Consider the following 72089-nt stretch of genomic DNA (forward strand, 5'->3'; position numbering starts at 1 on the left):
TGATGTTGGAGGGCTGGCCGAGACAATGACGGTCGACACCATGCCCTAGAACACAGGTTTTATTACTCCTCAACAACAGAAACGGACAGGATGCAGCTGGTTCACAGTGATCCCACAATAGATGCGGCCATAGGCAGCTGTTAGAAGTAACCGTTTGTTATCGGGGGAGAACATTACCCCCCGCAGAGATAGCCTTAAAAGGTGTTTCCGGCCCAGGGCTATTCAAAGAGACAGGCATCTATTTTCAGCTAATTAGACGTGGAGGTAGACTATAAACGGTCACGACCACTGGCTATCCAATAGGAAGCTCTCTAACTCTCAGAAAGACCCGCCCCCATGACGTAAAGTTGGGAGGAGGAGGCATAGTCTTTAAAATACGTGGTTCTGGGAGAGAGCTTCAGAACCCACACGAACAACGAAGAGAAAGCAACATCCACTCTACATACCTCCCCCCACCCACTGGACCGGAAGTCAGCGGCGACGCCCCGGAGCAGACGATACATACCAACGGAGAAGCGAGGCAGGAGCCGAGCTCGTTAGATATTGAATATTTAGACTGAATTCTACGAACCTCCGGCATAGCGGCTGCTTCTCGTAGGTTCATTGCATTTATTCTTCAAATCGTTGATTTGTAAATTGTTGGAATCCTTTTGATTAAAACTCGGATTCTTCCAAAATCAATCTGCCCGGAACTGTTTTTCTTCAAAACCGTCGTCCCTCTGAGCATCAGCCGCATACAAACCATTTCCTGGTTTGTTGTTTGAAGTACTCTAGGCTTTTAAGGTTTTGAACACAACGCAGAAGATTAGGTTCTGATTAAATCAGAACAATTAGCCCAGAAAAGTACTACATGACCTAAAGCTGGACAAGCAGATCAATACTGTGGTGGGAAGGAGCTTTTTCCAGCTTAGGAGGCTGTCCAAGGTCAAATCTTTTTTATCCCGTTCCGTTTTTGAAACGGTTATCCATGCTTTTATGACCTCTCGCCTTGATTACTGTAATGCCCTGTACGTGGGCGTCAGTCAGGCCTCCCTCTCTCATTTGCAGTTGGTGCAAAACGCTGCTGCCCGTCTGCTGACGGGAACGCGAAAGCGGGAGCACATTTCCCCTGTGCTGGCTGCCCTCCACTGGCTTCCTGTGCGTTTTAGGATTGATTTGAAGGTTTTACTGTTTGTTTTTAAATGTTTGAACGGCTTGGCACCGGGTTACCTCTCAGACCTGCTGGAACCCTATGTCCCTCTAAGGTCCCTCAGGTCCTCTGACCAGCTCCTCTTGGCCGTTCCAAACTCCAGGCTGAAGCTTAGGGGGGACCGTGCTTTTGCAGTGGCAGCCCAAAAGCTCTGGAATGAGCTGCCACTGCATGTTAGGCAGGCCCCCACTCTGCAGGTGTTTAAATCACGCCTCAAAACACACTTATTTGCTCTGGCTTTTGTTTTTTAAACCGTTTTTGAGAGATTGGCCTTTTTTATGTGACACATTGTACTGTGTTATTATGTGCTTTTATTACATTTTTATGTTTTATGTTTTATCCTATGTTTGTGGACTTGTACAGCACTTTGGTCAACTTTGTTGTTTTAAATGTGCTATATAAATAAAGTGGATTGGATTGGATTGGACGGATTTTCAAAATAAGAGATATCGCAATATGAACCGATCGTTTTTTGTTTTGTTTTCTTTACTCGCCATGTGTGGCGAGTGGTCTTCATGAATCACTCGCCAAACATTGAAAATACTCGCATTTGTATTAGGGGTATATCTTATATAAGACATTTATCCAAAACGATGAGTTAACTGATGTACACTGTTTTACAATGCTTGTATATCTAATCGTGTGTTGTCATGTTTGTTTAAAAAATAATAAAAAAAGAAAATACAAAAAAAAGAAAATACTCGCATTTGGCGAGTAAAATGGCCTAATTTCCTCCCCTGCTCCCGCGCATGCGCATAAATGTTCCCTTGCATAAGGACAGATAAAGACAGTGCCTAATTGCCTCTACGAATGGAATGTAACACCTGGCGACCGGCGCTATTGATATGCAAAGTAGCCAGGTGGGTACTGCGAGTTGGCGCATCAGTCGAGTTGGCGCATTCCTGTGTGCACGGGCGTGCATGTGCGTGCACATGCTTCTGCTCACAACTTTGGTTGCACGGCGTGCAACCCCGTCCCATGAGCAACGCATCACTGCTGCATAACCAACTTCGAAAGAGGGCGACTTCGAAAGAGGGCCTAAGCATAACCAGTTCGAAACAAGGCGGACATTAATACAATTTTCAATCAATCAATCAATCAATCTAATAACACACGCTCACCTAAAACAGCGCACCTCCGAGCTGCTTCAAATAACAAACTCAGCAAGACCGACGGCTTCTCAGTTACAGTGGGTGACAATATTGTCACAAGGAAAGACGAAATTACCTACCTGGGTTCCATCCTAGAGGCAAATCTTTCCTGTGACAAAATGGCATCCAATGTAATAAAAAAAAATAGCACCGAGGTTATTCCCAGTGTTTATGGCAGAGCTGTCGCAATTATTTCCCATGTTTACGGCAGACTGTCGCAAACAATAGCAAGTTAGAGAGATTAGAGCAGAGCCAGCTACATCTGAGGGAACACCGTTTTGAAAAAAACAGCTACTGAAATGGAAGTGATGGTGTCGGCTGTTCATGGATGTTATGCTCTGTTGATGACCGTGTTGCACGAACGGAGGAGCATGGTCGAGAATCGAAGAAGGCTACTGCTCCTCTTGTTTGCTAGCCTAAATACAACTACACGAAGACATCGGCGATGCGCTCGCCAGCGGAGGTTCTGGACGAGACAAGTTACAGGTTGAAAAAACCCTCAGCTCAAAACAGAGTCCATTCTCTTCGGTTCAAATAACAAACTCAGCAAGACCGACGGCTTCTCAGTTACAGTGGGTGACAATATTGTCACAAGGAAAGATGAAATTACCTACCTGGGTTCCATCCTAGAGGCAAATCTTTCCTGTGACAAAATGGCATCCAATGTAATAAAAAAAGTCAACCAACGAACTCGATTCTTGTACCGGATCTCCTCACTGGTAAACAAGAATACCCTGAAGACTCTGGCAGGAGCACTCATTCAAGGGTACTACGACTAGCTTGCACCTCATGGTACCAAAGCACCTCAAAGGCGCTAAAAACAAAATTACAAACATCTCAAAACAAACTGGTCAGACTACTGCTTGACCTTACTCCTAGAACCCACCTCACCCCTGCCCACTTTGACAACCTAGGATGGCTTAGAGTAGACGACAGAGTACAGCAACTTGCAATGGGCCTGGTCTACAAGATACACTACACGACCAAGGTACCCATGTACATGTCAAAATACTTCCCAAAGGTCAGTGAATACCACGACCACAACACCAGAGGAAGCTCAACAAATCATGTTAAACCCAGATTCGGCTCAAACAAGGGACTAAACACGTTTCGCAATTATGCCACATCAATGTGGAACGCCCTACCCAAAGCTGTAAAGGAATGTGAATCCCTACCCACATTCAAAACCGCTCTTAAAGAGCACTTACGAGAGGCTGCAATTCGAAACTGGCCACCGTAAATGCCCAAAACCCCCACCACCTCCTATAGACAGTCTCCTCCCCACCGCATGTATATATTCCCTCCCCGCCGTATGTATATTTCTCTCCCACCCACCCACCCCCTCCTAATGTACAGTCCCCTCCCCATCATATGTATATACTCTGTCAGGATCTAGGGGTAACAGTACTGTATATTTGAATACCGTTTATGTCACAAATGTATCAGTACTAAATACCTATATGTCCCTATGCCATAACTGTCATGTATGTTGTGTATGTCATAAATGTCTATATGAATTGAAAATGGGGGACCCTGATGTAAACAAGACAAACGTCTTTCTCAGGTCTGCATCCCCTTAACAATTGTGTGTATTGAGCCGTACTGTATTGTACCCATTCTGCAATCTGTTAAATAAAGTTGTCATTCATTCATTCATTCATTCTATAGAAAGTAGGTTCGTACTTTACGCCAGACGTGCGGGCGGCGTCTATGCCAAATACAACGCAGTTCGGTTTCCGGGTTCCTCTGATTGGCCACTAAGCCCACGTGACCGCACGCTGGCACGCCCCCCTTATCGCCCGCTGCCGCGCTGTGAAGCGGAAGAGCCAGCGAGGCGGTAGATAAAGTACAACAACGCCAGACTCAAGAAACTGTGTTGTTCTCATAAACAATGTTTGTTTACACTGCACACGACACTCGAGGCTGCATGGGTGTAATCTCTCCTCTAGCTAGCTCGAGTGTCGTGTGCAGTGTAAACAAACATTGTTTATGAGAACACATCCAAGCGGAACACAGTTTCTTGAGTCTGGCGTTGTTGTACTTTATCTATTTAGTGTTACTTTTGGGAGTAGTGGGGGAGAAATGAATGAATGAATGAAAACTTTATTTAACAGATTGCAGAATGGGTACAATACAGTACGGCGCAATCATAGGCGGCGGGTATATATAGACTAGGGGGGGCTATGCCTACCCAAATCGTTATGCTGGGAATCTTGAAATGTATATAATATGTGCGCAGGCTGCTGGCTATTGTGTGTGTCTTGTGCTGCAACCGGCTGGCCGAGGTGTCAACGACGAAGGTGTCAATCGGTGGCAGCGTTTAACATTCCAGGTACAGGCAGTAACCAATCACGCATAGGCTCAGGTTAAATAATGTAGCCAATCACATCATTCACATGACCATGCTGATCCCGCAGGCCGAGTAAAGCAAACATCTGCGTTCTGAATCTCCGCCCGCCGATCGCTTTGTAGTGAACACCAGCGCACAATTTTGAGTCAAATTTCAAAAAGCAAAATGGATACGGTATTTTCCCAAGGCATATAAACAAAGTAATTTAGAAGCTGCACCGGGCTGCCCCTGGGCATAACTACGGATCACCTGAGGCTATATGTTGCGTTATCTTGGCAAACAAGGGCTTGCTCTAAGAGGACATGATGAGAGTCCGTGCAACCAAAAAAAGAAGGAACAATTTTTAGCCTTCCCTAATGTCAAGCTCACCCGCCGCCTATGGGCGCAATACACACAATTGTTAAGGGGATGCAGACCAGAGAAAGACGTTTGTCTTGTTTACATCAGGGTCCCCATTTTCAATTCATATAGACATTTATGACATACACAACATACATGACATTAGGGATTAATAAGAACGAGCCGCCTCGGAAGAAGACGGCCGCTGCTGCTGAAACCACCGCCTCGCTGGCTCTTCCGCTTCACAGCACGGCAGCGGGCGATAAGGGGGGCGTGCCAGGCGTGGTCACGTGGGCTTAGTGGCCAATCAGAGGAACCCGGAAACCGAACTGCGTTGTATTTGGCATAGACGCATACGGGCGCGCGCCCTCTGTGGCTGCCACAGGCTTGCCCAGTGAGAGGATCTCCGGCGCTGCAGCTGGACCCTATTGCTCTCTGCTGCAATAGGGGGTATCTGCAGAGCCGCAGAGCCAGGCTGGACGGGTATAAGTGGTCTGGACAAGTATAAGTGGTCTGGACAAGTAGTTGCGAATGGGGGGGGGGGGGGGGGTTCGTCTCGTTTACATAGGTACATTATACATAGACAGTAATGTTACATCTAGACATGTAATAATAGAGTAAACTTGTACCCATACAGTGTTGGAACACGGATATGCAACGAAAAGATGCACCCGTCTTCAAGTCATTCAGTAGGTTTTGTGATCTGCACGGCCTCAGCCAGCTAATCACCCAACCCACACGTGTATGTGAATCAACTCAGACTACCATTGACCTCATTCTGACCTCCGACAAGTCCAAGATCTCCAATAAAGGGGTTATAGCATGCGGGTTAAGTGATCATTATATGATATTCTGTACCCGCAAAAAACTAAAACAAAAGGCTGGCTGCCACAAAACAGTCACATCTAGAGACCTAAAAACCTACTCTAGCGAGGCCTTCAACCTTGAACTGGAGAGCCTGGACTGGTCAGATGAACTCAATGGTACACTGGTTGAAGAAACATGGCTTGGTTTCAAAACCAAATTCTCAACAATACTAAACGACATGGCCCCCCTAAGAACCACCAGGGTAAAAAATCGCGCTGAGCCGTGGATGCACTCCGAAATACTGGCCGCTATGAAAACCAGAGACAAAAAATGCTCTGAGTTTCGTAAAAGTCAGTCAAAGCTTACTAAAAGCACGAGCAGTGAACTCCAAGCCCACGTGACTGAACTCAAACTAGAAAGAAACAGACTAAGAAACGACGTAAACTCCATGATCAAAACTGCAAAAAAGAATTTCATCAATGACAAAACTGAGGAAAACAAAAACAAACCACGTGAACTTTGGAAATTACTCAATAATCAACTAGGATGCAGTAAAAAACTTAAAACCAGATTCTCAAACATAAACATAAAAACGGACTGTATGTATATACTCCCTTTTCTTGACTCCTTCTGTATCACAAACAGTACTGTATTTGCAAATCTGGTATGTCATAAATGTATAGATGTAGCAGTACTGAATATCTGTATGTCATGTATGTCATATATGTCCTGATGAATTGAAAATGGGGGACCCTGATGTAAACAAGACGAAAGTCTTTCTCTGGTCTGCATCCCCTTAACAATTGTGTGTATTGAGCTGTACTGTATTGTACCCATTCTGCAATCTGTTAATAAAGTTTTCAATCAATCAATCAAACCTATGTAAACGAGACGAACCCCGCCCCCCCCCCCCCCCCCCCCCCCCCCCCCCCATTCGCAACTACTTGTCCAGACCACTTAAACTTGTCCAGACCACTTATACCCGTCCAGCCTGGCTCTGCGGCTCTGCAGATACCCCCTACTCCATTCTCCCCTCTTCTTTTTCTTCTTCAATGGTTCAATGTCAGATCGCGACCACAAAAGGCGCACACCGCCACCTACTGCACAGTCAGTCCATTCAACCCCCTAACACACAAACAAAAACAAAACCCATCCCTAACATCACCACCCTATCCAAACCTAATCTATGAGTCACTCATTGCCTCCTATGGGCTGACTCTGGCCTTCCTGAACACTCACCACCCCCTTCCCCAACTCTCTTACTTGATCACTCACAACAACCTTCTTCCCTAACTTCCCTAACTCCCTTGATACTTGCCCCATTGTCAACCCCTTCATACCCATGTCTAGTACTGCTGCTTCAACTACTAACTTTAACCTCTCTGTCCTACTGCTAACCATCACTATTGTATTCACTACTCTCGTCACAAATGCCACTATCTCCAACTTCTCCCCCCACACCCTCTCTTTCTCCTCCTGTACTTCCTCTACTGACAACGCGAACGCGGAACTGCAAGTTTGTTGGTAAAAGACTACATGCGTCCCCTCCGGTACACGAGGAGGCAGCTGTCGCATCTTTTCACCTGTACAGCGCAATCTCTCAGCGGCGAGGGATACTGAGGAGCTGAATATTTACAATTCCACATGAAAAACACAAAAAGTCCTCTCACCTAAAGTTCAGCTGTCTTACACCAAAGAAGACTATATACTGTAGGTGAGCTCTGATCCCAATTCTGAAAATGTCCATACCAAAATATGGGATAAAGCGCCTTTTGGTAGCGAAATATAATGAATGTGACAACCTACCTATGTGACAACCATCCCCGTTCTCCCCTATTGTGTTTTACTTTTACCTCGAAAGTGCTTGAGTTTACAAAAGGTCCTTTGCACTATATATATATTATTCCTAAAATTGCTGCACTTTAAAAAAAAATTGCATTGATCTGTTGGTCTGTGTAGTAGTTAATACAGGATATTGCTGCTTAAACGTATGTAGAATGTATATTCAAAAGACATGAAAAAAAGTAAATTTTATCCCTTCAAACATGGCCATGTACTATCGTTTTATTTACAATAATGGTTTAAATTAGATTATGGTATTAACATGGTATTATTTAAGTATAAAAGTGGTACTATGGCCATCCCAGATTGTTACCATAGTTGTAGGCTACCATGAACATACTGAACATACCATCAAACTCTTTCTATCCAGAGAGCCTCTACTTTCTGGGTCAGTATGCAGGACTTTTTTGGATTACATCGGACTATTGTGTTGGCCTCTCACACCTGGCTCACACACCTTGGTAAGCCTCGAGTAAAGAGCGCAAACTGTTTTATATTATTGACATACCATCAAACTACCATGATTCTTTGTCATAACGGATATCTTAAATTAATACAACGTGTAATATGCTATGCATTTGCACACATCAGACAGGGCAAACATGGGGAAGACACAGGAGGAGTGGGGTGGTGGGTGTTGAAGAGAGGAAAAGACAGGGACACATACTTTCTAGGTCGAAGTCGAAGGTTATTAGAGATTAGAGTGGATACTTCAGTTATCCCTCCACAAATTCCTGCCTCTTACTTACTTAAATTGGTGACCAGAGTGAAGTGAACACGAAGTGAGGCCTTTGTTTTGCACCGAGCAACGAGGTGGCTGGTCAGGGGAGAGGATACAGGACACAGTTCTCATTAGCATAGCGACCTCAACAGGTGCATTATTTAATCCTTTCACTACCACACTACCAAAGGGTTAACCCTTTCACTGCGACAATACGGAATGTTAACCCTTTCAAGTTTCACCGTCACGGCCACACAACAAATGGTTAACCCCTTCACAGCCACATTTGCACCTCTAGTCTAGGATATTTTAATCGTATGGTGTAATTTCATTGGTGGTGTGTGTGTGTGTGTGTGTGTGCACCCCCTGTTTCCATGTAGGCTAAAGAGACAGCTATTTATGCCAGTGGATGGAGCTCCAAGTGAGACGACCGCGTCCAAACTCCCCGTCTGTCTCCCGCCCCGCAGAGAGATAATCGACATAGTTTCTGTATCTCCCTCTCATTACGGTCGTTGTGCTGATTGTCGGGCTGAATTTATGGCTCCGCGGCCGAACTCCCCTAGCTGTGCTCACAGCGCTGCTGGAACAAACCAGGGAGAGAGGAGGAAGGGAGAGAGGGGTGGGGGAGGAGAGAGGGGTGGGGGAAGACAGATGAGGGGGAGAGTGGAGATTTTTCTTCCCATTGAGTTTCATAGGTCTCATAAACATCTCATTTAGATGCTCATTAACTGATTCCAACAGATATTTGGAGAGTATTATGAGATTCATCATTCATTTGTTCTAACCTGTATTTTATTCTCGAAAGGACAATTGAGGTCACCCTCATTTTCAATGTCATCGAGACTTACACAGACATTTCAATGCATACATTCTTTTTTACAATATAATAATAATAATAAATATGAATAACTATATAGCACTGTTCATACATGGACCGTAGTCCAGAGTGCCCCACAGCAATTAGTGTAAAATGTACCTAGGCATAAAATCAGCATAATTGACAGAATAAAAAACAATGCATATATTGCAGACATAATAGGTATAAAAGACAATAAAAGCAGTGCAACGTAAACGTGCAGACATAAGAATAGGCATACAATAAGTACAATACAATGTTGCTCGAAGGCATGTGAACGCCCCCAGAACAGCCAGCCCCCCAAACACCCCACACATCAATCCCCACCACATCCCCATCCAAGACCCCCCCCGGTTGAGAGAGTGAACAGTTTCAAGTACCTCGGAGCCCACATATCCGAGGACTTGACATGGACCACACACATTGACAGTGTTGTGAAGAAGGCACGACAACGCCTCTACTTCCTCAGGCGCCTAAGGAAGTTCCAAGTCAGTCAGAAGATCCTTAGGAACTTCTACTCATGTACAATAGAGAGCATCCTGACCAGCAACATCACCTCCTGGTTTGGGAATAGCACTGCACAAGACCGTAGCAGACTACAAAGAGTGACACGTTCAGCCGAACGCACAATTGGAGGGGGGCTTCCCACCCTCCAGAACATTTACAACAAGCGGTGCAAGGGGAAGGCTAAGAGAATTATTAAGGACTCGAGCCACCCGAACAACTGCCTCTTTGAACTGCTGCGGTCAGGCAAGCGATACCGGAGTCTTAAGGCGAGCACAGAAAGACTCAGAAGAAGCTTCTATCACCAGGCCATCAGGCTGCTAAACGAACAATAATCACTATGCAACAACCATCAAATGCACACAGCACACACACCCACACGCACTCAAACAAACAACACACTGCAGCACCCACTCTCCACACTTTAGATCACACAAACACACTTACACTTTATATTTATTGATAAAGGATTTGCACTACAACTCGTACACCTACTGTGAATTGTACCTAAATTGCACCTCGTCCCATTTCTGCCTTGCACTATATAGTATTGTATATTAGTACACTGCACAGTATTGTATATTGTATGGTAACTACGTCTATTCTGCATCGAACATTGTACATATGTCTAAACTGAACACTGTGACCTAATTTTTTTACTTTTTTACTTCTAATTTTACTATGTTATTTTATTTCATACTTATCTTGTCTTGCACAGTCTCTGGAGCGCAACAGTAAGAAGCATTTTGTATAAAAGTATTCTGTACTTCTGTATGACAACTATTAAAGAAACTTGAAACTTGAAACTTGAACACACACCGCCATGCACGGCGACGGGAACGCCACCCCTCCAGTCCCTTCCTGGCCTCGCCACCATGAGGAAACCAGCTAATCCCTAAATGATATAGAGATGCTAAACACAGTGGGAGGTTCGGAGGGTCAACGTGGGTATCAAACAGGAGGGAAGACTCACGTTTTAAACTGTAGATACCAAACAGAGAAGGTAAAGACGACTTTAAACTAGGGATGCTCGATATTGGCTTTTTTACCGATACCGATATTCCGATATTGTCCAACTCTTAATTTCCGATACCGATATCAACCGATACCGATATATGCAGGGTTTCCCCGTCCAAAAAACTTAATAATTTCAGGTAACTAATAATTTCACTGGATATATATATAACAAATATTGTTATTGTTTTTTTTTGTTTTTAAACCGATACCGATATTTTCCGATATCACATTTTACTGCCGATATCGGCCGATAATATCGGTCGGCCGATAATATCGGACATCCCTACTTTAAACTGTTGAACAGTAATCCAGAACTATTTTTATTGCACTGTAAACAAATTATTTTATATGTCTGCACTCATAAGATAAGATAAGATATTCCTTTATTGATCCCCTTGGGGAAATTCAGGCATCATAGCAGCATGGGGGATAGGGGGGGGGGGGGGTACAGGTAGTAAAAACAATGTAAACAAGCAGTGTAAACAAATAAGTCAATATAATTTACTATCTAACTAACTGAGATATACAGTATTCACAGTGTCACATAAGGTGCAGTATGCATAAGGTAGTGTTATAATTTACTGTCTAACTAACTGATATACAGAATTCACATAATGTGCCGTATGCATAGGGTGGTGTTATTGTCCTCCTTGCTTCTATACTTTAAGCAAGTGGCTTGTCCTTCCGCGTTCCCGTTTTGCGCTCTGATTGGCCACGCACATTTCTGGTCATGTGCCATGTGCGCCAATCATGGGACGGCAAGTTTTTGGACGGTTAAGCTTAGGCGCTCTTTCGAAGTTGGTTAAGGTTAGAGTTTGTCTTAGAGCATGGCGATAGAACGCCTGCCCTGATTCCAAACTCTAACCTTAACCAACTGCGAAAGAGTTGCCTAAGCTTAACCAGTGATAAACTAAGCGTTAGGTAGTTTGCAGGCTGTTAGACCCGGAAATAGGCGCAGAACTTGCCGTCCCACGATTGGTGCACATGTCACATGACCAGAAATGTGCATGGCCAATCAGAGCGCAAAACGGGAATGTGGAAGGACAAGCCACTTGCTTAAAGCATAGACGCGTCCTCCTTGGGTTCCTATTAGTTTTAGTTGGATGTCTGGAAGCAGTCCCTGCCCACTGTTGTGGAGCCTGATGGCCGTTTTTTTTTCTTTTTTTTTATATAAAAAATAAAAAAAATGTATACCGTTTGTTCAGTGTTCAATACAGATATTATTACATTTGGAGATTATAATATATTAAAATAAACATTTGTTTTGAAAATATGTGGTACTTTGGGAATGGGAAATGGACTTGTTAACAGAATCCGGCTATAGGGCGACAATAATGTGGTCAAGAGGCATGGTTTCCAGTCTTTAACCTTTAACTGGCTTGGTTTGTTATTCACATGGTGGGAGCATTAGCACATGAGTCTCTTACTGAGAGACTGGGGGGGAGAGAAAGAAGGGGGAGGAGACACAGATACTTAGGCCCCGTCCACACGAGCGCTGGATTTAATGTAACCATGATTGTATGTGCGCAGTTGCACTGTTTGGCCACACACAACCGGGGTTTTGCTACACTGCAACCGCGGTCTTTGAAAACCGGAGTCCAGGGTGAAGTTTTGCGCACATCCCGGTTTCAGTGGGTGCGTGTGGGCATAGCACCGAGGTTATTCCCAGTGTTTATGGCAGAGCTGTCGCAATTATTTCCCATGTTTACGGCAGACTGTCGCAAACAATAGCAAGTTAGAGAGATTAGAGCAGAGCCAGCTACATCTGAGGGAACACCGTTTTGAAAAAAACAGCTACTGAAATGGAAGTGATGGTGTCGGCTGTTCATGGATGTTATGCTCTGTTGATGACCGTGTTGCACGAACGGAGGAGCATGGTCGAGAATCGAAGAAGGCTACTGCTCCTCTTGTTTGCTAGCCTAAATACAACTACACGAAGACATCGGCGATGCGCTCGCCAGCGGAGGTTCTGGACGAGACAAGTTACAGGTTGAAAAAACCCTCAGCTCAAAACAGAGTCCATTCTCTTTTTTTTGATCAAATTTTTTTTATTATTAATTACATGAAACAGGACAACACAATAACCACAGTAACAAAAAACATAACTTCACAGGAGAATAACAAACAATAATAATACAGAATAATAAATTATAAGACAAAAAGAAAAAGAAACAGCGTCCAACCTATCAAATATAGGTGGCTACTTCAATAACAAAAAGGGGTCTTCAAGACATGGCAACCTTTCCCCACCTTTACAAAGTGGAGTGACTTAAAAGATTGTTTATGAGAGTGTTGTCGCAGATTTACTGTAGATAGCCTAGGTCCCTTACACATGTTCAAGACTGCCAAACTCGCAGACGGTAAAGTGTAAGAAGAAAGAAATTCCTCTTCCAAGTTGGTTGACAGGTCAATCAGTCTGCCAATATTAGTCCCTTGGGGAGATGGCATGTGAATTGACATATAGCGCAGAATAGCTAAATACCAACCCCCCCTAAAATCCCCCCAGCCAAAGTTAAGAAGGACAAGACAAAAACCAAGACAGACAAGACATTTCCTCCTCCCCCTCCCCAGAGACCGCCGGACCCCCCCGATCAAGCGCCCCAACCCCGCTCAGCCGCACACGGCGGTCTTTACCTTCTCAGCTGCTGCGAACCACAGGTCAATGCCAGCCTGCCCCACCCCAATCACCCGAGCCGTGGATATCTCAAGATAAATCACATCCAATAGAGTTAGGGACCAGTTGATCATTGTCAGCTTCTCAGGCTCCTTCCATCTCATTGCTATAAGCTTCTTCGCTGCTGTGACACCCGCTAGGACAACCCTTTTCAGTTGTACGGACGCGGGTAGTGTCGTTATATCGTTCAGGAGTAGCGTAACAGCTGTGAATGGGATAGTTAAGCCACACAGATCTGAAAGTTTGTCCGTTATTGACCTCCAGAAACGGGCCACTGGTGGGCAATCCCAATACATATGCATATAAGTGCCAGTGGCCTTTTGAGAGCACAAAGTGCACCGAGAGTCGGTTATCAGTCCCATAGCAAATAGCTTCCTAGGTGTAAGATAGGTCCTATGAATGTAATTAAAATTAATTTGCTGGTGATTGGGGTTGCGGGAAGATAATGCCACATTTGCCCAAACATCATCCCAGTCAAACTCGGGGTCCAACTCCGGGATATCCACACGCCAGATTGTATCCAATGATAAATTTTTATACGTGGATTGAATTAAGAGCGTATAAAAGTCTGAGACAAACCCTCTGGATGTCGTTCTGTCCACTATGAGCCTGAGGAAGGGGTGTGGTTGCAAAGCTTGAGCCCACGGTACGCCATGCGCCCTCAGTGCTGACCTTAGTTGAAGGTAAAGAAAGAAGGACTCGCCGGGAAGATCATAAAATTCTCTTAAGTCCTGAAACGCACGGAGGCCGTTCTTATCATAAATATCCTCCAGAGTATGCACTCCCCTCCTTTGCCATTGAGGAATATTAACCGGCTTGTGTCCAACAAGTAATTGCTGGTTATTAAAAATTGGAGAGTCCAGGTGCCAAGGGCATTTAACCCCACACGACCTCTGTACATTACGCCACGTTTGGATCACGTGAGTTATGATCGGTCCATACCTCAGCCGGCATTTCGCAATAGAGACAGTGGAGTACACTACATCCTGCAATCTTAGCGGAGACACCGCCGCCGCTTCTAAGGAGCGCCACGATACAGCCTCTACAGGGTCTAGCCAGCACATCAGAGGTCTCAGTGAAAAGGACCAGAAATAAAGTTTAAAATCAGGGATTGCGAGGCCCCCATCTTGTTTCCTACGTTGAGTAGTAGCCCTTTTGATTCTCGGGCGTTTGTTATTCCAGACAAACTTAGATACCATCGATTGTACCTTGCGCCAGTGGTCTATTGGAGGGGGCAGGGGGAGCATTGAGCTAATAAAATTTATCCTAGGCAGGATGTTCATTTTGATTATGGAAGCCCGGGCTTGTAAGGAGTTAGGAAGGGACGACCACCTGTCTAGATCCTGGCGTATTTTATCATAAGTACCCGTGAAGTTGTACTTAGTAGTTTGGTTCAGCGTGGGGAATATCTCTATGCCCAGGTATTTAAAATGTTCTACTATGGGGATATCAGCTGGTAGTCGTACCGCCTTGGCCAGTTCATTAAGAGGTAGGCAGGCTGATTTGTTCCAGTTAATCTTAAAACCTGACAATTTACCAAAGTCGTCGATTATCCTCAATAATTTTGTGGCCGACCGGGAGGGATCGTCCATGAAAATCAGCAGGTCATCCGCATAGAGAGCAATTTTGTGTGGAGTATTGTTGACCATTATGGGGACGATGTCCTCCGATTGCCTAATAAATTGAGCCAAAGGTTCGAGGGAAAGCGCGAACAGTCCCGGGCTCAGAGGGCAACCCTGTCTAGAAGATCTGGAGACTGGAAAGAGTGTGGAACAGTTTTTGCCTGTCAGTATCATCGCAGACGGCGAGGCATACAGGACTTTAATCATATGAATAAAACTCTTTCCAAGACCCATGACCTCCAGTACCTTCCACAGGTATGACCACTCAAGTCTGTCAAACGCCTTCATGGCATCCAAAGACAGAACTGTGGATGGAGTTGTATTGTCTTTACTGTTATCGATTACATGCAACAGCCTCCTAAGATTATCTGCAGCCAGACGCCCCGGGATAAAACCAGTTTGATCGCAGTGTACCAATATAGACATAAATCTCTGCAGGCGACGGGCCAGCACCTTGGCAAACACCTTTAAATCGGCCCCGAGAAGACTCAAGGGTCTATAGCTACCACAATCATTGGGATCTTTGTCCTTTTTGAGAAGTAAAGAAATCAACGCCATATTGACATCTCTTGAGAACTCCCCTTGTTCGATAGCGTAATTGATCATATCGAGCATCAATGGACCCAGTTGGTCCCAGAAAGCTAAATACACTTCGGGTGGAATACCATCCCAGCCTGGCGCCTTACCCCTCTGCATTTCAACAATAGTCTCCCTCAATTCTACGAGAGTAATCGGTCTCCCCAGTTCCTTGGCCTCTTCCTCAGAAATGTGGGGTATCTCAAGCCCGCCAATGAACGATTCAAATCTAGAGTCATCCAGATTACCCTCTGAGCTATATAACTGTGAGTAAAACTCTTTAAAAGTGTCATTGATCTTTTTCGAATCAGTAGTGACTGCACCCTGGCTCGTCCTAATCGAGGGGATATCTGAGAAATGATCATTTGAGCGTATTTTCATTGCCAATAGATGGCTAGGTCTGGAGCCGTGAAAATAGTAATTTTGTCTTGTCCTATGTATTAAGAACTCAGACTGTTGTTTAAGTATGGAGTTTATTTCTTTTTTGACTATCTTACGTTGTGTGTTTAGTCGTTCATTATAGTCAGTTTGCAAGGATGCGTATAGGTCCGCATATAATGATTCCAGTCCTTCTAGCTTTTTTGACCGGGATTTTCGCAAATTGGAGGCAAATAGTGTGACATGACCCCTGATGAATCCTTTCAATGCGTTCCACAGGACCCTAGGGTCTTCTACCGTGCCAACGTTGATCTGCAAAAATTCAGCTAGTTTACTCCTGAACTCAGAACAGAAGTCATCGTTCTTTAGCAAGGTCGAATTAAAACGCCATCTGGGAGCTCTTGCGGAGAGCCTGCCAAAGGTTGCCGTAAGGAAAATCCCCTTGTGGTCTGAGAGAGCCAAGGGAACCAATGAGACATCGAAACTATCAAACATATTAGGGGACGCGAATGCATAGTCAATTCGAGAGAAGCTTTTGTGTCTGGCTGACAGGTGAGAGTAATCTATGAGGGTGGGGTTGCATAAGCGCCAGAGGTCTGAGAGCCCCGTGTCTTTGGCCCACATCCTGAGGGCCTTAGAGGCCCGTTTCTGGTCGCTCGTTTCAGAGGGCCCAGACCTATCCATCTCCGCATCCCAGCACGCATTAAAATCGCCACCCACAATGAGAGCGTATCCATTAAGTTCCAACATATTCTTCGTGATTGTATTATAGAACGCTGAATCAAATGTGTTAGGAGCATACAATGCTATTATAGCCATCTTCCTATGCAAGAATTCAACTTTTGCTATAGTAATCCTTCCCTCCGTGTCCGACCATACATCCAAGATTTTGATATCAAGGTTACGTCTTGTAACTATGACTACTCCTTTCGTCTTATCATCGGCTGAGGATGCGGAGATAACGTGATATTGCCGATTTGCCAGTCTTGACACGTCACCTACCATTAAATGCGTCTCACTAAGGAGAGCAAGGTCAATATTTCTCCTCTTCAATAGCCAAAGGACACTGGCACGCTTGTGTGGGGCGTTAAGCCCTCCTGCGTTCCAAATTAAAATATTCAATTTAGCCATGGTCGAGCTTGTATAAGTGCGTAGAGAACATACCCGTGCAGCCAGGCTGAGTACAGAGGTGCCGATCCCGGCGGGCCCGGACGGTCAATCCCAGGAGTTCAGAGGAGGAACACTTACACATATATAAGACAACAGTACATAGAACACATAAAAATACCACCCCAGCTACAGCCCCCCCCCCTTCTACTCTAAACCCTAACCCACCCGTCCTACTATAAGTTCCTCTATACCCACTCTCCAATCCCCACCCTATGCCCCACCCACTGAGGATGGTCATCTTCCTATCACTTCCCACTAGAGACATGGATCAATAAGACGCTTCCCACTCCCACCCCCCTCTAGTTAAACCCCTGAGTAAACCCCCACTAGTCCAATAAACACAAATAATAATAAAAATAAAATCAATAAAGATATCGGTCGAAAACCACCTGAGCACTGGCCCTAACATAAGACAACCATAATGGTAAAAATAGCCATTATTAAATAATAACTCACATCAACCTGCAACCATCTATTTCCGAATCTGCGCTTCAACGTCGCAATGTTATGGCCCAAATGGGTACAGGAAAATTCAAAACAAAATTAAATTAAAGCATCCCAGCCGATAGTCTAAGGCAGGATCGGGTCACAGGTTAATTGTGCAAAATTGTGTGAACAATGTCAATTAAACAATGACAAAAATAAGAAAGGGAAAAAAGGGGATATGGTTAAAGTGCACCCCTGAAGCAGTCCCTCTGATCAGGCACAACGGCTGACATGACATAACCTATGTAAGAATCGACAATAATAGGAAAAGGAAAAAGAGGGTTATGGCTAAAGTGCAAGCAAAGTTAAACTTGACCCAGCCTGTTATCACATATTTATGTATATTCGTTCGAGAGCCAACATGAACCTTGGCCCTAACATGACAGCTATAATGGAAAAATTAGCCATTATTATATAATTACTCAGCATCAACCCTGTGACCAACTACCTCGTAGTCTGCATATTAATGTTGCAACATTATAGTATAAATGGAAAAAGGAAAATTCAAAACAAAATCAAAGCATATCAGCAGTTAGTCTAAGGTAGGATCGAATCACAGTTAAATTGCTCATTCAAATGCCATTAAAACAGCGACAATAATAGAAAAAGGAAAAAGAGGGTTATGGCTAAAGTGCAAGCAAAGCTAAACCTAAGCCAGCCTGTTATCACATATTTTATGTATATTCGGTCGAGAGCCAACGTGAGCCTTGGCCCTAACATGACAGCTATAATGGAAAAATTAGCCATTAATATATAATTACTCAGCATCAACCTGTAACCATCTACCCTGGAGTCTGCATATTAATGTATCAACGTTATAGCATAAGTGCCTCACGGAAAATTCAAAACAAAATTAAGGCGAGTCAGTAGTTAGTCCAAGGTAGAACCGGATCACATTTAAATTGCTCATTCAAATGCCATTAAAACATATAGGAAAATTCAATACGAAATTAAATTAAAGCATCCCAGCCGATAGTCCAAGGCAGGTTCGGGTCACAGGTTAATTGCTCATTCAATTGCCCTTAAAACAGCGACACTAATTATTATATAATTACTCAGCATCAACCTGTAACCATCTACCCTGGAGTCTGCATATTAATGTATCAACGTTATAGCATAAGTGCCTCACGGAAAATTCAAAACAAAATTAAGGCGAGTCAGTAGTTAGTCCAAGGTAGAACCGGATCACATTTAAATCGCGCATATAGATGACATAAAAACAGCGACAATAGGAAAGAGAAAAAAAAAAGGAAGAGAGGGTAATGGCTATAGTGCAAGCCATATAACCATATAGCCATTAAGTGCAAGCCATACCCGACCCAACCTGTTATCAAATATTGTTTATGCATATTCAACCGACCTCGGCATCTACTTTGGATCACCAAAGCTCAAAACAACCTGGATATAAAAATAAAAAGCATACCAGAAGTTAGTTAGGGACTCGGTCACTCTTGAACTGTGCAAACCAATGTCCCTTTGAACAGCAACAGCAACCAAAATACGTAACCATTAACGAATGTCTCAGCGCAGACCATAGTCGAAGCCCGCTGGCTAGCCCGAGGCTAGCGCGTAAGCTAGTGACGAATCCGGATAGCACGTTAGCCTACTATGTACATTGTTCAGCTAGCTCGTTAGCTTCCAAAGAGGCGATACACAAGTACGACCATGAGGTCAGCTTTAGCAAGTAACAGAAGTCATTGGGAAGCCCCGCTAGTTGGATGGGCAGAGGACAGTTAGCATGTCTGGGCATGACAGCAAGTGTTTGTGAATAGTCGACCTAATCAATGTATATAGGCCCAAACCGCCAAGTCACTCACCCTCCATAGATATCAAGCAACAGACTCGGGTGTCTTCGCGAGATATTCCTTCGCTTTAGCCAACGACCAAAACAAACGCTGACCACCGACCTTCTCCAACACAGATAGTTTCGCGGGAGCGAATAACGTGGGCCTCAGGCCTAGTCTCCATAGCTTAGTCAGGACCACCTTGTACTCGGCTCTCTGAGCTTGAACCTCCGGTGTAAAGTCCTCGAAAATGGCCACTTTGTGATCGCCAAACCTCAGAGTACCCCTTCTGGTACGAGCCGACCGCATGATGATTTCTCTCTGTTGGAGTCTGTTCAGCTTGACTATGATGGGCCTCGGTTCTTTGTTCACGCCGGGAGAAAACCTGCCCGCTCTATAGGCCGACTCACAGATAGGAGGCGAGGGGAGGACGTCCGTCCCTAGTATCTTCTGCAGCAGTTCGGGCATGGTCTCAGAGAGACGGCCTTCACCGCTGGTCTCCGGTACTCCAACAATCCTGACGTTGTGGCGTCTATCCCGGGACTGCATCTCCTCCATCGCCGACTGTAGTTTGTTGACTTCAGCCTGCCTAGCCAGCAGGGCGGATTCAAGACCCGCCATCTTCTCACATTGTGATGATACCTCCGTCGTTAGCATGGCTAGTTCGTTAGCATTAGCCGATGAGGCAGCGTGAATCGTCTCCATCTTGTCTGTCAGCGGGACTACCGCCAGCCGTATTTCTTCTGATATCTCACGACGGAGGCTGATACAGAAATCCGCCAACAATTTCTTCTGTGCTTCAGCGATGCGTGCCTCAGAGTCTGCGTGTACTTTCTTCTGTGCTTCAGCGATGCGTGTCTCAGAGTCTGCGTGTAGCTTGGTCATGACCAAGAGCACAGCTTCGCTTAACTCCCCGACAGCGGGAGACGGTACGGCCATGCTCGGCGGTGTCGGTGTCGTGCCTAATTCTTTCTTGGCTCTGGTTTCCACCCCCGCCATCGTAGAAAGTCGAAAAAAGTTGACGAATGTATACTAAACACGACGACCTAGCAAACAAATAAAAAACAAATAAAAACAAAATAAAGACTAATGGGGAGAAACGTATATTCAGCACGGTAGAAGGGAGCTCATGTGAAAACACGTCTACTCCATGATCGCTCCACAGAGTCCATTCTCTTCGGTTCAAATAACAAACTCAGCAAGACCGACGGCTTCTCAGTTACAGTGGGTGACAATATTGTCACAAGGAAAGATGAAATTACCTACCTGGGTTCCATCCTAGAGGCAAATCTTTCCTGTGACAAAATGGCATCCAATGTAATAAAAAAAGTCAACCAACGAACTCGATTCTTGTACCGGATCTCCTCACTGGTAAACAAGAATACCCTGAAGACTCTGGCAGGAGCACTCATTCAAGGGTACTACGACTAGCTTGCACCTCATGGTACCAAAGCACCTCAAAGGCGCTAAAAACAAAATTACAAACATCTCAAAACAAACTGGTCAGACTACTGCTTGACCTTACTCCTAGAACCCACCTCACCCCTGCCCACTTTGACAACCTAGGATGGCTTAGAGTAGACGACAGAGTACAGCAACTTGCAATGGGCCTGGTCTACAAGATACACTACACGACCAAGGTACCCATGTACATGTCAAAATACTTCCCAAAGGTCAGTGAATACCACGATCACAACACCAGAGGGAGCTCCACAAATCATGTTAAACCCAGATTCGGCTCAAACAAGGGACTAAACACGTTTCGCAATTATGCCACATCAATGTGGAACACCCTACCCAAAGCTGTAAAGGAATGTGAATCACTACCCACTTTCAAAAACACTCTCAAAAAACACCTACGGGAGACTGCAATTCGAAACTGGCCCCTGTAAATGTCCTAACACAACCCCCTCCAATGTACAGTAAATTACCAAGTATGGTCTTGTCAATATCCCAATGTACAGTTTTGCTTGTACAGTTGTACAGTGTCCCCCACCCACCCCTCCTACCCAAATTTAATTGATAAATCTGGTGTGTGCCCATTAGGTGTGCTTGATTAATCAACTTATTAATCCAATAGTATAGGACAGGAAGCAAAGATGCCTGTTGTGTTGTATTATTCTGAAATTAGTATCCATGTAACAGGTTAACTGGGGAGTGGATTGCTGTTGTAGAATGCTGACATTGTTTTCCTTTGTGTGTGTGCCTTTTTGATTTTGAACAGGAAGGGACGATTTTCTCTCAATGTCCAGGCTGCCTGTGACTACAAGTACTCCTTCATTGATGTGGACGTGAGGTGGCCGGGTAGCTTACATGACGCTCGTATCTGGGCCAATTCAGCGCTGGCGTCGCATCTGGTATCCCTTCCTGTCCCAAAAAAATCCTGGACCACGAGGAGCCTGTCCCAGTCTTTCTCCTTGGAGACCCAGCCTATCCTTTGTCTCCCTACTTGATGAAGGAGTATGCAAGTGGAGGCAGCACTCCCACGGAGAAGTACTTTGGACTGGCTTGTGTCAGGGGAGAATGGTAATTGATGGATTGATTACTACATTATTGATGTCTAAAACTATACAGTTTGACAAATATAGCCACAATATAGGTGCTGCTTACAGGTTGAAAAAAGCAGTACATTTTAGTCGCTCTAGAGATGGCCAATAACGTTATACTAGTTGCAACTATGCAAGTGACAAACATCTGACTGCCTTTTTACTTACAGGTGAACGAATGTGCTTTTGGAAGATTGAAAGCACGCTTTGGTGCACTGAGAAGACCGATGGACATCAATTTAGATGATCTCCCTTTCGTTGTTTATGCCTGCTTTGTCCTCAATAACTACTGTGAGGCCCAAAGTTGATTGGGATTTGTCTTGGTGCCACATACAGTACAGACATTATAAAAACATACAATAAAAAACACAAGAATACATGCAATACAATCCCCACAATAAAAGTTTTACACAAACAATAAAAAATGCTACAGTACCTCAAATAAATTGCATATTGCCTTAAAGTGCATGTCGGCTGGTGCTAGCCCTTGTTGTGCAAAGTGCCTGTACATTTGTACTTGAGTTCAGGTGACGGACAGCCTCGGGATATGTACTGTTTTTAAAACGGGATGTCCTGCACCTGAGACTTTTGAGTCTTCTGCCAGAGGGAAGGGGGTTAAAGAGGTCGTAAGCAGGGTGAGAAGGGTCCCTGATCACCTTCTCCCCTTTCCGCCTGATTTGTGTGGCATAAATGGAGGCCACAGAGGGGAGCTCACAGCCGATGATTTTGACGCTGTGCGTACAGTTCTTTCTAAATGTCCCCTATCATGGACGGTGGTGTTTCCGTACCACACAGTCATTGAGAAAGTAAGGACACGCTCCACAGTGGCTCTGTAAAAGCTGAGCATCGCCTCCCTGGACACACCAAACTTTTTAAGCTGGCGCAGGGAGTGGAGCCTCTGGTGGGCTTTGCTAATTATGAGGCTGGTGTTAACTTCCCATTTAAAATTATCACATATGGTGATGCAGAGGAATTTAAAACCGTCTACCCTGTCCACCTGCTGGCCGTTTATGTACAGAGGAGGGTGGACTGCCTCCCCGCGCGGGAAGGCAACTATAATTTCCTTTGTCTTAGATAGTGGTGCACGATATATCGGCCGCCGATATAATATCGGCCGATATGGCTGTTTTTTTACACATCGGTATCGGTCTGATATCAAGATAGGGCCGATATTAAAAAAAAAATGTATTTGTTTTTTAATTTTTTTTTATACATGTTTTGGCCTTAAATAGTTTCAAAATATCAGTCATTTCTGAAAATAAGTTACAAAAGTAAAAATAGCTCTTTATTTGATTATCATAAAAAAGTGTTTTCTATACAGAGATATCGACATCGGTAAATATCGGTATCGGCCAGAACAGCAATATTAATATCGGTTATCGGTATCGGCCACAATTTTCACATCGGTGCATCGCTAGTCTTAGAGATGTTTAAAAGCAGGTCGTTCTCCTTGCACCATACAGCAAATCGACTTCAGCTCTATAGGCCGATTCATCCCTGTTCTTAATTAGTCCCACTAATGTTGTGTCATCCGCGTATTTAAATAATCGGACAGAATCAGAGTGAGACGTTGGACGAGCACATAGTCAGAGAGGCAGTTCAGCAAGACCGGGACAACCAGCCTGCTACTGACCGCAACTTCAGAGCAGACTGCATCTCAGCAGAAGGAAAGAGGGTCAGGAGGGTCCTTACTGAATTCATGGATCCGTGAAAGAGGCTGCGAGTTCTCCCGTTCTCCTTGCAAAAGGGGAGCCGCTAGACAGTTGTGCTGACCGACTTCCAAGGCCTACAAAAGTAGTAATACTGTCATGCCTTATTTTTCTACTTTTGTTTTTTTAATAGTCTTTATTTTTAGCATTATTTTAATTCTAGTTTAAAAGACTATAGTTTGTGACTTTGTGACTAGCAAAGTAAAGAGTTGCGTTGTATTGTGTAACATGACAAATAAATATCTTGAATCTTGAACCTAGTCACATAATCATATTGACAGCATTTTTTAAAGATAACATTCTGAAGTTTCTTTAATGGGGAAAAGCACTGCGCTCACTTTGTTGAGTTGTATGCAAGTTGACTAGTTAGAATGTAGGTATTACTGCTGTCTAAAATGTATTAAGGTACCTATTTTTACTCAAATGTACAAACTAGTAAAGAAAAATGCAATATGTATATTGCCACACAATACTGTCTGGCTTTGCAGACATCTACAGTATTTACACCACAAAACAATGCATGCCCACACCCAGGTGCCCCCGGTGCAACAAGCACCCACATCCAATTTACATTACACAAATTATCATACTAAAGGATACATGCATCCACTATGTACCTACACCCTGAATATTCAAATCGTGTGTCTGCCAGAATCACACTGCCTACTTGAAAAGTGGCCATTGAACTTGACTGCTCATTAAACTCATCGCACCTCTCGGTCTGAATATCAAATGTTATGACCATCCTCCTCTCTCCAGAAATTCCTCATCTGCCCTCATTGATGGTATAGTTTTCCTAAATACAGTACTATTAACACTACACGGTCTAGTAGGACTAGGCTTAATCCATGTTTGGATGACAGTACCCTGTGCTTTTAGGGTAATAGTGCAGGCAGTACAGTACTGTTACAATGCAAAAGGTTCATTTTAATTAGGGATGCACCGGTGTGACTTTTTCAGGCCCGATACCTGGGCTTTGTATATCGGCCAGTACAGTATAGATTTGGACCGTCATTTGACAAATTATTGAGATATACATTTTTCCCCATTAGAGTGTGCAGAAAATCAAGTCACTTTACTTTGATTTATTCCTGAATTTCCCCAAGGGGAACAATAAAGGAATATCTTATCGTATCTTTCTTGGTATCGGTTTTCAGTATCAGGGAAGTTACCAATATTACATTTTTGCCTGGTATCAAACCAATATCCCATACCAGTATCAGTGGCCTCCCTAGTTTGGCATCATTTTTAGTCCGTGAGCCCTTGTGCATAGCGACTGCTATTATAGTACAATCTACTTTTGTTTACAATTAGAATGTAGGTATTACTGCGGTCTAAAATGTACAAACTAGTAAAGAAAAATTTAAAATGCAAACTCTTAACAGTACATAGTAATAAGTCGGTGCAAATTTTTCCAATGTTTGAGGTATCAAGAGGTTTATTAAAAAAAAATATATATATAGATAAGACACAAGATATGCATGGTAAAAAAAATACATGCTAGGTTCCTGAGAAACTGGTTCTTATGTACTCTACTATGCAATATACAATTTACAGTGTTAACTCTTTGTCTATTATATTGTGCAAAATACAATATGCATTGAAAAAATAAAATAGATGACACAAGATATGCATGGTAAAAAAAAAGACATGCTAGGTTCCTGAGAAACTGGTTCTTATGTACACTACTAAACTATACAGTACCCCCTTCTTTTTAAATGTTTACATAATATAATATAAAACATAATATAACTGTTAAGGCACCTATTTTTACTCAAATGTACAGTTTTAAAATGTGCAGAGGGATGGGGGGAGAAAGAAGGGAAACAAACACCCGTTTCGTTACACATTTTACTCACTATCTGTACCATTTCCCAAAGGGGTATCCATTCCTGAGTTGTTGAATGAACTGTTGTGTGGGTATGTACCAGGTATTGCTGGAGTTAGGGTATGTAGGTAGGTACCGGGTGTTGCTGAAAAGTTGTGTGGGGATGTGCCCTGTCCAGGTGTTGCTGAAGAGTTGTGTGGGGATGGGCCATAGCAGCTTCCATAATGTGTGTGACCACTATGATGTTCATGTTGTGGTGCCATGTTGAAGACTTGAGGTGCATGTTGCATATTGGATTGTCTCATCATCATAACTCCTTCTACAACGGACCTGGTCAGTGTCTCCAGGGTATTTGCCATCCTCTTCATATTTTCATTTGACTGCAACTCCGACGCCTCAATCAAGTCAATGATCCTTTTCTTGGCCTTGACGTCTTCCTCGATTGCATGCTGGAGCTGTCGAATCAGAATTGTATTTAAATGGCCGTTAAGATCAGATCTGAGTCAATCAGTTCACCATGGTTTCTAGTCTGACATTTTATGTTGAGAATGCTTGTGGGCAGAATATTCCGATCACGAGTTAAGACCACCGTGCACGTTTCACATCCGTTACACAGAACATTTCTGCTTTATCACCAATGATGATTACCTGTGTGTCAGCAGGAAGCTTTCTTTTCAGGCGATCCTGTCTGTGTCCTTGGAGTCTTGCCTTTGGGGATAAAAAGATAGAAAGAAATTAGGCCAATTGTAAACCACATTAATCAGGTCATTGGCATTTTGGTTAGAGCCCTGTGGGTTCTCAAGGCATTTTTTTGCTAGCTTAAATGTGTGCGTGTGTAAAACTAGCTACAAGTAGGCTGATTGATTGCACATTATTTCATTTAGTCTTGTTTACATCAGGGTCCCCCATTTTCAATTCATCATAAGATATATGACATACGGATAGACAGTTGTACGGTTACATCTAGACATTTATGACATACCAGATCTACAGATATACAGTACTGTTTGAGTACAAAAAAACAAAAAAGAGTTTACAAAGAGTATATACATTTGAGGGGGAAGAAACTGTACATTGGAGCAAGCATTATAATAGCTACCTGTAATATATCTCTTCTTTGTCTCACCACAAGGTTACTGGGCCCTGGTTCTGGCGAATCTGATGAGTCTTCAATCTCCTGTTCGGTTGTTTCAGAAGTCTCTGTAGCTTCTGGTACAACGAAATCATCCATGGAGTTGGAGGACGGTTCATGGACTTGGGAAACCGTGCGAGACAAACGAATATATTGGGGGTCCACGTGTATTGTTATTGCCCGAGATACCTGCCGGATTATTTGTCTCGTCACCTGTGTCGACAAGCCAAAGGCATTAGCTGTCTTTCGCAGTCTTCCCTCATCTGCGAGATAGTAGAGAGTGCAGGCTACTTTCTTTACCACACCGACCGGCGAACGCATGACTGTTGTTTGTCCTTGAATGTGCGGGCGAAGCATTTCACTCAGCGACAGTAGCGCTGGTCGGGACATCCTAAAGTTCTCTCGCCATTCTTCTTCCAACACGACCTCATTCTCGAAATTATCCCACCAGCTAGAGGTCCGACCTGGTCTCGTCCAGAACCTCCGCTGGCGAGCGCATCGCTGATGTCTTCGTGTGGTTGTATTTGGGCTAGCAAACAAGAGGAGCAGTAGCCTTCTTCGATTCTCGACCATGCGCCTCCGTTCGTGCAACACGGTCATCAACAGAGCATGAACAGCCGACACCATCACTTCCATTTCAGTAGCTGTCTTTTTCAAAACGGTGTTCCCTCAGATGTAGCTGGCCTGGCTCTGCTCTAATCTCTCTAACTTGCTATTGTTTGCGACAGTCTTCTTCTTCTTCTTCTTCTTCTTCTAAATGGTGTTTTACGGCGGACGGCCACCAAAATTGGGGCATTTACCGCCACCTACCGACCCGGAAATCGGGCCAGTCTTCCATTCTCTGCTGGGGCTATCATGCGTGGTCATGCGCAGTCGTGTCCGCAGAGTGCTGTTCATGTTCCCACCTGTAGAGCGACTTGAGAGTCAAAACAAAAGCTTCTGGAAAGTCCTTTGAGCAACAAGCTAACGCCAGACAAGCTAACCTAGTTAATTCCTATGTCCACATTTCTAGAACAAAAGTAGCTTTAAATAATTTCAACTATCTGATCATATTATTTCCACCATGGAAGTTTGTCAGGAGTTCCACTCTTCCTACAACTTCTTTTGGTCCGTTTTCGTGGCATAGCTGGCTAGCCAGTTACTGAGTTAGCTTAGCCTTGGTGTCCTGATCCCAGCCTTTCGCGTGTTTCGCTGGACGGGGGAGAAGTTGGTACATTTATTATTCCCTATGACCGCGGCCTTTTCTTCTTTTAATTTTTTTAATTTATTGTAAAGGTAACGTTATGTAAATTGTTTTTCTTTTGCTTGCCCACGCAAAGTCAATCTCACTTCTAGCAGTACTGTCTATCTGTATGTCGTGTGTGTCATATATGTTATGATGAATTGAAAATGGGGGACCCTGATGTAAACAAGACGAAAGTCTTTCTCTGGTCTGCATCCCCTTAACAATTGTATGTATTGAGCTGTACTGTACCCATTCTGCAATCTGTTAAATAAAGTTTTCAATCAATCACTCACTTCTTCTCACACACATGCCCATAGTAGTGTCAGTCTACTCTGCATGCAACGGATTATAACACATTACTGCTAACATCATCACAGCTAGTTCATCTTAAAAGCTGAGTAGCTGGTGAAACTGTGTGTGGTAACTTAAGAGGAAGGAATAAGGATGCCAATTGAGACAGATGGTTGGCAGCATCTATCCATCCCATAACAATAAGAAAATGGAGGCTGAAGCAGCCTTTGACATTTACCAGCTGCTGGGTGCTTGTGTTTTTTTTTCACAGGTTGGTTCCCTAAATATCAAGCCCCTCAAAATGTCTATCCTTGGATTAAAAAAGAAACAACCAAAGACTTTCAAAGTCAAAGTCATCACCATGGATGCTGAAATGGAGTTCAGCTGTGAGGTAAACAAGTTTACACTCTCAAGAGTCAGACTGAAGCTACTTATGAGAGAACACAAACCGTCCTAATATCTCCCACCTTGCTGTCTTTTGTTCCCTTTCCTGTCTTTCTTAGGTGAAGTGGAAAGGGAAGGACCTGTTTGACCTGGTGTGCCGTACTGTTGGCTTGAGGGAGACCTGGTTCTTTGGGCTCCGTTACACCGTAAAGGACACATATGCCTGGCTGAAACCGGAGAAGCGGGTCAGTGGATGTGATGTGTGTTACTAGGGATGGAGGGATGGGAGTTTATTATTTTCATCATGTGAAATTTAGTTGTTTGCAATATATATTTCAATATGAGAGAACACAAGTTAAAGAATTTGAATTGGTATGTGTCAGACGTAAATAGGAAACCAGTGAATGAATCAAGGCACTTTCACACCTGCCTTTTTAATGTGGTTGAACTTGAATCTGGAGTGTTTACCCCTTTTGGTGTGGTTAGTTTGGGTTGGTCACTAGTTGAACACTGGAATCAAACTCAGGGCCACATTAAAACGCCCGGACCCTGGTCCGCCTGTTTGAGGTGGTCTCGGTCCGCCTCCAAGTGAATCCTTGAGCTGTTGAAGTGCGAAAGCAATCGGACCAAAAGCAGGAAAATAACAGAAAGATTGTGCCTGTGATTGGGCAGTTTTTGTTGACAATATATTTCCAAATGTGAGATTTTTCATTACACGATGCCTCACATTGGTGTTTCTGATGGGCCTATTTAGTAGGGGTGGGAGGTCCCACAATATGATATTATCGCGATACAATAGTACTGCAATTTATTACTTTTTTCAACTCAAACATGTCCCCAACGAAAAACGTTCAACATCTGCAATAAAAAAAATATATAAGATAAGATATTCCTTTATTGATCCCTGGGGAAATACAAATATATCTGTTTCATGTAATAAGATAACGTTTTCTCTCTGTTCACCTCACTCAATTTTTATTGCAGCAAAATGGGATTGTCTGGTCTGGTCTCTAGTCATTGTTTTTCCTGCAATAGCTTTGATTTAAAAGAAAATGGGCTCACTGGAGCACAGAGATATTCTGTCTTCAGAGATATGCTTGTCCATTAAAAGTAGGACTGGCATATCGCCACTGATTTCCCAAATCAATTTGATTCTGATTCACAGGGTCGTGAGTGTAGGATTAACCGCTCATGGTGTCCTTGGAGCCTGTAGGGGTTCAAAGTCTTGCTGAAGGACACTGATAGTGACGGACACATTGGCTGCCATGGGGATTAAACCCATTACCCACTGGATACGGGACAGTCTCTTTAATTTCCAGGCCATCCTGTCACCTCATAGTATGTCTTTATTTATGTTCACGAAGGTACTGGATCAAGAGGTTCCGAAGGACTCACCCATAACATTTCATTTCCTGGCCAAATTCTTCCCAGAGAAGGTAGAAGAGGAATTGGTCCAGGAGATCACTCAGCACCTCTTCTTCCTCCAGGTGAGCTAACTAACTTTGATCATTATAGTGAAGGATTAACTAGATCAACACAGTGGATGCTGGGTTAGGTAGAATCTGGTAAATGTTTAGGTATAAAAATATTTGGTTAGATAACTGTCTTTTAAAACACATGTGGAACACATTTCTAAAAGGTTGGAAAAAAAATTGGTTTATTATATAGAAACATGAATGAATCATTTAATGATCAAATAATTAAAGTAATCAAATCAAATTATATCTGTATTTGATTATAGTCACTTCCTGTACACGCATGCCTCACAACGCATAGCGTTTTATCACTGGAGATACATTTCTCACTCACCATTGTATTTTATATGAAAAAGTGGGATGTCCTTCTTTAACAAATAATTGCATTCTGCTCTGCTTATGAAACTTCTATTATTAAACACTTATTATTTCTGCTCTTTAAAAAACAGCACATATGGTCATGGGTCACAGGATTACTTTGCTTTAGATACACCACATGTAAAAACTGAGCTTGGCAAAATGGTTTTAAATATTATGCCCCGTACAAATGGAATGCACTACAGAAAACCTTGGAAGTTAGAAGATTTAAAAGTTTTGAACTTGGATATTATATTATAATATAATATAGATTTAAAAGTCCTATAGATAATATCATCATCTTTGTGTAGTAATCATTAAAAAAAAACATCCACATAGCTTTTAGAAAGGTGCATAATAAAAGTATTGCTTTCCATCCCCCCAAATTATTGATTAATGAATTTATCATAAAGAATATTTTTGTGGGTCCAAAATTAATGTTGTTGTTTACATGTTGCAGGCATGTATCCCCTCCCTACTTGTTTGTTTGTTTGTTTATTTACACATATAAAAACAGTTACATATATAATACAATATAGTCCACAAGGGAATGCACCTGATCGGTTAAACGACATGCTTTAGTGCAACATATAGTGGCTAAATGTTATCTATAGCACCTTTTAAGGCTAGATCACTATGATGCCACTGGACAAAAACAGATAGTACCAATAAGAGACATTGAACACATATTCACTGTATTTGTCAATAATGGAGAAAATCGAGTTGTTTTGACATGTTGCACATGGCTCTCGGTAGTGGATTTTGATTTGGGGAAATTCACTTCATACAATAACAATATAGGATTAATCTGAAATTTGTATCGTCGTTTTGTTTACTCCACAGAATAGATTTGTATCTCTGTCAAATGAGCACTTATAACAGTATATAATCCATGTGAAATCTCTATTGATTTTTTTATAGGTGAAAAAGCAGATATTAGATGAAGAGATATTCTGTTCCCCAGAAGCCTCCGTGCTACTAGCATCATATGCTGTTCAAGCCAAGGTAAAACATTCCCCAAGTGATTTGACTCGTTTAACCTTCACCCCTAAACGTCATGACATCTTATACATCTTACATTAGTGTTACACTCTACTCTTACCGGTAATTCAATCATCTCAATAAGTTCAAATGCTGCTTTTTTGGCATGTTGTCATCTCTCTCTCGCTTTTCTGGCTCATACAGTATGGGGACTATGACCCAAACTTTCACAAACCGGGATTCTTGGCCCAAGATGAGCTCCTGCCAAAAAGAGTAAGTATACCTTCCTATGGGCTTTATTAAGACACAACAAGCATTAACTGACACGTCTTAAAGGGGTCATATCTTTAAACTTTTCACAATTTGTTTTCAAATGTAGATTGGCTGGGTTATGGATCGGCATAAGTAATCAACTACTCTTTCTTTTTTTAATTGCCATCTAATTAGGGCTGGGCGATATGGCAAAAAATGATATCGCGATATCGATAACAATATCATATCATTCGATATTCGATATTATCGATATTGTTATAAGTATACAAAAAATATATATATATATTTTTAAAAACAACAGATGTATGTTTATTTTGCAGCAATTCTTTGTCGTTGCCGCCATCTTTAGTGTTACATCCCCTCACACTCCAGTTATCAGGCTGCAGCTGGTTTGAAAGCTAAAGTAAACCGGCTTCTCTGTTGGCTGTGGCTCCAGGGGCGTTGAACAGTTCTGGCTCTGCTAGTTTCTTTTCTATCTTTTTCCGCTTTTTTGGTGGACAAACCACCGCACATGTGCACCGTGACTGGAGACTAGCTCTGCTAGCACACATAGCCTACTGTGTACAGACGGTTTCAAACTGTATTTTAAATTAGAAAGCAAACAAAATAAATGGACAAGAGAGAAATAAATCTCAATTTGGTCAGTATTGTCATTTGGACAAGCAAAGCCATTACTTTAAGTTGCAGGCAAGAAAGACAAGTCTGTCCACTGTCTCTGGTTTAAAAACTGCCCTGTTGCAGGTCAACATTTTTTTTTTCGATATATATTTATTTTTGATATTGATTATTAAAGTATATCGCGATAATTATCGTTATCGTTATATCGCCCAGCCCTACATCTAATCGATGACTAGCGAAATACAGCATATTGCTTTTGTTTTGTCTAAGACTAAAGAGGAAAAAATGTGTTAGAGAAATTCTAGTCTCATTCCAGATCTTCAGGGAAGAGAAAGGTCCCTTATGACGCCTCACCCACCTTAAAGCCCAACTTGCAGGTTAAACCCTACTGATCAATTATGGGTAGTTTACATCATTGGTATATAATTTCATTTAGGGATGCTCGATATTGGCTTTTTTACAGATACCGATATACCGATATTTTGTCCAACTCTTAATTTCCGATACCGATATCAACCGATACCGATATATGCAGGGTTCCCCCCCCCCCCCCCCCCAAAATGGAATAATTTCAGGTAATTAATTGTTGTGGAATTAACACAACATTATGCATACTTTTGACAATAAATAAAATCAGAATTTGTTCTTACTTGCTTGCCTGGGTAAATAAAGGTTATAGAAATGTAAAAAAAATATATATATATATTTTTTTGAAAACCGATACTGATATTTTCCGATATCACATTTTATTTCCGATATTGGCCGAAATTTCATTATTTATTTTTTTCCATTTGACGCCGGAAATACCACTCAGAAATGGTTAAAAAGGTCCATGCACAAATAACATGCACAAGCAAATTAAAAAGCTTATCAGAGCTATCGGAGTAGCTTTCCCCTACTTTTGATCCACTACAAGGAGTTTTGACGAGTGCAGAAAGCTATTTCCTTGATCCAAATGGACGCCTTACAAGACGCAAATGGGTTTAATCGTCGGAGACTTTGATGGACCAGCTACAACTGGTTGAAACAAGGTAGTTATAATGTTTTTAATGTCGTAAAAAAAGAACTACATTTACCACTAGGCAGCCTGTTGTTCAGTACAGCAGCGCTACTGGTCTGTGGGCTGTCGCCTTATCCCCGGGTCATAGTATCAAGCTGGCTATGGCTCTGGCTAACGTTACCCCGCTAACGTTAGCATTGTCTACTGTCGTGCATGTAAAAGAGTTTTGGGAACGAGTAAAATGTGTAGGTCCTCTTCTCAGACCTGTGGGGCAAAGCACTGCTGCACACACCATTTTAAATCGGGTGATGTTAGGAGTTTCGAGAATGCTGGCTAGCAAGCTATGCGCCCCGGCATGTTGATACGATAGTAGCCCGTTTAGCTCCACTCTGTGCATCAGTGACGATAGCTATGAGCTAACTAACGCTACAAGCTCAAACACCTTATAACTACTACTATTGTTGTGTCCATAAGTTCCCTGGCATAATACTTGTGAGGACAAAGGTATACAAAGAGGAGAGAACAATTTTAAATCGGGTGATGTTAGGAGTTTCGAGAATGCTGGCTGCTAAGCTAAGCTACGTTAGCTAACTTAGCTAGCTTCTAACGGTGTATACACTATGTACAACGACACAATGATTTTCATTATTACAAATATGGTAACGTGGTTGTGGCTTTTACAAATAGTGATTAGCTTTAGAGATGGATGCTATGATCACGGAGCAATAGTGTTGTTAGGTGACCGTGAAACGGATACATTTTCATTCATTACTCCTCGGCTAGTAGTAGCAAGGCTCTCTGCCACTAGCTGTGTGTGACTCTCAGAGCCCCCTGGTGCCCTGCACCTCACGTGACGTCAGCATTTCGATTACACGCGCACGTTATGAACCATTGATTAAAATATCCATGTGCGTGGTGATTGTGTTGGGCAGACAAAATGTTTGATAAAAACGCTAAACTGGGTCAATTTCAATAATTTCTTTTTCCTTCATGAAAGTCACCGTTGGCCTAGTCCACATTGTTTATTGAACAAAAATACAACCTGCAAGTTGGCCTTTAACTCATTCAGCGCCGGGGATTAGCCATAGCCCTGTGGTCGCATTGCCACACGTTAAAATATAGGACTGAGTCACCTTGTTTGTAGAGCTATAACTATATTCTATATTATAGCTATGGATACAATACTATGGCCCATTTGACATCACCTATCTATCGTTCAATATGTGAGAAAGAATTAATTTTTTCATCCATACGTTCCAGTGTTATACCGTGGTGAATATAAGTAGGGTTTTAGAGCGGTCTAGAGTAATTCATGAAATCAAATCTATATCATAGCTATTATGTTCCATCATGAATGCATGAAAGGGGGGGGGGGGTCGTTTCTGATTATTTGATTGTCAGTAACGGCATTCACATTGAACACTAAAACGGTTATCAGCCAGATCGGTATGAAAGCATTGCAGGAACAAGCAAAAATGTACGTCAAAACGTCCTTTTTTTTTTTTAAACTTTGGCCATTTCCCTGGCTCTTTTATACGTTTATCGCATTTATACTTGGTCAAGTTCGACCGACAGAAGCAGGCTGAAAGGGTTCAGATGGGGGGGAAGACACTCTGGGAAAGGCACGGCTGCAGTCCGGGATTCGAACTCGCTCAGCCCCAGATCCGTGACGAGCACGGTTGTCCACGGCGCTGAAATAGCACTCGCGGTACGTGGTGAGCTACTGGAGCTCCCCACGTCAAAACGTCCTTACCTGTGATCGGGAGTATTCCAAAAGTAATATTCTAATTGTTTGATCGCCATCTGGTATATCCAATGTCCATTTGGTCGACGGCATAATCCACAACAACATATGGATCGGAGATATTTGACGCGCTTCGATGGAACCGGCAGAACGGCTGCCCTCGCCCGACAAGGAAACATGAAACCGGAGACCTGTGGCCATCCCACAGAAAGATAGAAGGGTATAAAGGGTGCTCGCTACCGCCGTCTAGCGTGATGCGGCCGGTATTGCACTTTTACATTCTCAAGCTGATTCCCCATGTTAACCCAGAGTCTGTGCCTGTAATGAATAGAAATATTGAATAAAAGAAATAACGATCAAATAACAAGTATACTCCTTGTTGGCGTTCAACGATTGCCGCCCAATAACGAGTATCCTCGTCGTTGGCAGTGAATGAGTTAATACAGTGCCTAGGGATGTCAAAATTGGCCAAAAATGACATTTGACTATTCCTTAAAAAAATAAAGTGGTTCACTTCAAACCATTCAAATATCTTATTATTGTCCATTATGTCCACAAGAGGGCAAATCAATACAACGGGAGACATTGCATTTTGGGGTAGAACACATCATAGCCTACTACAATAACCTAGGGGTCCGCAAAGACGATTTCAAACTAGAAATGGTAACAACACCTGAGGTACTAAAAAAACTGAGCGCCCTCCAACCTAACAAGGCCACTGGCCATGACAATATCCCCTCCAAATTCCTCAGAGACTCAGCAGCCGCCATCACCCCAGTCATCACACGCATAATAAACCTCTCCATAAAACAGGGACACGTACCCAAAGACTTCAAAATTGCGAGAGTAACCCCCCTGCACAAAAAGGGCAGCAAATTAGACCCAGGCAACTACCGCCCTGTTTCTATTCTTACCTCCATCTCGAAAGTCATGGAAACATTTGTATACGAACAGGTCGAAAAGTACCTCGCGGAAAAAAAATCTAATCTTCGAATTCCAATCTGGCTTCAGAACATCCCACTCCACTGACTCATGCCTTCTCTATTTGAACGACCACATCAAACAAGAGGTGGACGCGGGCAAATACTGCAGCATGGTGGTCATGCTACAAAAGGCCTTCGACACTGTCAATCACTCCATTCTGATTGACAAGCTAAAATCAATTGGTTTTTTATCCTACCTGGAGGGGAGAGAACAGATGGAGGTAAACGGTACCCTATCCCCCCCTCTCCCAGTGAGCTGTGGTGTTCCACAAGGAAGCATACTAGGACCGCTACTGTTCCTCATTTATGCAAATGAAATGTCATCAGCTTGTGACTGCAACTTGTTCCTGTTCGCGGACGACTCAGCCCTGCTGGTCTCTGACAAGAACAAGTTACAGGTTGAAAAAACCCTCAGCTCGTAACTAGGCAAAATCTGCACCTGGCTCGCTGACGACAAACTATCATTACACCTGGGTAAAACCTGAGTCCATTCTCTTCGGTTCAAATAACAAACTCAGCAAGGCCGACGGCTTCTCAGTTACAGTGGGTGACAATATTGTCACAAGGAAAGATGAACTTACATACCTAGGTTCCATCCTAGAGGCAAATCTTTCCTGTGACAAAATGGCATCCAATGTAATAAAAAAAAGTCAACCAACAAACTAGATTATTGTACCGGATCTCCTCTCTGGTAAACAAGAATACCCTGAAGACTCTGGCAGGAGCACTCATTCAAGGGTACTACGACTATGCTTTCACCTCATGGTACCAAAGCACCTCAAAGGCGATAAAAACTAAATTACAAACATCACAAAACAAACTGGTCAGACTACTGCTTGACCTTACTCCTAGAACCCACCTCACCCCTGCCCACTTTGACAACCTAGGATAGCTTAGAGTAGACGACAGAGTACAGCAACTGGGCCTGGTCTACAAGATACACTACACGACTAAGGTACCCATGTACATGTCAAAATACTTCCCAAAGGTCAGTGAATACCACAACCACAGCACCAGAGGGAGCTCCACAAATCATGTTAAACCCAGATTGAGCTCAAACAAGGGACTAAACACATTTCGCAATTATGCCACATCAATGTGGAACGCCCTACCCACAGCTGTAAAGGAATGTGAATCACTACCCACTTTTAAAACCACTCTCAAGGAGCACCTACGGGAGACTGCAATTCGAAACTGGCCCCTGTAAATGTCCTAACCCAACCCCCTCCAATGTACAGTAAATGTCCTAACCCAATAATACACGAGACCCTCTTCTTGGGACCAAGTAAGGTTTCGTCGATAATCCAATGTACAGTTATCTCCGCCTACCCACCCCCCCACCCCACCCACCCAACCACCTCCAATGTACAGTTCCCCCCCACCACACCCCACCTACCAAACCCCCCCCCCCACCCCACCTCCTCCAATGTACAGTTTCTTCGCCAAATGTATATACTCTCTTTTAGACTCTTTTTGTATCACAAACAGTACTGTATTTGTAAATCTGGTATGTCATAAATGTATAGATGTAGCAGTACTGTCTATCTGTATGTCATGTATGTCATATATGTAATGATGAATTGAAAATGGGGGACCCTGATGTAAACAAGACGAAAGTCTTTCTCTGGTCTCCATCCCCTTAACAATTGTGTGTATTGAGCTGTACTGTATTGTACCCATTCTGCAATCTGTTAATAAAATGTTCAATCAAATGCACAAACACACCTCCGAGCAAGGTATGATAAACATGGAACAATATATTTTTCTTGACATGAAACGGCAAATGGTAATCAAACCACTGGGGACCTGCATGACACTTCTGTCTCTATTCATTATTCAATATCTAGACGTTTTACTGAGGGATGATTTATAATAAAGTGCCATCCAAAAATGGAAAACTAGGCTACTTACATTCTTGACGCTAGATCTCCCAAACCGACCGCTAGCATTAATATAAAAAAAGAAAATACAACTTTGTCTCGAGGTTCCACAAGTCTGCCATCTAGTGTATTTCCAAACGGGGCTTTTAGATTGCTCTTAGTGCAAATAACTCTTCGCAACCGGCTTCAGTTCTGAACTCGTTTCCTGTCCCCGTGATGACTGGGAAATAGGCCTGCAATTGCAAATGAACCAAATGTAACTTTTTACAATGGTGCGAATACTCAATGGGGGCCAGTGTTGGAAAGTAATTGCTTGACCTAACATAATGCACTGACGAAAGAAACCCCTCAAACAACGTAAGCTTTCTGCTGACGTTTTTATACAGGCAAATACAATGGCGGTCGATGGGAACAGTGTCTGTATGCGCGACCACGCATTGGAGCACCCGGATGTGCCGGTGTGATGTATTGTTGCTTCTTCTGCAAGCACTGCAGAACACCTCTGCAGCTCTGCACACACTATTTCGACAGAAGTATACATTAAATGTCCATCATCTCATTGTGTGAGTCGGGTGTCTCAGGAGGACGTGAAGACCTGTGGGAGGGGAGGGGCGATAGAAATTAATATCACGATAAACATCAGAAATTATTTCACAAATGATGCCCAAATGATGATCATTGCATTGAACTGCATGATAATGTAAAGTGTGATATCAAATATTATTTTCAAATATTGAAGATCTCATTTTGAGAGTAATTTGAGTTAATATGTGGTTGTTATCAATTATTTAGATGGCAGAATTGTGCCTCATATGATCCCGATACGATAAACAATAATATTGAATTATCACCCAATCCTACTAGTTGGCTTTAGCTATGCTTATTTACGACCATATTTGGTCAGGAATGTTTTGGACCAGGCACCTTTTGTAAACACTAATAACCAATGAAGTTGAGAGTGGATGTGGCTTAACACAACAATTACCATAACTCCACTACCATTGAACTGTTGAATAAAGGTTAGGAAACGTGTGCAAAATCCTATGCACACTTAGCATGTTTCACCATTCTTAACAAAGTAAATTAATAGAAGGGTGCTAAATAGATTCTGGCTGCTATAATCGAAGTTAAAGCACATAGGATAGGGGAGAAATGGGTGGCTTCCTGTTACCAAATAGCAGCTTATCATGAATTACATGCTTGTTGAGTATCCAGGGCTGCATCATTGTACTCCGTTTTTAGTCTTGGCTGCGGTTGTCTCGATTTTGGGATTGCTCTGTATTTCATGGAATGTGTGTTGTTTTGCATTCTATTTTTATCTTTTGTGGTGCATCCCAGGTTCTGATGCAGTACCAGATGACGGCTGACATGTGGGAAGAGAAGATCACAGCTTGGTACGCCGAGCACAGAGGCATTGCCCGGTAGGTCACATCGACACAAAAAGTGACATGGCTGTGGTTTTAATGTGTGAAATTTATCACAAAATGGAAACAAAAGTGTCGCTCAAATGGGATCAGTCAATGAATCAATCAATCCATCAAGCTTTATTTATGTAGCAAATATCACAGAGTTACAAACATTAGTATTAAAAAAAATAATGGAAAAGAAATGTATTAGCAAAAAAGAACAAGGCAGGCTCATCTGTGCAGTCAGTTTACTACTGTGGATAGAGGGAGTAAAGAGTCTTCTCTCTCACATGCATAGCATTTGCATAGTAGAATGCTTAGGGAAGAGATGCTTATCACTGTTAGGGTTGCACAATTTATCTTATATTAATTATGCGCACGGCTTTGGCCTCCATAATTAATTAACCATGATTTTCTGTGATATTGACGCAATCCATTTAGAATGTTTGCACTTCTATATCAAATCAAGTGCTCCTCATTAGGTCTGTAGTAGTATGGGTTTATTTTATTACCGCGGTGAAAAAGCAACGTATCCCCATGGTTTGGCAAGATCCAGCAATATCATATCAAACGTACCATTACAAATGTTATCAAAACATATTTTAGGTTAAACTTTTTGTACAAAAGAGAAGATTTACGAGTGAGCCGCTGTTTTGTGTACACACTTTTTTTCCAAGATCTCTTCAATTCTGAGGGAAGGATCTTTATAGATTATGCCCATATTTCACATTTTCTCTGTTGGGACAAACCCTCATTCTGTAAGAATAATGCAAAACACAGGAAAATAAAATTTTCATAATAGGGCCCATTTAAAAGCAGTTTAAAAACGATAAAAAAGGTAATTCAAAGGTTAATCAACTTAAGAATTGAATTTAAATGTAATGAATTAAACTGAAAGGGAACTCGGGGGTAGAGAGATGGGGGATGACATGCAACAAATGATTGATGTTGCGATTACATGGTATGCGCCCTAGCGTGGTGAGCCACCAGGACAGTGGGAAACATGCATTCTTAATGAGAAATTATTACCACATTTAGATTGAACAGAAACCTAATTCTACACCAAGGCAATACTATTCAGGGCCAGAACTGTCTTCCCTACAGAATCAGTCCGTTCACACATTGGCAATAGAAATCTATTAATGCGTGTAAATTGATTCACATGGCACCTTTAAACACAATCCAGCAAAAAAAAATAAAAAATAAAAAAAAATCACAAATGCCATTTCTAATATCGGGTAAATAAATATATGTGATATGGGTTGTTTACCAATATATCAGTGCATCCCTGTTTTTTACATGATGATCTTGTGTGGTGATGTTGTGTGGTTGTGTTAAATTGACCTGATCTGCTCCCCACCCAGGGATGAAGCCGAGATGGATTACCTAAAGATCGCCCAGGACCTTGAGATGTACGGAGTCAGCTACTTCGCTATTACTGTGAGTGACTGATGTGTCTCCTGAAGAGACTCTCTTTTAAAAAGGGAAACTCCACCACAAAAACATTTGCCTCATTTGATAGAACATGATTCAGCTGAACAAACAAGCGTCCTCTTTGTAGAAGCCTAATTTCCACGGCATCTAGGCACCCTCAAAGGCGTTTCTCAGAAAGGGAAATTCAAGACGGTGAAAGCGCACCTCTCCCATTGTTTCTGCCACGCATGTGCAGTTTTGTTGTTTACCTTTTCAAGTAAGTTTCAGATGGCATTAATGAAAACACAATCTTAAATGTTGCAATCATAATATTGTCTTGTTTGTCAACAACATTGGCAGCAAAACAAGAGGGATACAGACCTGTTACTAGGAGTAGATGCCCAGGGTCTCCACATCTACAGCCCCAACAGCAAACTCAACCCTAACAAGTCCTTCCCTTGGAGTGGCATCCGCAACATATCCTACAGTGAGAAAGAGGTAAATACAGGCATTGAAGGCACATTCTAGTGCTATAGACATGTAAGCTTAAAGTGTGCTCCCTTTGAGTGGGGGAGGGGGTATATATATATATATATATATACACGTGTGTGTGTAAACTTGTTACATATCTTACATTTAGTCATTTAGCATTTTGGACATCAGTATTGAAATGTGGGTGCTACAGTCTTGAGTGCATAGTAGTAAAGACATATTGGCATATTTTCTTATCTGCTTGTTCGTTTGATTCTAGCGCTCAACTGGAGACAAAATCCTTTGTCTCTTTGAAAAATATGATTCAGCTGAGTAGAAGGTTAGCCATATGCGTATGACCTTTTGTCTCACTCATACACTTGTGTAAGTGAATTCAAATCTTTTCTATTAAAATCTTCTGAAAGTGAAGAAGCTGGGCGTGTTCCTGACCAAAACAATGGGGTTGAAATTATGTCTAAAAAGAACAAAAAAGAAAACCAAGAAAAAGAATTCTCTCCTGTTTCAGTTCACAATAAAACCTCTGGACAAGAAGAAAGATGGTTTTAAATTCTACTCATCCCAACTGCGAGTCAACAAACTGGTAGGTTGTTTAGTCACCAATATGAATGATGCCATTACATACACTTGAATGTCACATTTAAATAATAATCCAATAATAATTCCCGCACGTGTGTGTGTTTTTAGATCCTGCAGCTATGCATTGGTAACCATGACCTGTTCATGAGGAGGAGGAAGGTGGACTCTATCGAGGTGCAGCAAATGAAGGCTCAGGCTAAAGAAGAGAAAGCCCGCAAGAAGGTCAGCTCTCGATCACTTTCCACTGGGTAATAGGCAGGTGTAGTGGTTACGTCATTGTTGTTTCTGGCTGGTCCACCTCGCTTGAAATTGCCATGTATTTCCAATGGACATATTTCTAAATAGTCTAGTTTAAAACAAATAAAGCATGAACATTGGCACGGTGTACATTTCTGTGTGTATTCATCCATAATCTATAGCTCAACATGAAACAATTCACAATTAATCTTAAAATAATTACGTATAATTGTATTTCAACCAAAAATGCTTAAACAATAATGTTAGTGATCGAAGGGAACTCATTTTGTGCCAAAATGGAAAGATTGCCAATGTTCATGAGGCAGAATTATAGCCGATAATACATTTTCCCAATGATAAATCCCTATACGAGTGGACCGCGCAGGAAACTAAAGTGACGTCAGACTACACCTCCCTATACGGTTGGTTAAGATAAGATGTTCCTTTGTTTGTTTCCCTTGGGGAAATTCAGGGGCCATAGCAGCACGGGAGGGGGAGGCGAGGTACAGGCAGGGTTAATGGAAATGACTGAATAAAAATATATGACAATAAAAATATAAGGAGAAAAAAAAGGTAAGAACAAGATATTAATATAATATAAGCTATGTTCAGCCTGGCTGTGGCTAGCCATGGTGTGGTATTGTTGGGTTTGTGTCCCCATTAGCTATGTTCAGCCTGGCTGTGGCTAGCCATGGTCTAGCATGGTATATGGTATAATTGTCTCCATTGCGTTATAGTAACTCTTCAACTCTTCTCCTTCAAAATTCACACCACCACCAACTGTGATATACAAGCTAACCCATGATGATACATCAGTCCCAGCCGGCTTTGGCCAGGTCTAACCAGGTTGTGAAAGGTGTCTGTCTCAGCCGGGGTCCAGCCAGGATTGGCCATGTTCTATAGACAATGGAGACGCTCACTGTGTGCCAGACAGGCCACAGCACGGCTAAACCTTGGCTAGTGGAGACGAGGCAAAAGTCTACTCTATACAATACTCCATACCGAGTCTTATCAATAAATATAAAATATGCACGAGTGATATGAGTCCTTGTGCAAGGTGTGCCAGAGTGCTATATATTACGATTTATTACCTTTTTTTCAACTGCAAATGATGTCCCCAACAGAAAACGTTGTCAATATATGCAATAAAAAATATAAATCTTGTTTTATTCAATAAGATAAAGCTTTCAGTCTATTCACCTCACTCACTCCAATTTTTATTGCAATAAAATAAGATTGTCAAGCCAAAAGAATTGTTAATAACAATACTTGGTGTCAGTGTATATATATAAAATATCATGATATATCGCTGTACCCTAGTCATTTACAATATATGCATGAACGTAAAGAAACAGTCACTAATTTGTGCGTTGCAAAGTGTCAAATAATGGCAGGGTAAAGTCATATGTATGTCTATAAAGATTCATTATCATTGTGTTACTAGCCTTTCTCAAGCCTGACTAGACTGATTCTACTATGCAGCATAGCCTGCAAGAACTGTTTACTGGCTCTGTACACCCATTTGACTTTGTGGTTCGCCGCCCTATGTTTTTGCCGGACCCGGGCGGCCGGCCTACAATAGTGAAGGTCCCTAACTGACTAACTGACTCAAAACTAAACTGACATTGTTGAAACATGCTTGTGTGATTGTCGTGGCTGGGTCCGGCCTAACTAGGTTTACCTAGGCTTGTTTATTTTGTATAATGAACACAAACGGACTTGAGGAATAAAAATGATAAAAATCGGTAATGTTGGCCTTTCTCGGGAAGCTAACAACATTACATTGTTGCTTTGTTAAATAGTTAGCAAACAAGCTAACGTGGTTGACGACTCGAGAGAATGCAGCTCACAGGAGAGGGAGGGGGAGAGACAGACTGGTTGCTAAAATACAGTTAACATTGTTTCCATATCGGCTAATGTAATAAATATCCCAAAACATTTGACTGATATCTCATCAAGCCGAATCAGATCCATTCTGGGGTGGAAACTGGGCATATTTTCCTTTTTGTCTCAATCATGTGTTGCTCTGCTGTTAGTGGAGGAGGACGCGTTATGACAATTTGGTAATGGATCGGACCATCTGTAGCCGACACCTGTCCATCAAATCTGGCTAGTGTCAGCCTGATACCATGTGTCGCATCGGCGCGTCCCTAATGGTTATGGCATTCCTTTGCGTGTCGCCTTAAATGCTATTGGCTCTGCTGACTGTCCATCCCCAGGTGGAGCGTCAGATCCTGGCGCGGGAGAAGCAGATGAGGGAGGAAGCAGAGAGGGCAAAAGAAGAGATGGAGCGAAGACTGTTCCAGTTGCAGGACGAAGCACGGCTAGCCAACGAGGCGCTGGTGTGTAAATGTAAAACAGTGATGTTGGTGCACCGAAGCACACTGCTCCAGATTGCTGCTGTAGTATATGTTTGTATGCTGTATATTTGTCTTTGTCACACACTTTGGGCTAAATCCACAAAGAATGGATTGCACGGAGCAAGTTGCACCCTTACTTACAATTCATTATGAATTGAAAATGGGGGACCCTGATGTAAACAAGACGAAAGTCTTTCTCTGGTCTGCATCCCCTTAACAATTGTGTGTATTGAGCTGTACTGTATTGTACCCATTCTGCAATCTGTTAATAAAATGTTCATTCAATCAATCACCGTGCAGATTGATTGATTGAATGAACATTTTATTAGCAGATTGCAGAATGGGTACAATACAGTACAGCTCAATACACACAATTGTTAAGGGGATGCAGACCAGAGAAAGACTTTCGTCTTGTTTACATCAGGGTCCCCCATTTTCATTTCATAATGAATTGTAAGTAAGGGTGCAACTTGCTCCGTGCAATCCATTCTTTGTGGATTTAGCCCTTTGTCTGTGTGTTTGGTGTGTGGGTGTGTGTAATATCATAATCACAGGAATAATCGCTAAATATTTTTTAAATGGGAAAAGTGTCAAAATACCATTGTAATTAAGTATTGTGGTGCTGGAGAGAGGTCCTGGGCTGAACAAAATCGTATGGTACAGAATCGCCACAAAAATCACACCACGGTCATTTTAATGTTTTTCAATGAAAATGCGAATAATTACCCCAAAATGATCATTCCCTCTTAACACTATGGGTGCCGGCCAGAAATCCGGAAAATGACTGTGGATTGCCAGCGCTATTTGTCTATGGAGAAATTCCCCTTCTTTGCAGGGCTATAACTTTTTAAATTCTATTGCTACATTGCCATTATTAGGGCCCATTCAAAGTCCTATATGTATTGTTCATTGTGTAGCAACGTTAAACTTTTTCATTCACATATTCATAGTAAAGTATGGTCTAATGTATAAGTATGTTTTCATCTCTTTCTGCAGCTTTCTCCAGAACGTGATATATAGCCCCAAATGCATTATATTGATGATGAAATACAGTTTGATGGCAATCGGGGCGATATAAAAAATGTCAATTGGACGTACTTCTAGAATGATCTACGTATGATCTGATGATGACCGGATGGGCGGGGGATCGTTTATAATTCCGTGGGCAGCGTTATATCATTCATCTAGTGTGGGTGATATGTTCATCATAACAGTTTATATGGAAAACGATCAAAAATAACGCTGAATCTTACCGTATCCTCCTCGCGCTGTTGGGCGATGAGCGTGGAACAGTCATTTACCTATTATGGTATGTAGAAATATCGGGTCCATTTCCAGCTTGTATAATAGTATATATGTCCAAATCATGTTGTTTATCGAGTTATTGGCAATCGATCGCTATGTATTGTGTCGAGATCGAGTCCCGGTAGCCAAACAGAGTGCCCGGAAGTAATATGGCCGACCAGCACAACCTCCATAGCACTTCCTGTTTGGCGATTGCGCCGATCGGCCACCAGATGGCGTTCCTGAACCGCCAGAGAGCTCAGTGGGTCCTCCTGGTGGATCTCAGGCCAGCGGAGGGGAAATATGAATCCGATCGCAGATTTTTGAAATATTGATATAAGGACGCTGTAAAGCGTCCTCCGGCAACTTGCGCATGGCCGGGAATGACGCTGTAAAGCGTTTTCCGGCAGTCAAAGTGTTAATATCCTGAATCCTGAATCCTATCAGTCGAAATAATCACAGTTAGCCGTTTATTCCAAGTCACTCAGCCCTCATTTCACGCATTCCTACTCAGCTGCGGTCTGAGGAGACGGCAGACCTGCTGGCAGAAAAAGCCCAGATTGCCGAGGAGGAGGCCAAGCTGTTGGCCCACAAGGCTGCTGATGCAGAGCAGGAGAGGCAGAGGTTCGAGGTCACCGCCATGAAGACCAAGGAGGAGAAGCGGCTGATGGAGCAGAAGATGAGGGAGGCGGAGCAGCTGGCCGTCAAGCTGGTGGAGCAGTCCGAGAGGAGGTCTGTATCGGGTCGATCGGGCGCGACGTGTGAGACTGACCCTATGTCAAACCCCACCCTCTTTTCTTGACCCTCCAATCACAACTGTCCGTTGGTTTGTGTGGTCCGTCCTGTTGGCTCCAGGTCGAAGGAGGCGGATCACCTGAAGCAGGACCTGACGGAGGCGAAAGACGCGGAGCAGAGAGCCAAGCAGAAGCTGCTGGAGATCACCAAGACCACCTACCCTGTACGTCCTCCTCACTGGTGCTCTGTGCTGTTCATCAAGCCTCTGTAGGGCTGGCCAATATGGATATTCCAATATTCAGAAGCCCTTTTCTTTCTCCGATATCAATATATATCACGATATCTGCTTGGGTATCATGGAAAATCACATGTTGGATAATTGATGTTTATCATATTAGTCCTGCATGGTAATGGACGTGTGATACAATCAACTGACACTGTACATTTCACCTGACATTCTCAGACATTTCAGAAATCATTTTATGAGAAATCTGACTTCTCTGACTTTGCTTTTTAGCTTTGATATATATATACAGCAAAAGTTTGTATCACAATATTATCGATATCAAAGTAACGATGATGACAGTATTACAGTTAGATGATATTCCATATATTGTCCAGCCCTATGCCTTTGTATTATATGAGGTGTGCTATTGTGTTTTGTGTTGCCATGTTGATGCTCGATAGTTCTACTTGACGGTTTAAAAGATGGATGCACACAATGCAAACATACCCGACATCACATGCTGCAAATTGTGGTCCTCTATATAGTAGCAAGCCTAAAAGGTCAAGTGTTATCACCATGCCAATACTCCATAGATGATTCATATTACATGGATATAGATGTACTGTGTGTGTGTGTATCTCTTACATGTCTTGTGTTTTTGTGACGTCCCAGCTCATAGCAGCCTACTCCACTCCCCCTCCGCCTCCCGAGGCTCCTGGCGACTTTGCGTACGAGTCGGCGTCGACGCGCGTTGACTTCAAGGACTCTGACATGAAGAGGCTTTCTATGGAGATAGAGAGGGAGAGGTAAGCTGCAGCTTAAGCCCTTCTGAAAAGCTCTGTGGAATTGACGGCGCTCGTTTTCTACCCTTCCGTAAGTCTATACCCATACTCCTGTCTGGGACGCTCCTATCTCTCTGGTCATGTTATTCTTTATTCTATTGTATTCTTATTTTTAATATTATTATATTCTTATTTTAGTCCTATTGACTACCTAAATGTTTATTGTTGTTCAATGTGAGAGAGTGTAGTGCCGAATTTCTATTCTATTCTTTCTATATCCGTTTTCTCTCTAAGATAAGATATTCCTTTATTGATCCCCTTGGCAAAATTCTGGTGTCATAGCAGGGGGGGGGGGGGCTGGTTAATCGATTTGAGTGGTTTTTGAGGGAAGTCAATAAGAAAGATTTTTTGTTACCACCAAGTATGTCCACAAAACGTGATTGTTTTTGCTACTGAAACGGAAATCTCACTCTGAAATCTCGCAAGGCGTGAGTTGTTGCAGGAAGACGACACTGGAGGCTGTGGAGCATGAGAGCGTAAAGAGGATTCTATGGATAGTAACTCGTTACCGCGAAAAGTTTGTTGCATTTGGAATACAGCTAGGCATTTGCAAATTGTGGCAACAACATGCCGTGCCTTTTTGCAATATTGCACAGTGTTGTGCATTTATAATCAGTAGCTTAGGCTACATAGTAGGCTAATGACAGCCTATTCTAGTCTAGCAGGTGCTGGTATAGACGTATAATATATGACATATATGAAATTTTTTGCCTAGATATACGGTATATCTAGGCAAAGAATGTCATAGATGACTGAAAATCAACATTACTAGTCTATACCAGCACCTGCTAGACTAGAATAGGCTGTCATTAGCCTACTATGTAGCCTAAGCTACTGATTATAAATGCACAACACTGTGCAATATTACACTTACTGTAGACGTCTGTATATTTGTACTGTATTCCTTTTACTGTATATTTAATTCTATCTTATCATTCTCACAACACAACACCCCCTCTAATGGAACATTCCAGGGTGGATGTGCGTTGAGTCACACTCCGTGGCCAATCTGCGCATGTGCATGGGGAATCGATGCTTAAAAACAGTCTTTTTCACTGCCAATTTAGTTCTGATCGATTAGGAATGTCTCGCGCCGTGTTCAGGAGATTCAGGCGCATACAAGTCTATTCGATCATGTCTCTAGCACCCCCACAGCCGTAGCTGCAATCACTTAATGTCAAGGCTCTCATCCACATTCATTCATTTGCCCCCCCCCGCAATCTCCTCCCCGATTTCAGAATCCCGGAAGTGTTGCGGTGGTCTATATTGCTTTACATTGTTATTTGCTGCTGCCATGCTCTTTGACACATTCTAAAATAGATATCCCTAAACAAATACTCGATCTGGGGAAACATTACTCCCTATCCCTAGTATGGGCAGGATAATAGGAAGACGATAACAATTTAATCTGAGTAGAAAATATGAGAAAATTGAACAGTATACACAAATGTGCAGATGATGGTCTGTATACCAGTCATACCATCGCATACCTCACCACATACCTGTCTGTTTTTCTCTCTCTCTTAAAATCCAATTTGCTTTATTGCCATTCATCTTAAAAAAATCTTAATTAATCAAAATTCTGTTCATGCATTCAACATGAGCATTTTCATACTCTCTCCCCCTCACCCTGTCTCTCTTTCTCCCTCTCACCCTTTCTCCCTCTCACCCTGTCTCTCTTTCTCCCTATCACCCTGTCTCTCTCTCTTTCTCCCTCTCACCCTGTCTCTCTTTCTCCCTCTCACCCTGTCTCTTTCTCCTTCTCACCCTGTCTCTCTCTCTTTCTCCATCTCACCCTGTCTCTCTTTCTCCCTCTCACCCTGTCTCTCTTTCTCCCTCTCACCCTGTCTCTATCTCTTCTCTCTCTCTCTCTCTCTCTCTCTCTCTCTCTCTCTCTCTCTCTCTCTCTCTCTCTCTCTCTTTCTCTCCCTCTGTGTCTCTCTTTATCTCTCCCTGTGTCTCTCTCTCCCTCTCGCCCTGTCTTTATCTCTCTCCCTCTCACCCTGTGTCTCTTTATCTCTCTCTCCCTCCCTCTATTTAAAATCTGCTTGTTTGGCACAACAGGAAAGGTACCTATGTTGCCAAAGCACTCCAGTAAACACTGACACATACCTCCTCCCTCCCTCCCTCCCTACCTCCCTCCCTCCCTCCAGGCTGGAGTACATGGAGAAGAGCAAGCACCTGCAGGATCAGCTGAAGGAGCTGAAGACCGAGATAGAGTCTCTGAAGTTAGAGGAGCAGCAGCAGCAAGCCGGTGTGTACAGCCTCCGTGCAGAGGCCAGAGGATACCCCCCCGAGCCCCTATACATACCTCAAAGTAATGTAAGTACCCCCCCGAGCCCCTATACATACCTCACAGTAATGTAAGTACCCCCCGAGCCCCTATACATACCTCACAGTAATGTAAGTACCCCCCGAGCCCCTATACATACCTCACAGTAATGTAAGTACCCCCCCGAGCCCCTATACGTACCTCACAGTAATGTAAGTACCCCCCCGAGCCCCTATACATACCTCACAGTAATGTAAGTACCCCCCCGAGCCCCTATACATACCTCACAGTAATGTAAGTACCCCCTGAGCCCCTATACATACCTCACAGTAATGTAAGTACCCCCCCGAGCCCCTATACATACCTCACAGTAATGTAAGTACCCCCCCGAGCCCCTATACATACCTCACAGTAATGTAAGTACCCCCCCGAGCCCCTATACATACCTCACAGTAATGTAAGTACCCCCTGAGCCCCTATACATACCTCACAGTAATGTAAGTACCCCCTGAGCCCCTATACATACCTCACAGTAATGTAAGTACCCCCCCGAGCCCCTATACATACCTCACAGTAATGTAAGTACCCCCCCGAGCCCCTATACGTACCTCACAGTAATGTAAGTACCCCCTGAGCCCCTATACGTACCTCACAGTAATGTAAGTACCCCCCCGAGCCCCTATACATACCTCACAGTAATGTAAGTACCCCCCCGAGCCCCTATACATACCTCACAGTAATGTAAGTACCCCCTGAGCCCCTATACGTACCTCACAGTAATGTAAGTACCCCCCCGAGCCCCTATACATACCTCACAGTAATGTAAGTACCCCCCCGAGCCCCTATACGTACCTCACAGTAATGTAAGTACCCCCCGAGCCCCTATACGTACCTCACAGTAATGTAAGTACCCCCCCCCGAGCCCCTATACATACCTCACAGTAATGTAAGTACCCCCCCGAGCCCCTATACATACCTCACAGTAATGTAAGTACCCCCCGAGCCCCTATACGTACCTCACAGTAATGTAAGTACCCCCCGAGCCCCTATACGTACCTCACAGTAATGTAAGTACCCCCCGAGCCCCTATACGTACCTCACAGTAATGTAAGTACCCCCCGAGCCCCTATACGTACCTCACAGTAATGTAAGTACCCCCCGAGCCCCTATACATACCTCACAGTAATGTAAGTACAGCCGCTGTCCCCTATACATACCTCACAGTAATGTAAGTACCCCCCCGAGCCCCTATACATACCTCACAGTAATGTAAGTACCCCCCCGAGCCCCTATACGTACCTCACAGTAATGTAAGTACCCCCCGAGCCCCTATACGTACCTCACAGTAATGTAAGTACCCCCCCGAGCCCCTATACATACCTCACAGTAATGTAAGTACCCCCCGAGCCCCTATACATACCTCACAGTAATGTAAGTACCCCCCCGAGCCCCTATACATACCTCACAGTAATGTAAGTAACCCCCGAGCCCCTATACATACCTCACAGTAATGTAAGTACCCCCTCGAGCCCCTATACATACCTCACAGTAATGTAAGTACCCCCCCGAGCCCCTATACATACCTCACAGTAATGTAAGTACCCCCCGAGCCCCTATACATACCTCACAGTAATGTAAGTACCCCCCCGAGCCCCTATACATACCTCACAGTAATGTAAGTACCCCCCCGAGCCCCTATACATACCTCACGGTAATGTAAGTACCCCCCGAGCCCCTATACATACCTCACAGTAATGTAAGTACCCCCCGAGCCCCTATACGTACCTCACAGTAATGTAAGTACCCCCCGAGCCCCTATACATACCTCACAGTAATGTAAGTACCCCCGAGCCCCTATACATACCTCACAGTAATGTAAGTACCCCCTGAGCCCCTATACGTACCTCACAGTAATGTAAGTACCCCCCCCCCCGAGCCCCTATACATACCTCACAGTAATGTAAGTACCCCCCCCGAGCCCCTATACATACCTCACAGTAATGTAAGTACCCCCCCGAGCCCCTATACATACCTCACAGTAATGTAAGTACCCCCTGAGCCCCTATACATACCTCACAGTAATGTAAGTACCCCCCCGAGCCCCTATACATACCTCACAGTAATGTAAGTACCCCCCGAGCCCCTATACATACCTCACAGTAATGTAAGTACCCCCCGAGCCCCTATACGTACCTCACAGTAATGTAAGTACCCCCCGAGCCCCTATACATACCTCACAGTAATGTAAGTACCCCCTGAGCCCCTATACGTACCTCACAGTAATGTAAGTACCCCCCCCGAGCCCCTATACATACCTCACAGTAATGTAAGTACCCCCCCGAGCCCCTATACATACCTCACAGTAATGTAAGTACCCCCTGAGCCCCTATACGTACCTCACAGTAATGTAAGTACCCCCCCGAGCCCCTATACATACCTCACAGTAATGTAAGTACCCCCCCGAGCCCCTATACGTACCTCACAGTAATGTAAGTACCCCCCGAGCCCCTATACGTACCTCACAGTAATGTAAGTACCCCCCCCCGAGCCCCTATACATACCTCACAGTAATGTAAGTACCCCCCCAAGCCCCTATACATACCTCACAGTAATGTAAGTACCCCCCCGAGCCCCTATACATACCTCACAGTAATGTAAGTACCCCCCGAGCCCCTATACGTACCTCACAGTAATGTAAGTACCCCCCGAGCCCCTATACGTACCTCACAGTAATGTAAGTACCCCCCGAGCCCCTATACATACCTCACAGTAATGTAAGTACAGCCGCTGTCCCCTATACATACCTCACAGTAATGTAAGTACCCCCCCGAGCCCCTATACATACCTCACAGTAATGTAAGTACCCCCCCGAGCCCCTATACGTACCTCACAGTAATGTAAGTACCCCCCGAGCCCCTATACGTACCTCACAGTAATGTAAGTACCCCCCCGAGCCCCTATACATACCTCACAGTAATGTAAGTACCCCCCGAGCCCCTATACATACCTCACAGTAATGTAAGTACCCCCCGAGCCCCTATACATACCTCACAGTAATGTAAGTACCCCCCGAGCCCCTATACATACCTCACAGTAATGTAAGTACCCCCCCGAGCCCCTATACATACCTCACAGTAATGTAAGTACCCCCCCCGAGCCCCTATACATACCTCACAGTAATGTAAGTACCCCCCGAGCCCCTATACATACCTCACAGTAATGTAAGTACCCCCCGAGCCCCTATACATACCTCACAGTAATGTAAGTACCCCCCCGAGCCCCTATACATACCTCACAGTAATGTAAGTACCCCCCCGAGCCCCTATACATACCTCACAGTAATGTAAGTACCCCCTGAGCCCCTATACATACCTCACAGTAATGTAAGTACCCCCCCGAGCCCCTATACATACCTCACAGTAATGTAAGTACCCCCCCGAGCCCCTATACGTACCTCACAGTAATGTAAGTACCCCCCCGAGCCCCTATACATACCTCACAGTAATGTAAGTACCCCCCCGAGCCCCTATACATACCTCACGGTAATGTAAGTACCCCCCGAGCCCCTATACATACCTCACAGTAATGTAAGTACCCCCCGAGCCCCTATACGTACCTCACAGTAATGTAAGTACCCCCCGAGCCCCTATACATACCTCACAGTAATGTAAGTACCCCCGAGCCCCTATACATACCTCACAGTAATGTAAGTACCCCCCCGAGCCCCTATACGTACCTCACAGTAATGTAAGTACCCCCCCGAGCCCCTATACATACCTCACAGTAATGTAAGTACCCCCCCCGAGCCCCTATACATACCTCACAGTAATGTAAGTACCCCCCGAGCCCCTATACATACCTCACAGTAATGTAAGTACCCCCCGAGCCCCTATACATACCTCACAGTAATGTAAGTACCCCCCCGAGCCCCTATACATACCTCACAGTAATGTAAGTACCCCCCCGAGCCCCTATACATACCTCACAGTAATGTAAGTACCCCCTGAGCCCCTATACATACCTCACAGTAATGTAAGTACCCCCCCGAGCCCCTATACATACCTCACAGTAATGTAAGTACCCCCCCGAGCCCCTATACGTACCTCACAGTAATGTAAGTACCCCCCCGAGCCCCTATACATACCTCACAGTAATGTAAGTACCCCCCCGAGCCCCTATACATACCTCACGGTAATGTAAGTACCCCCCGAGCCCCTATACATACCTCACAGTAATGTAAGTACCCCCCGAGCCCCTATACGTACCTCACAGTAATGTAAGTACCCCCCGAGCCCCTATACATACCTCACAGTAATGTAAGTACCCCCGAGCCCCTATACATACCTCACAGTAATGTAAGTACCCCCCCGAGCCCCTATACGTACCTCACAGTAATGTAAGTACCCCCCCCCCGAGCCCCTATACATACCTCACAGTAATGTAAGTACCCCCGCTGTCCGGTTTACATACCCTTAAAGTAGGGATGGGCACCATTATTCCAAAGTTCAACTATTCAAAATACGTAGGTAACGGTATTTGACTATAGCCTACTGATTGAGATTTATTAAAAAATTATAATGATAATATTGTATAATTTTATTGGATTCGGTTTCCTTGTTTATTTGACTAATACATGGAAAACAGTCGCAGTTATGATTATTTATTTAGTGAATGCGAGGATCACAGAGGCCCTTCCGGCTACATCGTGTGCACACTTTTCATTATATATATATATTTTTTCTTTTGGGTAGTTCCGTTAATTGATTAACCGCTATTTTAGTTTTTAGAATATTCAAATTTGTATATGCCTTCAAACGCCCATCCCAACCATAAACCCAACCTTTTCTTTTTAATATGTATATTTTATAATATATATTTAATTAATTTAAATAAATCTGACTTGTCACAAACTGGGAGTCATTCCGATCCATCTGAAAAGCTCTGACACCACTGTGCACTGGTGCAGATATTATCTTCTCTTCTTAAATGCACCCCTACCTTATTGATTTCCCATTATGTCGAGTGTGGAGCCATAGCAGCAATTCAGCTTTTCCTGTTATCTGTACTTCATCTATCTGTGCTCCCTGGCCGATACTTTTATCTTCTCTTGCAGCGAAACTCGGCATACATGTCTCAGATGGCCTTCTTCGAAGAAGTGTGACCCTGTTGGCACAGGTTGAAATAAAACATACACGAGAGAAAATGGAGTGAGAGGCAGGACATTGGCCGTTGTGACTTATTGCTTTTTACTACCAAGATGTACCTTTTATGTTTGGTGTAGTTCTTAACTGGCACAACGAAACATACACACACACAAAATATTGTGTGCTTTGTAAAGACTTTTCATCCATTTCCCACAGCATGACATTGTGCCGCCTGCTTGCGCACACTTTCATGCGAGGTTGCACTGTCTGCTGCACTGCAGATTTTCCCACACAGATTTTCCCAGGATTCGCTATGAACACGATATCGGTGCCATCATGCGTCTAACACAATTTCTGGACCTGGTGCTGAAAGTGGCTGTGTGAATGAAAATGGACTTTTAATTCAGTGTTGTTGTTCTTTAAGGGAAGCTCTCTAGTGAGTTAATTAGACATGTCTAGATAGGATCGATGCCTTTTAATGGAAAATTCTGTTTTTAGAAGTCTATTGCTGTATAACCAAGATCCCACAAGTTTTCATGCTGGTGTTTTTTTTTCTGAGAAATCGTCATCTCCTTATTAATATTTGTTAGCAACGCTAGTGCAAGTCAGTGGGGTATGAAACCATTACTGTTAAAATAGCTTGAAAGTCATTCAGTTTGTTTTCCATTGCTGTAGTAATGGTAAGATTTGAGTAATGGAATTATTTGAAAGGACTATTATGCAGTTTTTAGAGTAATGGTCGCATACCTCATTGACTTGACTTTAACTAGTGTTGGAAGCAAATGCTATAAAGAGGTTGGCGCCAGATTTCCCTGGTTTGTATGTCGACTAGAACCATTGTGACTGGCTGCTCTGGTAAGGTGACTATACAGAGATTGAATATTCGCCCAACAACTGGGTGAGGATAGTGATTTGTTACAACCAACAAAGAGTTGTTTGTGTAACACATGATTGTCCCCCACATGTATTAGTGCAATGCTTCTGTAGCGAAAGGCGACACGTCGATAGTCTATCATAGAATAGTCACCTTGTTAATGTACATTTGCCTGAAGGCCCATTCCAAGTTCTGAGCCACTGTGTAAGACGTGTTAGGCGCCAATGTCTCGGATAACAAAACTCTGACATGAAAACTGTTTGAATCCCTGTAGGAGGGGTCTTGGTTAGTAATCGATAGGATAATCTTTTGAAAAAGAAAACCCTGAACTTTCACATTAACAGCCTTGAGCGTTGGCAGATAGTCTCTTCTCCCAGGGACTGTCCAGATCTGACACTGAACCTGTCTAGGTGTCGTGCTCCGTTTTCGGTATTATATTCAGTGTTTGTTTTGTTTTCATTTGCTTGTTGTTGCTGTTACTTGGTATTAGGGCTGCCTTTTACTCTGAGCAGCGACAGGCCTCATTGTGTTACGACGCTCCGCACAGGTGGCTTCTATAGAATCACAAGACCCTGCTACGCCATTTCAAGTGTTTTCTATTTTGTACTTCTACACACTGTTGACGTGCCTTACATTTATAATTTTTTTGGTTATTTTTTTTTAACAAATAAACTTTGCATTACTGAGGTTGTATTTAATATCACACACTGTGCTTGTTGTGTGCCTTAGAAGCCTGTTGATTAGGGTGGATGTAGATGTCGAGCCCCGGCTGAGTTTCTGGGTGCAGTAGTAGATCAGTGCATTCGTCTTAAACCTGCACTATGTAACTTTCTTCATGGAAAGTCTTAAGCAAAGTCCTTAAGTCACTGAAGTTGGGCTGAACGACCCACCGATTGGTGATGCATGAAACCCAGTGGAGTGACCCATACAAGCCCTTCTGTTTAGGCATCATGACCAGTGGTGAGAAACTGGCACTTTACTAGGACTATAGAAGGCTACAGTCTCACTTCTAGGGCCTAAACTGTGAATGACAAATGAAACAAAGTCATCTTACCCTTGAAGAAAGTTCCATAGTGCAGCTTTAATCTGTTAGATAGATATTTGTTAGTACACTTTTATCTCCTCTTGGACCTCTCAGGGTTAGTAGTGGAACTAATCAGGGTTGGCAGAATATGTCCCTTATTTACCCAAGATGGAGCTCTCTCTCTCTCTCTCTCTCTCTCTCTCTCTTTTCTCTCCTCTCTCCTCTCTCTCTCTCAGTTCAGGGGAAGACAAAGTTACATCTTCAAAAAGGGAAGAGATTAGTTGAGAGTCAACTGCTAGAACTGGCTTAGATATTAGATTGATGTGTTCATTAATTGTATACAGTAATTGGGTCTGGTGATGATATCAGTCTGACTCCATCATTTTAATCAAAATATGAGTATCAAATGAATGCCAGTTAATTCTCAGTTAATGCGAAACTTGGGCTTGTTTGAATGGAAGCTTCTGTGTCTGGCCAGTTCTGATTTAATTATTTGTATATTTTCTAAGCCTGTCAAAGCTTGGATTTGCATTTCTGTCCACGTGTATCAACACTTAATAACACACACAGTGTCTCATGCACGGTAAAAATAGTTGCAGGAGTTGAGTGCTTTCAAATAGAGATTTAAATATAAAGAAATTAGTTTTGTGCAGTTTTGATATTGTTTTGAAATCCCATCCCAGAACTTGTCCCATCACATGAACTCGGTTTTAATTTGAAATGCCTGTAGCAGAAACTTCACAAATTTACATGCAGTACACATAGTCTAGTTGCTGCAGTCGGAACACAATGATTCTGTAATTGCTGTGTACATATATCAGTGGTATAGCGATTGCATTAAGCTTTTCCATTGAAATGGGCATTTCAAACATCATACATCTGAACTATTTGGTCCAGAGTCAAGTGTAATTGGTTCCCAAAGAAAGATCTTTGCTATGGTCGATGGGTTCATTTGGAGTTTGGTTGCAATGCTTTGGTTTTGATGTTTTGATTTGAGTTCCATGAAAAGCACTGTTCTTCGTTGCATCAAGAAAAGAACATGAACACCACAATAGCCCCTCAATGAGACTTTAATCATTGCCGTTTCATTTCATTTTCACAGAGCTACATTTAACACTATGGATTTAGTCCTCCACATGGCATCACTCAGAGGGCAAATTCAGACTTGGAACTCTCAATAACTAAATTTATTTATGTAAGACTATTGAGAGTTTTGGGATATGTGAGGTATTATGCACATAATCATTTTTATTTTATTTTATTTCCTTTTTTGGGTGAAGTGCCCTGAACTGTGTTCAGCTGAAACCTTCAAAGTTGTGCCTGACGTTTGATGATGCTAAAATCATTCCTGCTTCCCTCTCCCCCCACATCAACAGAAATATGATCCTGTGTTAATGAAATGTAATTGTCTTAATAAACTTGTCACTTTAGAAGAGAAGCAACTGTTGAGTTTTAGTGAATTGAAGAATATAGACCCACACACCCCTATTAGTGTAACTGCCCCTTCAGTCAGATTATGCGAGAGCCATAGCTGTGTATGGACACACGTGGAATATTTCTTCACATATTCCAGTGGCATACCTTTTAATATTTGCACTTCTGGTAAAGAGGAGAGCATGATTAAATGTTTGCCTGTCAGCTGAAATTCATTGCTATTAGTTGATGCAGATGCCCAGCTAGAGCTGGACTGGCCAAAATGGGGCCTGTGGCCAAATGTGATCTTCCCCACAATTACCTTTGGCCCTCTGGAGGGTTCCAGAGAGTCAAACGGCTGTGTTTGGTCTATTTGGATGCCGCCTTTATTAGAATCAAGGAGTGAATTAGACAACTCGCTTTATTTAATGGCATATAACACCATGATGACATAAAATGTAATATGCTTCTGCCTACTGGTTATAAATAAATCAAATGTTTTGGCCAGATGGCTATCGAGTCTGTGACCTATATAAGGATTTGGATCCATTTATCTTAGCTAGAGAGGCGGGAGAGGATGTCGCCAGCAGACCACAATGTTTTGGTGTATTTGTATAAAACACATGATTGGATGTGGCACTCCTAACTGTGCAGATATTGTACCTCTAAAACTGTAATAACAGCATTGCTATTGCTGGTTGTGTATCATATGAAACCTGCCAATAAACAGACATTTAAAACTCATTTTAGCTTGTTATTTTACTATAAGTTGTTTATGGACATGTTTTAGGTTAAAGGAACTGGAAAAAGAAACATTTAGTGGAAATTATTTAATTTGTTTTGCATTTTCTGTAGCATCTCATTTCAAGGAGGCCCTGCGACATGAACCACAATACAAAGACAAATAACAACAGTAAGCAACAACAACACAAAAATGGAAAATAAAGTAGTTTTAAACCAAATGAGATTAAAGATCGTAAATCACCAATTTCTGAGGCAACGTTTGCAACCGAAATAAAAATGTTTTAAGAGTATGTTGATCGATATGGTTCTAACAACTGCTTCAGATATCGATGGTAACTAAAGGTGACATGTATATTTTACATTGTTATATGATTTACTAGAATGTGTTTAACATGTTGATTTTTTTTGCAACAAGTATTTCCGAGCACCTGTTTTTGGTTGGTGTAGCCCACCACATTTTTTATTAATTATTTCCTTCCCTGCCTGGTTACCCCACACCCCAAGCATAAAACACTTACAAAGTGGGCAGTACATTAGGTAGGCGGTGTTCCTGGCTTTGATGAAAAGCATTCATCAAAGCTAATTCATTACTTGCATCAAGGGGAAGCAATTTTGAACTGCTTGTTAATCTGAAGACTTCAAACCCTGGCCAAATGACAAGGAGTATGTAATTTTTCCCCACAGCCCCTAAATAACATTTCAAACAGCCAAATCCATACAAAGCCATTTTCCATAATATGTCCCTTAAGAAATATTGATTTGGGTTGTTTCAGCACCTCTCAATTTAATTTCCCTGTTGATTGTATCAATATTTCAGGCACGTATTAAACAGGTTGGGGCCCTGTTTGTAACGCATCTTAGAATAATGTCTCATCTGATTTGTCGTCATAGGATTTACTAGCATATTTTTCGATAAAACTATCCGATGACCTTAATTCTCTCTTATTCAAACTTTCAACGTGTTATGAGTGTGAGCGAGAAAGACTGGGGTCTAACAACAGGATGAATGAATGAATGAAAACTCAAAAGTCAACCAACAAACTAGATTCTTGTACCGGATCTCCTCTCTGGTAAACAAGAATACCCTGAAGACTCTGGCAGGAGCACTCATTCAAGGGTACTATGACTATGCGTGCACCTCATGGTACCAAAGCACCTCAAAGGCGCTTAAAACAAAATTACAAACATCACAAAACAAACTGGTCAGACTACTACTTGACCTGAACCCCAGAACCCACCTCACCCCTGCCCACTTTGACAACCTAGGATGGCTTAGAGTAGACGACAGAGTACAGCAACTTGCAATGGGCCTGGTCTACAAGATACACTATACGACCGGGGTGCCCATGTACATGTCAAAATACTTCCCAAAGGTCAGTGAATACCACAACCACTACACCAGAGGAAGCTCAACAAATCATGTTAAACCCAGATTCGGCTCAAACAAGGGACTAAACACGTTTCGCAATTATGCCACAACAATGTGGAACGCCCTACCCAAAGCTCTAAAGGAATGTGAATCCCTGCCCACATTCAAAACCGCTCTTAAAGATCACCTACGGGAGGCTGCAATTCAAAACTGGCCACCGTAAATGCCCAAAACCCCCACCACCTCTTAATAGACAGTCTCCTCCCCACGGCATGTATATATTCCCTCCCCGCCGTATGTATATTTCCCTCCCACCCACCCACCCCCTCCTAATGTACAGTCCCCTCCCCATCATATGTATACTCTGTCAGGATCTAGGGGTAACAGTACTGTATATTTGAATACCGCTTATGTCACAAATGTATCAGTACTAAATACCTATATGTCCCTATGCCATAAATGTCATGTATGTTGTGTATGTCATAAATGTCTATATGAATTGAAAATGGGGGACCCTGATGGAAACAAGACAAACGTCTTTCTCAGGTCTGCATCCCCTTAACAATTGTATGTATTGAGCCGTACTGTATTGTACCCATTCTGCAATCTGTTAAATAAAGTTTTCATTCATTCATTCATTCAACTATTTTTTAACAGATTGCAGAATGGGTACAATACAGTACGGCTCAATACACACAATTGTTAAGGGGATGCAGACCTGAGAAAGACGTTTGTCTTGTTTCCATCAGGGTCCCCCATTTTCAATTCATATAGGAGCAGTCGGTAGTCGTGTTTAGAAGTGTGAACAGGGTGGAAAGGAATCCCAACCTGAGCATGACATAAGAGCAAAATGGCCGCCGTGTCAATATGATCAGTGGGAGAGAGGGAGACTTGAAAATGATTACCGATTGGCTGGTGATTACTGATGGCTTTAAATCTAGATGTTTAACACGCCACCAGAGGGCAATAGAGACTAGATTCTAAACCATTCTGGGTTCAAACATAACCTATAATAAGCCAACAAGTGCACAGGAAAGATATTACAAAATATAAGTGGACATATGCTGTTCAGGCATATATCAGGGATAGAGTGAGAGAAAATAGAAGCAATTAACTGAGGTTAATGGAATCGGAATGGAATGGAATGGAAATTACATACCTAGGGTCCATCCTAGAGGCAAATCTTTCCTGTGACAAAATGGCATCCAAGGTAATAAAAAAAGTCAACCAACAAACTAGATTCTTGTACCGGATCTCCTCTCTGGTAAACAAGAATACCCTGAAGACTCTGGCAGGAGCACTCATTCAAGGGTACTACGACTATGCTTGCACCTCATGGTACCAAAGCACCTCAAAGGCGCTAAAAACAAGATTACAAACATCACAAAACAAACTGGTCAGACTACTATTTGACCTTACTTTAGAACCCACCTCACCCCTGCCCACTTTGACTACCTAGGATGGCTTAGAGTAGACGACAGAGTACAGCAACTTGCAATGGGCCTGGTCTACAAGATACACTATACGACTAAGGTACCCATGTACATGTCAAAATACTTCCCTAAGGTCAGTGAATACCACGACCACAACACCAGAGGAAGCTCAACAAATCATGTTAAACCCAGATTCGGCTCAAACAAGGGACTAAACACGTTTCGCAATTATGCCACATCAATGTGGAACGCCCTACCCAAAGCTGTAAAGGAATGTGAATCCCTACCCACATTCAAAACCACTCTAAAAGAGCACCTACGGGAGGCTGCAATTCGAAACTGGCCACCGTAAATGTCCAAACCCCCCCACCCCCTCCTAATGTACATTCTCCTCCCCACCATATATATTCTCTCCCCACCGTATGTATATTTATCTCCCACCCCCTCCTAATGTACAGTCTCCTCCCCATATACTCTCTGTCAGGATCTATGGGTAACAGTACTGTATATTTGCATATCATATATGTCACAAATGTAATAGTACTATATACATGTCATGTATGTCCCTATGCCATAAATGTCATGTATGTTGTGTATGTCATAAATGTCCCTATGAATTGAAAATGGGGGACCCTGATGTAAACAAGACAAACGTCTTTCTCTGGTCTACATCCCCTTAACAATTGTATGTATTGAGCCGTACTGTATTGTACGCATTCTGCAATCTGTTAAATAAAGTTTTCATTCATTCATTCATTCATTCATTCATTCATTCATTCATTCATTCATTCATTCGGATAAGCCACAATCCTATTAAGAACTCCTAATATCATGTACGTGTCTTTGTCGGAGTCCACGCCTGTGTGTTTACACATAATTTTATCCCCAAACGATTGTGTCAGAGATATTATGGATTTCCCCCCACCGCCACAGAGTATTCATATCAATGCAATAACTTTAATAGCCTTCATCCAAATAGCATTCCTTTGGAATTTGTGGTGCACATTCATGACCCGTAGTGGAAGAAGCCTTTTGATTTTGGTGACTCCATGACCTTGGTCGGTCAGCAGACAAAGGAAGTTGCCAACCCACCCAATCAGGTTGCATTTTACTCATGAACTCCGTGCTAGAAACCCACCTGACCATCTCCAGCCTTGGATTCTGTTTGAACTGCTGGTCAAAATCATCTTTGAATTTTCCCATGCATTCAGTGTTAGAGCAGGGAGAGGCAAGATAATAATAATAATAATAATAATAATAATAATAATAATAATAATAATAATAATAATAATAATAATAATAATAATAATAATAATAATAATAATAATAATAATAATAATAATAATAAACTTTATTTGTATAGCACCTTTCATACAAGAATTTCAGCTCAAAGTGCTTCACAGCAGAAAAAAGACAGGCACAACATGAGCACATAAAGGTCAAGGTCCTGGCGGGATGGTGCCAGGAAAACAGCCTCTCCCTGAACGTCAGCTAAACAAAGGAGATGATTGTGGACTTCAGGAGGTCGGGGGTCAAGGACTACAGCCCCCTCAGCATCGACGGGGCACCGGTTGAGAGAGTCAACAGCTTTAAGTACCTCGGAGCCTACATATCCGAGGACTTGACATGGACCACACACATTGACAGTGTTGTGAAGAAGGCACGACAACGCCTCTACTTCCTCAGGCGCCTAAGGAAGTTCCAAGTCAGTCAGAAGATCCTTAAGAACTTCTACTCATGTACAATAGAGAGCATCCTGACTGGCAACATCACCTCCTGGTTTGGGAATAGCACTGCACAAGACCGAAGCAGACTACAAAGAGTGACACGTTCAGCCGAACGCACAATTGGAGGGGGGCTCCCCACCCTCCAGAACATTTACAACAAGCGTTGCAGGGGCAAGGCTAAGAGAATTATTAAAGACTCCAGTCACCCGAACAACTGCCTCTTTGAACTGCTGCGGTCAGGCAAGCGATACCGGAGTCTCAAGGCGAGCACAGAAAGACTCAGAAGAAGCTTCTATCCCCAGGCCATCAGGCTGCTAAACGAACAATGAACACTACACAACAACAACCATCAAACGCACATAGCACACACATCCACACGCACACACTCACTTTAAACAAACACACTGTAGCACCCACTCCACACACTTTATAGCACACACTCACTTTAAACAAACACACTGTAGCACCCACTCCCCACACTTTATATTTATTGATGAAGGATTGCACTACAACTCGTACACCTTACTGTAAATTGTACCTAAATTGTACCTCATCCCATTTCTGCTTTGCACTATATAGTACTGTACATTAGTACACTGCATAGTATTGTATATTATATGGTAACTCAGTTACGTCTATTCTGCATCGAACATTGTACATATGTCTATACTGAACACTGTGACCTCATTTTCTACTTCTAAATTACATGCTATACTATGTTATTTGATACTATCTTGTCTAGCACAGTCTCTGGAGCGTAACAGTAAGAAGCATTTTGTATGAAAGTATTCTGTACTTCTGTATGACAACTATTAAAGAAACTTGAAACTTGAAACTTAAAGTGCAGACAAAATTACAGTTTTTCACATTAGGATCTAACATCCGAACAGGCCACCTTGTTTATGGTTTGATTCTATGGCAATACTATTTTTGAGTATAATGTTTGATACCCACTTTGACCCTTCAACCTCCCTCTCAGGTTCAAACCCCGGTACCGACGGGATGGTGTGCTCTAGCTGTGAGCAGGTGAATGGAGGGTATTATTACATAGCAACAGGATGGTGTTCTCTAGCTGCGAGCAGGTGAATGGAGGGTATTATTACATCTATAGCAACAGGATGGTGTGCTCTAGCTGTGAGCAGGTGAATGGAGGGTATTATTACATCTATAGCAACAGGATGGTGTGCTCTAGCTGTGAGCAGGTGAATGGAGGGTATTATTACATCTATAGCAACAGGATGGTGTTCTCTAGCTGTGAGCAGGTGAATGGAGGGTATTATTACATAGCAACAGGATGGTGTTCTCTAGCTGCGAGCAGGTGAATGGAGGGTATTATTACATCTATAGCAACAGGATGGTGTTCTCTAGCTGTGAGCAGGTGAATGGAGGGTATTATTACATCTATAGCAACAGGATGGTGTTCTCTAGCTGCGAGCAGGTGAATGGAGGGTATTATTACATCTATAGCAACAGGATGGTGTGCTCTAGCTGTGAGCAGGTGAATGGAGGGTATTATTACATCTATAGCAACAGGATGGTGTGCTCTAGCTGTGAGCAGGTGAATGGAGGGTATTATTACTATAGCAACATGATGGTGTGCTCTAGCTGTGAGCAGGTGAATGGAGGGTATTATTACATCTATGGTTGCCCACCAGCCCACTGGGAAGCTGCAGTGGAGGGTTAGTTTCTCAGTACTAAAGCTACCAGTGAGGTTGTGCTATATAATATGCTGAATTATAAATGATGGGAAACAACATTTGAATAAGGTCCGGATTAAAAATAGCAAACCTATCCTTTAGTAAATGTACAAATACCCTGATAGAATAATACCCCGGTTAAACGTAAAAGCCCATTATACATTTTTTTTTTAATTAAGAGGCAATTCCACCACTAACAATTCACGTTTTTCCTGTACCAAAGGACAGTTTACTCAATATTTATGAACATGCACCCCACTCTGCAAAAGCCACAAGCCATAGAGAGAACATCTGAGTATGTGATAATACCTGGATGTAACATCTGAGTATGTGATAATACCTGGATGTAACATCTGAGTATGTGATAATACCTGGATATAAAATCTGAGACTGCTTCACGAACTGACTTTGTGGGACCATAAAAATTCTTACACCCAAAGGAGGTTTAAATTGACCGGTTAGAAATGTAAACCTCATCCAGTCAGTGCCCCACTGGTTGAATATGGAGCAGCCCCAGAGAGTTCTCTTTTTGACCTTTAGCTTTAGGAGAGAGTGGTAATTGTTCACATAATATTGACTAAACTGTCCTCGGGCACAGGAAACATAGGCTTATGTAAAAAAAGTTTTCAGCTCAACATTGATTTTCTTTGGCAGCACATCCTATTCCAAGTCAAATGTAGTGGTCTTCCTCTTACGTTATTTTCCCAGGTCAAATTATTACTATTAACAAACAAGTGGTTTTTAAGTGTTATATTACATTCTACCAGTATGTAGTGGCCAGCGTCCTCTTCTATGCTGGGGGGGCTACATCAACTCGAGGGACACCAACAAACTGAACAAGCTGGTGAGGAAGGCTAGCTCCGTGGTGGGAGTCAAGCTGGTCAGACTAGAGGTGATGGCAGAGAGGGGGATGAGAAGGAAGCTGGCTGCTATCCTGGAGAATCCCTCCCACCCCCTCTACGACGAGCTAGTCAAGATGAGAAGCACGTTCAGTCACAGACTCATACCCCCCCGACACTCAACTAACCGCCTCGGCCAGTCCATCATACCAGCGGCCATCAGGCTCCACAACAGTGGGCAGGCACTGCTGCCAGACATCCAACTACAACTAGGAATCTAAAAAGGACAATAACACTATACCTTATGCATACTGCACCTTATGTGAATACTGTATATTTCAGTTAGTTTTTACTACCTGTACCCCTCCCCCCTCCCCCATGCTACTATGATGCCTGAATTTCCCCAAGGAGATCAATACAGGAATATCTTATCTTATCTTATTAGATATAGGCATGTGACAGTATTGTCTGTTTAATGTGTTACATATGGATGTGACAGTATTGTCTGTTTAAGGTGTTACATATGGATGTGACAGTATTGTCTGTTTAAGGTGTTACATAGGTATGTGACAGTATTGTCTGCATTTAATGTGTTAGATAAAATGGCAAATGGTGCATTTATATAGCGCTTTTATCCAAAGCGCTTTACAATTTGTTCCTCACATTTTACCCATTCACTCAAGAGTCACACATTCACACACCCGACGCCAGAGGCAACCATGCTAGGAGCCAACCTGTTCATTGGGAGCAGTTAGGTGTTAAGCTCATGGACACTTCGACACGCTGCCTCCACACGGGAGGAGTGGCAATCGAACTAGGAACCTCCGGAATAACAGACTGTCGCCAGATAGGGATGTGACAGTATTGTCTGTTTAATGTGTTAGTGTTACATATGGGATGTGACAGTATTGTCTGTGTTTAATGTGTTAGTGTTACATATGGGATGTGACAGTATTGTCTGTGTTTAATGTGTTACATATAGTGATGTGACAGTAGTGTCTGTGTTTAATGTGTTACATAGTGATGTGACAGTAGTGTCTGTGTTTAATGTGTTACATAGTGATGTGACAGTATTGTCTGTGTTTAATGTGTTACATATGGGATGTGACAGTATTGTCTGTGTTTAATGTGTTAGTGTTACATATGGGATGTGACAGTAGTGTCTGTGTTTAATGTGTTACATAGTGATGTGACAGTAGTGTCTGTGTTTAATGTGTTACATAGTGATGTGACAGTAGTGTCTGTGTTTAATGTGTTACATAGTGATGTGACAGTAGTGTCTGTGTTTAATGTGTTACATAGTGATGTGACAGTATTGTCTGTGTTTAATGTGTTACATAGTGATGTGACAGTAGTGTCTGTGTTTAATGTGTTACATAGTGATGTGACAGTAGTGTCTGTGTTTAATGTGTTACATAGTGATGTGACAGTAGTGTCTGTGTTTAATGTGTTACATAGTGATGTGACAGTAGTGTCTGTGTTTAACGTAGTGATGTGACAGCATTGTCTGTGTTTAATGTGTTGCATACAGTAGGGATGGGAAAATGTATAAAAATTCAATGTATCACCAGATTCAATGTATCGTCTATGTAATTATTCTACTGCGTAGTTTTGTATTGGTAATCCATAACACTAAATATGGCGGCAACAACAAAACTATATATAGTACTTGCTACAAAATAAAGATATTCCAAGAAAATTATTAAATGTGATTATTTTGAGTAAAACTATATTTTACTGCATGAAATGAGAGTTCTAAAGATGTTTTGAATTAATCATGATTTGGATAACGTTTCACTGTCAAACAACTCTGCCCAAAGAGGTGCTACCTCATATTGTTTTCCCTTAACATATTGAATATTTTTTTGTCTCTTTTATAAATAAATTCTTTTAATGAAAAATGTGAAATAATACAATTTCACAGTGGCTGTGCAGCCTTGTTTATTCACAGTGTCCATGGAAATGGTGATGAACACAGCCATAAATGTATAGCTTTCTTATGCATACAAGATGGTCTGTTTACTCTTCTGATAACTACATCACTGCATAACTCATGTTCAGACAAGCTTCAGATTCACATCTGTGAATCTGTGATACCAATTCTATGTCATAGTATTTTCTTTCAAACTAATTTGGTCGTGGATTTCCAGATTTGGTACAGATTTTTGATTTCTTGGGCAGAGGTGTTTAGCAGGCGTAGGTACAGCTCTATGTAGGTGTGTGTCATGATCTATGCCAAAATCCTGGGAATTGCACGATGAGAGGTTGGCATGGTAACTAAGGACTTTTCCAGAAACCACTGGATGGTATATGTGTAGAAGCTGGTTAAATTCTTTACTTTTTTTTTTTACCAAATTAACAATTCTGAGTTGTCAGTAAATGTTCTAGTGACTTCAAATATAAAAGAAAAACATATTTTGATATGTGTGACAGATTCTTAGATAGTTAGATTTGGATGACTGAAGGAGATAGGGGTCTGGTCTTGTTAGCCTCATCCCTGTTGTTAAGATGGCGACAAAGTGAACCGACTTCTCTTTAGACAGACTTTGGTATCGTATCACATTACAAAAATGTGACAATAAATATTGTGGGGCAGAAAAATGTATTGCAATATCAACTACATTTTATTGTGCAGTAGTAGTAATGACAAATTAGATGACTTGCACTTTTATCTTGCCGTTGCTCATTATAGTTTGTACAGCAGAGGGCACAATCACCATTTTGTCTGCAATACTGTCTCTCAAAACGTTCCAATGTCAACTCCTTCAAAATTGGCAGCAGGTGGTAGACAAACATTGAGATGGAAAACGCTTCATCTGCACTGTAATCATCAGTATTGTGGCAGCACGTCATCTCTCCCATTAAAGTATCCCATGTTCAAGCCATTTTGAACCCCATGTTGTGTATGTGTGAAGCCTATCGTGGAAATAAGCATATTGTCCCTAGTTGACTAAAAGTTGGTTTACATACATGCTAGAATAGATTATATTTAATGTGGAAAACAAGACTTGGAATATTTTCCTAATGCAGTTACCATTGGAACTCGAGGCGGGGGATGAAATGTCTTCCTTCTGGCTTTGCTATATCTTTTACAATGTAAACAAGGATATTTGGTGTTTAACACATTCCCGGCCAATCACGTATATATATACGTGATTGGGAGCCAGCACTTGACGGCCAATCAAGTATATACGTTTTAACTCGTTATTTCTTTTATTCGCTATTGCCATTCATAATTCATCGAGGCACCTTGTGCATGCTGTTCTGAGTGTGTCTGAGATTGCAGACGGTCAATACCGCCCCCTAACGCATTGTGGCCGCTATTGCACTCCATTACAATACTTTCTATGTAAAGCGATAAACCACGGTCTAAACCACATTTCATTCTTGCATGAGGAGACATCATAACGATAATCTAGCGTTGATTTCAGGATGGTTAAATAATCAGGCGAAAAATGACAACGTGATAACTGGATTTCACTAAAGGGCTATTTTCCTGGGAATAGTAAGAATCACCCAAACTATACTCATATTCAAAACGGTATAAAATGGAAATGTACGGATGAAAAAACAATCTGTTTTGTGCATGTTGACTGGAAGCAACTCACTGACAATCGACGGGTGTATTAGATCCATAGCTATAATATTTCATATATTTTTAAGCACTCGCAAGTGTGGCTTTCTGCCCATTGAACAAAGCGCTGGCGTTCTACCCAGAAGGTAAACAGCGACCCCTGGCCGTGAATGTGTTGTTAATGCCCTGCATACCTGGTTAGACTATTATTTCACTCCGCTGTCTTTCTGTGGGAGAGACATTCTGGATGAAAGAAACTAGACGAATGCGTGGACAGGTCGTTGTCAGACATCACATGGTTCCATCCTGGATTCTTCCATTGCTAAGATTCTGTGAGCGCTAACAGCATCTTTGTTTACAAACAGTAAAAGGGTCAGATGGCTTCAACTTGACAATATAATCATTCTAGATGGACTCATGTTATTTCCTGTTCCTGTTCCTATTACTAATGCAATATTGACAGGAAATATATTTGGGTCAAAACTGTTCCCTAGCAACAGAATTCCAGTGAAGCCGTCTATAGCTTCATATACAGTAGTTTTGCTCATTTCTACAGAGTGCCCCAATGATTGAGTAGACTTACACCCCAGTCCATTGTACAGCCTGGAACTGTAAGTGTTCAAAACCCCTGTGGAAGTTGTGCTATAACTCTCCCCTCCCCACTCCTATTTTAGAATAACTTATTCATAAATGGGCCCCTTTCCGCATAAATTGGCTTGACTGTCACCATGGCTTCTCTCAAATGAGATTACGACTACACATGAAAAAAGCTTTTACCAAAGGATCAAAGAGAAGCTGAGGAAGATAAGAGTGGGATGGGGGGGGGGGGGGGGATGGGTGGCTCTTGTCAAGAGTGCAATGTCCACTAAGCCAATGAGGCCTATTCAATTAATTCCTTTTATCTAGGGAGGGGTTCACTACCTCTTTTGGTCTCAGTTTGACTTTTCCTTTTTGTTTTATCTGAGATCTGTCTCGCGGCATCAGGAAAACAGATTAGAGCAGTGGGAAAGCAGAGGGGTGGATTCATCTAAAAACTGTGAAGTAGGCAACATCCCAGGGTTTACGCAGCAGGCTGCACTGACAGAAGAAGAGCAACAGCGGTGAATGGCTCTTTAATTGGGTTTGGCGGTGGAGCCACTTCAAAGACTGAAACTACATCCTGAAGTTCAGCAAAAACAAAATAGTGTGCCTCGGTCTTTCCTTGTGTGTGTACGAAGTGTGTGTGGGTGGGGGTTACAATATTTAGAAATTGACACAGTAACAAGGTCCAGAATTTGTATATCTCAGGCAAAAGCCATGTTACATGAAGCTATCTCTGGCTATCTACCCAGTGCCTTGCTTTATCAGAGGAATCACCCATTCATTCACCCATTCACACACACATTCACACATCGATGGCGGAGGCAACCATGCAAGGTGCCAACCTGCTCATCAGGAGCAGTTAGGGGTTAAGTGTCTTGCTCAAGGAAACCCTACCCAACCTCCCCCAATGTACAGTTTTTACGTCAAATGTATATACTCTCTTTTCTGGACTCTTTTTGTATCACAAACAGTACTGTATTTGCAAATCTGGTATGTCATAAATGTATAGATGTAGCAGTACTGTCAATCGGTATGTCATGTATGTCATATATGTCCTGATGAATTGAAAATGGGGGACCCTGATGTAAACAAGACGAAAGTCTTTCTCTGGTCTGCATCCCCTTAACAATTGTGTGTATTGAGCTGTACTGTATTGTACCCATTCTGCAATCTGTTAATAACGTTTTTTTTTTTGATCCACTTTTTTCTCCCATTTTCTATTTTTCTCCCATCCCAATTTCGTATCGTCCAATTCAACCCTCCCCTGTCTCAAACACTGTTTCTTGCCTCCCACAAGCCGGCTGCAATGTGGACGCAGCCGTCGCATCTTTTCACCTGCGCGGCGCGATCTTTCAGCGCCAGGGGTCTGCGCTTTGGAGGGGCGCCACCCCCATCGCTTCTTGATTCTACTGCGCAGGCGCACCAACCGACCTGCCCCACCCCTCAGTTTTTCCGTCCCCCTAATACTGCCAATTGTATTAGTACGGACGACCAGCCAAACTGAAAACAGTGAGTGCCTTGCCCACTGCACCACCTAGCCGCCCTGTTAATAACGTTTTCAATCAATCAATCAATCACATGCCGATATGTGAGGCGTGCGCCGAAGTAGACGGCAGACTTTTAATTTGTTCAAATACCACTCCCGGCTCTCGAGCCTCTACCTCCGTCACTCATTTGGCGATCTCGAAGATTATTGGACAGGGTTGTAACCAATGAGTAGGGCTTTCCAATGGTACCGCATGTGGGAATGAGCGAATCAGGGATCTAGGTGAAAAGTCACGAGCCAAAACAGGAAGAGAATTCTCCATCGAATGCATTGAAGTCTATGAGAAAATCGTTTTCTGAGCTCTCTCGCTTTTTACCAAAACCGCTGTATCAGAAACTTCAGAATGTCATCTTTCTTAAGAGACCAGGCTCATGCATGTGCTATTCTC

At 42.7% G+C, this 72089-nt stretch overlaps 1 protein-coding gene and 1 long non-coding RNA gene across 4 annotated transcripts; one reads left to right on the forward strand and one right to left on the reverse strand.

The window, feature by feature from the left end:
• Window positions 1-25274: 25274 nt before the first annotated feature.
• LOC311233302 lies at window positions 25275-27355 on the reverse strand. The gene is made up of 3 exons (XR_014620022.1): window positions 26649-27355; window positions 26198-26257; window positions 25275-26004 (listed from the first exon to the last, which is right to left on the reverse strand). It is a non-coding gene; the product is annotated as an uncharacterized lncRNA (long non-coding RNA).
• Window positions 27356-27614: 259 nt separating this feature from the next.
• nf2b (NF2, moesin-ezrin-radixin like (MERLIN) tumor suppressor b) lies at window positions 27615-56440 on the forward strand. Of its 3 annotated transcripts, none has more exons than XM_084320233.1 (17): window positions 27615-27956; window positions 28469-28588; window positions 28701-28826; window positions 29946-30068; window positions 31335-31418; window positions 31599-31667; window positions 39231-39313; window positions 40663-40738; window positions 41072-41209; window positions 41709-41783; window positions 41888-42001; window positions 44236-44358; window positions 46175-46392; window positions 46516-46618; window positions 47294-47427; window positions 49617-49785; window positions 54849-56440. In XM_084320233.1, the coding sequence occupies exons 2-17, from the start codon at window positions 28499-28501 to the stop codon at window positions 54894-54896; spliced, it is 1773 nt and encodes a 590-aa protein (XP_084176359.1). In that variant the 5' UTR covers window positions 27615-27956; window positions 28469-28498; the 3' UTR covers window positions 54897-56440. The 3 variants fall into 3 exon arrangements, with proteins under 3 accessions (XP_084176359.1, XP_084176361.1, XP_084176360.1); XM_084320235.1 differs by having other exon boundaries at window positions 27615-27891; XM_084320234.1 differs by having other exon boundaries at window positions 27615-27887.
• The last annotated feature ends 15649 nt before the right edge of the window (window positions 56441-72089 follow it).

The sequence above is a fragment of the Notolepis coatsorum genome (assembly GCF_963971535.1).
Source record: "Notolepis coatsorum genome assembly, chromosome: 8".
Classification (NCBI taxonomy): domain Eukaryota; kingdom Metazoa; phylum Chordata; class Actinopteri; order Aulopiformes; family Paralepididae; genus Notolepis; species Notolepis coatsorum.

Coding starts and splice junctions, on each gene's coding strand:
- nf2b (XM_084320233.1), top strand. CDS start 28,499: ATGTCTATCCTTGGATTAAAAAAGAAACAACCAAAGACTTTCAAAGTC. Junction 28,827..29,945: donor GGCTGAAACCGGAGAAGCGG/GTCAGTGGATGT, acceptor ATGTTCACGAAG/GTACTGGATCAAGAGGTTCC. Junction 41,784..41,887: donor AACTGCGAGTCAACAAACTG/GTAGGTTGTTTA, acceptor GTGTGTTTTTAG/ATCCTGCAGCTATGCATTGG.